This window comes from Peromyscus californicus, unplaced genomic scaffold (assembly GCF_007827085.1).
Source record: "Peromyscus californicus insignis strain IS unplaced genomic scaffold, ASM782708v3 Scaffold_183__1_contigs__length_69418, whole genome shotgun sequence".
NCBI classification, from domain to species: Eukaryota; Metazoa; Chordata; class Mammalia; order Rodentia; family Cricetidae; genus Peromyscus; species Peromyscus californicus.
In genome coordinates this window covers 1-69,419 of record NW_026294473.1, presented here as the reverse complement: position 1 = coordinate 69,419, position 69,419 = coordinate 1, and the positions used below count along the sequence as shown (strand labels likewise).

The window sequence follows — 69,419 nt, the reverse complement described above, 5'->3', positions numbered from 1 at the left end:
GATTTTTTACTATAAGCATTAGGTTCTTTCGTTGCTTTGGGAAGGAGTTTCCCCCCTGGTCACAGGAAATGACTGCACCAAATTTGATATGGGGGCCTGCAAAAAGCCCCCCAAGGCATTTCCCAATGGCAAAGGGTTTCCTTGACTGTCCCTTCTTGATAAACATTTATTGGTCCAATGTCAGCCTTTGCCACACCATCTGCATACTCCAGAAGGGGGAGGGTCGTTCTGTTGGAATTATTCTTAGAAAAAAAACATTGTTTCTAGGAACACCCTGTTTACAATCCCTTTTTAGGTCACCTTGTTTGCCACAATTGAAACCCCTGACATTTCAGTTTATCTTCAAACCTCTGGAAATGACCTCTACTATCCAAGCATCATCATGCTTATAAGATTCAATATTGACTGTATCTTGGGTCCATTCCTCCAAAGGTTCTGATCTTGCCTTTAACAGCCTAATTACCCTTATGCATTGTGCATTAGCATTTTCAAAAACCAGAGATTCAATTATTATCTGTCTAGCTTCTGAATTTGGTATTTTTTGCTGCTATTTACTGCTGAAGTCAAGCTTGGTAAGAAATCAGTGAAGGTTTCTTTTGGGCCCTGTATAACTTTAGTAAATGAGCCAGAGATAAGGTATGGTCATTATATAGAGATTGCCTTTGTATATTAGCATAATATTCTCCAAAACATTGATCTTGGGAGATTTCCATATCCCTAGTCCTAAGTCATTGGTCAGTAGTCTTAACCTCATCTTTTGACCAGGTCCTCCACTGTAACTAAGGACCAGGCTCCAAGACTGCTGTAACCAAGTCTCTCCATTTTGAGGGATAATTCAATTACAAGTTGACCATGAGTTTAACATCTGTTTCACAAAAGGTGAATGCATGCTATATGAGACTATCATTTCCTTGAATCTCCTTCAATGTAACATTTCCATAGGTGTCCATTCAGTTCTTAGACAGCCTTGGGGCTATCTATCATTTAGCAATTCCTGTAAGGTTACTGGATAAATTAAAGTTGGTTGTTTGAAAACCTTAGGCTGTTCCTCTCTAACTTTATAATGCAATGCTAAGACTGGCTCTCCTTTAAATTTCTCTGTCTGGGTCTGAATACCTTTATGATCTGTTTTAATATGTTTTTTTCTAAAACTTGTATCTTAGCACTCACATTAACCAACTTTTTAGTAATGAAACAAACATGATAAAACTAACAATGTTTATAATTGACATTACATAAATCCCATCTAAATTAATTATCCTCTCATTTAATTTTTCCATTTTCAAACCAACAGAGACCTAACTCCCTCCATTTTGACAGTGTTTCCCATTTTTAACACGGGGGGGGGGGAACTCTCTTTTTAAACTAATTCCTTCCTTTAGGAATTCCCAATTGTCTCACCAAATCTGCCAACAATGGCAATTCAGTTGATGGTGAAGTGTGAGGCTGACTGCTGCTGTGTAGAACAGTAGAAGCCTGAGTGGGTGACAAGACAGTTACCTAGTGTGGCAGCAGCTTGAGGAGGGAGTCCAGGGAAATCCCACAACCCACTGGGAGAGGGAATTTGCTCTCTGAAAAATCCACACAGGATCATGGAGAAGAGACACATGTAGCAGGAAGTGACTAAGAGCAGACCTGGCCGGTGGTGAGGGGCTACCTCTGGCAGCATATGGAGCCCATGCACCTGTGCAGTTTGTTGCAGAGAGGCTGCAACAAAAACTTAGCCAGTGGGATAGTAACTCTGGCTGCATGCAACTCCATCCTCTGCCAGTAGCTGCAAAGCTACAGGCATGTGGCTTTTTCGGGGTGGGGGCATTTTTTGTGAATTCATGCCCCAAAAGTTGGATGCCAGATGTAGCATGAATTCTAATTGGTCATAATAATAAAAACCCAGAGTCAAATATCAGAGTGAAACCTGAAAGATCAGAGAAGCAGAGCAGTCAGCCACTAGAAAGACTTTTACCTCTACCAAATCCTCAGAATCACCTGAAAAGAGGTGAGCTCCTGCCTCCTCCTGCTTTTTATTCCTCTCTCTGCCCAGCCATATCACTTCCTGTCTCCACCTCCATAGTGCTGGAAGGAGTGGGCCTCCCCAGTGCTGGGATCAAAGGTCTGTGCCACCACTGCCTGGCCTCTGTGGTTAACTAGTGGCGAGCTCTGCACTCTGATCTCCAGGCAAGCTTTATTTGTCAGAGCACAAACAAAATATCACCACAATTTTGAAAATTTAATTATTTTGAATGAATGTTTAGAAAATTTTAAATTATATTTTTCAGATTTTTAAAACTCCATTTATTATATACTATAATACCTGCCAAATATTATTTGATATGGTTTTATGTTTATTTCCATGATATATCAAATGATCCTACAATGTATTTTTGACATTTTATACTAATCTTTTATGAAATGTTCAATTTAAAAATATACATTCACATTACTATGTATATATATGTGTGTATGCATCTATGTATGGGTATATATGTCTGGATATATATGTATACCCAAGAATCAATGAAGGCAACCAATATTCTAATTCATTTTATAATAATTTTTATAAGTAATTTGTTAAATAGTTATTCAATGTGAATTATGATGAGATATAATTAAAATATATAAGGCAACTAGAATACAGAAGTTGATTAGTAATGATAAATTATATAGTCTAACATGAAAAAAAATCTGTTAGCTATTGTCCTTTTAAAGTAAAATTATGGAGCTGGAGAGATGGCTCACCAGTTGAGAGTACTGATTGCTCTTCAAGAGGATCCAGGTTCAATTCTCAACACCGACATGGTGGCTCACAACCATTTGTCACTCCAGTGCCAGGAAATTTGACACCATCTTCAGGCCTCTGAGGGCATGAGACACAAAAGTGGTATGCATGCATACATATATACAGATAAAACACACATACACATATGGTCAAAAGAAAAAAGTAACATTACTCATTTGATAAAAACAGTGTCTGAAATGAAATTTTGCCCATGGATTGAAGATTTTGCTTAGAAAACATCTCAGTTTTCATTATATATATTTCTATGTGTTTCATTCTCTCTCAAGTACAGTGTTGTGAGCTGGTATTCTTCATGGTCTCTAACCATATGCATCCAACATTATTAGAAGAGTGTAATTATTAAGAACATAGATGAGATTTCACATATTATTTTAGTAAGTTCTTATGTAGAATCTTTTGAGTCCACCTTTGAAAAATTTCCCTATCTAATAGCAAATTTATTTTTCAGATACTATTCACCTGGATACTCAGATACACTTCTGCAGAGGGTGGACAGCTACCAGCCACTTGCCAACTGAAGAAAGCATATTTTTGTACTCCTCAGTGTTCCAGGAGAGTATGAATAATGATTATTAAAATTCTTTGAAAGTACATTCTAGCTTTTATTCAATGTGAGATATCTTTAGATAATGTTTTCTAAGTGTCTGTAATGGTTTAAGAATAAGTAGCTGGAATATATGAAGGACTAGTCATAGTCATTTGCATGCATAGGAATTTCTCTAACGATAGACTTAAAAAGACATTATTAAAAGGTTTAAAACATTTGTTATTGTTCTGCTGAAAACCACATACAAACACACCCTCCAACTAGCTGAGAAATGCTGTTCAGCAATGCTTAGGTTATTTCAGCCATTTTCTAATACACATAGCTAAGGAAAACTTGCCCTTCAAGTTACACAGAAGCATCTAGAGGGAAAAGACCTGAAAGGTGAACCTGATGACAGAGGCAAATAACCTTGAAAGAGGCTCTGATGCTGGTCACCTCAAACACACTGGACTAATGCAGGAGCTGGAGAGCCTGTTAGGTTTCACAAGAACTTAGGCACATTCTTCTCATTCCCACTAGTTTTGAAGCTCTTTTCCTTCACTCTGGGGTTCCTCATTGAAGGGTTCCCAGCATTACATTCTGGTATCTGTGCTCTCCATTCCTCTTGAGAAGTTTCTTATTCATGATCCATACTCAAGGATAAGACATGGAAGATTTGCCTCCATTACTCCCTTGTCCTGGGTTCACTTCACCCAACTTCAGAAGTCATGTTTTCAGGGATTTAAGTAATTTGAGCAGAATACACCAGACTCAGACTTTATTGACATTTTAAGTTAGATTCAGTAATGGGGTCAAAGAAGATTTCAATAAAATGTTAAAAACAGCATTAGAATTGTCCTTTTTTGTTTTTATATCTGATTTTCTGACATTGGGAGTCTGTATTTGGAGTTAGGAATGTTTGATTGTTGATGCTGATTTGTATCTTTGGGCCTAAGGAGGTCTCATCAGGGGGCCTGGAGAGGAGTGCAGGTGTGCCTGGACAGCCTTTAGGACAGAGGAGGCTGTCCTAAAAACCTAGTTTCAGATTTCCTTCTTGGACTCCCCCAGCTTTTGATTTTTCATCAAAAGGAACCTTAGTTTGGACATTTTTCTGGACCCATCTCTGCCTTCATTATTTTTCAACAACGCACATCTTTGTTGAAACTTTTAAAACTTCTTTATGACCAACGTTCTTCAACCTGTTTTTTATTTATGTCAAACTAGAATTGCTAGTCATTGCGCAGGTAAATGTAACATCTCTTTGATTTTCCTAAAAATGCATGATCTCTTTATGGACCCAGGCAGCATCTAAGATTGAAGGATTTCTTTGCCCTATTTTGAGACTCTTACTCCTGAGTTGATTAGGCACTTTTATTTTTTATAAGGCTTCATGTATATGGATAGTGGTGAAGGCTATTTAGAGTTTACTCATATATTGACCTGTGTCCCTGCTGTTAGTTAGAAGGTGTTGTCAGCACTATGAGTTCTGCCTTTTGTGCTGTGCTTCACTTTGGCAGAGATTTCAACTCAGTGATGGAATTCAGTTCATCATGAAGTACCCTCAAAAGGCATTCTCCTTCACAAAGCTACTATCATGGGTAAAATATTGATTTCAGAGTCTTTGAGGGTCTGGTCTGTTAAATCTGGTCATCAGAAAAATAAATACCTTATGCATAACTTCAATGTAGTAATGATCTGGCTTACCTGGTCCAACAGGTAGTAGGGTCTCTAGGGTTTGTGTCCACGCTACTTTAGATGACTGTAGGTTTCTTACATAGCATTCATTCCCTGATATCTGACCATCTGGGCATTAGTCAGCCAGTGCTTCCCCTTAATCCACTAGTGTCAATAATCTGTGTGACATATGGACTTCTAATTCTTATCCCTAAATCATTTTGTCAGCCTCTGACACTAAAGGGACCATGGTCATGCATGTTTCAAGGGAGGGTGACCAGCCTTGGTAAATGAAATCAAGTTTCTAGGAGAGGTGTGTCATTGGATCAGAACTGTCAAGATCATGGTGTCTCTTCACAGTAATAGAAACCTTAACTAAGAGAGTTAGTTTAACTGATTTTGTAAACTTTAGTATGTAATTTTTAAAAGCTTTCATGTGAAAGTAGAAGAAAAACTTTAAATCACTTCAGATATCACAACACAGAAAAGAATTGTCTTTAACAAGCTGACATATTCTACAGCTAGAAAACACCATAAAGGTGTGCTCGTGGCATATGTGATTTCATTTAAAATCCCTAGTCACAGGGATCTTGTTGTTTTGTAGAACACAGAGTTTTCACTTTTTCTTTTGTTTATCTCAGTGGACTTAGGAAAAAGTATTTTCTCAGTGGATAATTTAAAATTCTGTGTAAAATATGGATTACCCAGAGTCCGGGGATAATGCTATGTCTGGTGTGGGATATCTGAGGGGAAAAAAAAAAACTACATACACTATGCTATTATGTCTGTTAACTTTATTCCTCTAAGACAAAATTCTATCTTTATGGCTGTAGCTTTGTCAGGCATTCAGGGCAGGAGTAAATCTAGATACACCAAGGTCTTTATCCATCTCCTTTATTTCTCTGGGATGAAATCCTGTCTACATAGCTTCAGTTCCGTCCTGAAACTCAGTTCTCTTATAGTCCTGCTAACGAATAAGCTCTTATGTTTCCAGCCTCATCTTTGTCCTAGGTTTCTTCTCCCTCCATCTCTACTTGCTCTCTACTCCTGGCTCTGATGAACTCTACAAGAGTTCTGCCTTACTGTCTACAAAACCTCTGTGCTCTTCCCTTCTCCCTGGTCATGCTGTTCTGTCTGTCTCTACAGAAAAAGCCTGTTCCTTCTTCTCCTGGTCACACGGTACTCTGCCTCCTCAGGAATGTTGCTCCACCCTACCTTTTTTGTTCTCAGTCAATTGCTCTGAAGAGCCACTAGGCCTCAAGGTAAGGGGATGGTCTGAGCTTCCTTAGCACAAGAAACAAAGCTATGGGTCTCTGCCAGTTTGTCTTTGCCTATGTGACCTTATCCAAGTACTGGCTGAAACAGGGAAGTTCACACACACATTCTATGGGAATTGTGAGACCAAGAAATTCATAACAAGGCACAGCTGAATATTAAGCTGTGTAACACCAAATAGTTCATGCTAGATGGCTTGCTACTGGACTGACCCTTGGCCTGGTCAAGGTATAGGTTTGATATACAGCTGGACTCCTTATAACATATTCTTGTGACTCACCACAATAAAATGTTGCTGTGTTCCTTCCATTCATGACTGGTGTACTTTCTGTAGTAGATTTTCAGATGAATGTCAGATTGAGAACATTAAGAGCAAAAGGGGGTTTGACATGATATCTACCCAATAAGAAAGCCTCTAATTTTTCCACACATACAATTTATAGTAACCTGATTGTGAGACCAAAATGAGCCATCTTAGAAATAAGACCAAAATGCTTTCACCCAAAAACTAAGGCTTAAGATTTCTCCTTCTAGGAATAGGCCAATAGTTACTGAAACCAGTCAGTTCAGATTCCAGAAACCAGGAAGTGTAAAAGTACAGAGTCACAAGGTAGTCATGAGGTAATGCCTGCCGGACTATGGAATGTCCTCTCCCTGGTTTCCAGTGTAACTGACCACAGAAATGCCCCCACCTGAGGGCAGCCAATGAGAAATGGTGGTGGGCAACCACTCCCTTAGAAGTAAGATTAAGCCATGATTTCTAGAAAGCCCCTAGAAGCGAGCCAATCAGAATTGTACCCGTACTAGCACCCCTAAATGATGTAACCTTGTGATTTTTTCCCTTTAAAAACTGAGCTTGCAGACAGGCAGACACTTCCTCCAGCCTCCACTACATTGGAAGTATTGGATGAAGTCCCTGCCTTGTATTGCTTTTGGATATCCAGAATTAAACCTTGCTTTTGCATTCTGGCATGCTCGTCTTTGGTATTCTCTCTGGGGGTCACAATCTGGGCACAACACTGATAGACCCAAGACCCAGGGTACTACCTTCTCGGGTGGGCGCCCCAAGAACCCAGACTCCGGTCCAGTTGATGCAAACAGCAAGAGGTTTATTGATGCGGCTGTACAGTTGGGTTCCTCTCCTCCCAAGAGCAAGAGTCACACCCTACTGCTGCCACATAGGTACTTTTAAAGGAAAAAAACCCATACAAAGCCATAAGATTACAATTCCCACACAATTTTGTTCCGATTGTTTCGTGTTTGGGGGCTAATTTCACAATATCATGGCCTAATCACAGGGTAGGTACAGTCACATCTGCATGCACATTTTTCCCAGAACCTCAAGGGGGGGGTATCAGGGTGGGAGTGAAGGTTACACAAAGGTTACAGTGGTCTTTCCTGGAACACTTGCAATTATCCCAGTCACAGTTGATCAACATATCTTAACAGAAATCTCCATACATTGTGGTAAGGGTGGTTGAGTAATGGCTGAGTCAGTCTGCCCTTGGAACTAGCTTTTTAGTTCCTCATTCTCCTGGGGCTTGGGGGTGTAAGCCTGAAGGGTTAGGGTCTTTCAAGCCCATTCTTGAGTAAAATTTATACTAAAACATGTTCTCAACCTGTGGGTCATGTGATTAGATCTCCTGCTTATCAGATATTTATATTGCAATTCATAACAGTAGCAAAATTACAGTTATAAAGTAGCAATGAAATCATTTTATGGTTGGGGGCACCACAACATGAGGAACTGTATTAAAGGGTGGCAGCATTAGGAAGGTTGAGAACAACTCTACTAAAATATAAAAAGTGTATATTACTAATTGTGAGTGTTCATTCCAAATGTTTTGAATATAAAGAAGTTCAAGTGTTTGTAACTTACATTGAGTTCCCAATTTTCCAAACTTCTGTGTGATGCACAGTATAATTTAAATAATCCAAATGTCATTGTTCTATTCCATGTGCTCCTAGTGCTAACCAAGACTGCAGCAAGCACATTTTAGTTAGAAGTAGTAGCAGGTTGGTCTGAAAGTTAGCACTTCTGGGCACCTGGATGAATTAGACTGATTCAACTTTCAGATCATGGCCAAATCTCCTCATTACTTTTCTGAAATATTACAGTGTAATGTGGAAGGAAACAGACTAGAATTCAAGAGACTCAAAGACACATGAGGATCTCAAAATTATTGAGTCAGTAGCATCAGGCGAATTACTAAAACCCTCTCTAATTAGATCCTAAAGATTGAGTAAATGGAGTTTAAAGAGTCCAGGGCTTGGCAGGTAATTAAGTGGTGCCACCACAAATCTATATATATTTTTTATTAAAAAGGTCTCCATTCCTCAAGACACTTTATTTTTATCTATCTGTCTATCTGTCTGTCTATCTATCTATCTATCTATCTATCTATCTATCTATTATTATTTATTAGTATTATTTTCATTCATTTTACATATCAACCACAGTTTTCCCTCCCTCCTCTCCTCCCATCCCCTCCCTCCACCACTGTTATACCCCCTCCCCATTTGCTCCTCCTCCGTCTCCATTCAGAAATGGGCAGGCCTCCCATGGGAGTCAAAGCATGGCACATCAAGTGAAGGGAGGACCAAGCTCCTCCTCCTGCATCAAGGTTTGGTGAGGCAACCCTGCATGGGGAATGGGTTCCCAAAAGCTAGCTTAAGTGCCAGGGACAGGTCCTGATCCCACTGTTGGAGCCCCACAAACAGAGCAAACTACACAACTGTCACACACATTCCAAAGGCTTAGGTCAGTCCATGCAGCAGGCTCCCTAGCTGTTGGTCCAGCATTGATGAGCTCCCAAGAGCTTAGGTCAGCTGTCTCTGTGGGTTCCCCTGTCATGACCTTGACCACCCTGGCTTGTACAATCCTTCCTCTCTCTCTTAAACAGGACTCTTGGACCTGGGCCCAGTGTCTGACTGTGGATCTCTGCATCTGCTTACATCAGATACTGGATGAATGTTCTCTGATGACAATTAGGATAGTCACAAATCTGATTACAGGAGAAGGCCGGTTCAACCTCTCCACTATTGCTAGGAATCATAGCTGGGGTCATCCTTGGGGACTCCTGGGAGTTTCCCTGGCACCAGGTTTCACCCTAACCCTCAAATGCCCCCCCCCATCTAGATAACTCTTTCATTATTCACCCATCTGTCCCATCCCTAACCCACCCAAACCAATCACTCATGTTCCCATACTTCCATTTCCCTCCCCCGGCCCCTAGTTTACCCAGGAGATCTCTTCTATTTCCCCTTCCCAGGGAATACATCTCTTTGGGCCCTCCTTGTTACCTAGCTTCTCTGGGGTTGTGGATTGTAGCCCACTTATCCTTTACTTTATAGCTAATATCCGCTTATGAGTGAGTACATGCCACGTTTGTTTTTCTGGGTCTGAATTACCTCACTCAAGATGATTCTTTTCTAGCTCCATTCATTTGCCATGCAAATTTCATGAGGTCATTGGCTTTTTTTTCACTGCTGAGTAATACTCCATTGTGTAAATGTACCACATTTTCTTTATCCATTCTTCAATTGAAGAGCATTTAGGTTGTTTCCAGGTTCTGGTTATTATGAATAAAACTGCTATGAACATAGTTGAGCAAGTGCCCTTGTTGAGCATCATTTGGGTATATGCCCAATGTTGGGATAACTGGGTGTTGAGGTAGATTGATTCCCAACTTTCTGAGAAACTGCCATAATGATTTCCAACGTGGCTGTACAAATTTTTGCTCCCACCAACAGTGGAGGAGTATTCTTCTTACTCCACATCCTCTCCAACATAGGTTATCATTAGTGTTTTTGATCTTAGCCATTCTGACAGGTGTAAGATGGTGTCTTAGAGTCATTTTGATTTTCATTTCCCTGAAGACTAAGGATGTTGAGCAATTCCTTAAATGTCTTTCAGCTATTTGAGATTCTTCTGTTGAGAATTTTCTGTTTAGATCTGTACCCCATTTTTAAATTGGATTATTTGGTATTTGCTGTCTAGTTTCTTGAGTTCTTTATATATTTTGGAGATCAGCCCTCTGTCAGATGTGGGGTTGGTGAAGATCTTTTCTCACTCTATAGGCTGTTGTTTTATCTTACTTACCATATCCTTTGCCTTACAGAAGCTTTTCAGTTCCAGGAGGTCCCATTTATTAATAGTCATCTCACTGTCTATGCTATTGGTGTTATATTCAGGAAGTGGTCTCCTGTGACAATGTGTTCAAGGCTCCTTCCCTCTAACTCTTCTACTAGCTACAGTGAAATCTGGATTTTTTTTCATTTTTCTTTATTAAGAAGTTTTCTACTCACTCTACATACCACTGACAGATCCTATCTCTTCCCTCCTGTAACCCCAGACCTCCCTCCCAAGCCACCCCACATCCCCCAAATCAAGGTCTCCCATGAGGAGTCAGCAGAGCCTGGCACACTGAGCATAAGCAGGTCCAAGCCCCTCCCCACTGCACCAAGGCTGTGCAAGGTGTCACACCACAGGCACTGGGCTCCCAAAAGCCTGCTCATGAACCAGGGATGGATCCCGATCCCCCAGTCTGGGTGCCCCCCCAAACAGTTTGAGCCAAACAACCATCTTCTGTATCCAGAGGGCCTAGTCAAGTACTGTGGGGACTCCACAGCCAACAGTCCACAGTTCATGGGCTTCCACCAGTGTGGCCAGTCATCTCTGCATGTCCTCCCATCATGATCTCGACGTTCCCCACTCCTCTCTCTCATCGACTGTATTCCCGGAGCTCAGCCTGGTGCCTGGCCATGGATCTCTGCATCTGCCTCCATTAGTCACTGGACAAAGGCTCTATGATGATGGTTAGCATATTACACTGGTCACCAGAGTAGACCAGTCCAGGCAGCCTCTGGACCACTGCCAACAGACCAAGGTGGGGTCATCCTTGTGGAATCCTGAGAGCCTCCCTGGCACCCTGCCTCTTCCTATTCCCATGATGTCCTCATCTATCATGGGATCTCCCTCCCTGCCCTCTCACTCTATCCCTGTTCCGGCTCTATCCTCCCATTTCCCTATATTCTCATCCCCCACTCCTTGCCCTCCACCACCCCCACTCCCAGTCCACTCATGTAGATCTTATCCACTTCTCCTTTGCTGGGCCATCCATGTGTCACTCCTATGGTCTTTTCCTGTTAGCTAGCCTCCCTGGAGCTGTGGGTTACAGTCTGGCCATCCCTTCCCTCACATCTAGTATCTACTTATGAGTGAGTATATACTGTTTGTCCTTCTGAATCTGGGTTACCTCACTCAGGGTGATATTCTCTAGTTCCATCCATTTGCCTGCAAATTTCATGATATCATTTTTTTTACTGCTAAGTAGTACTCCATTGTGTATATGTGCCACATTTTCTTTATCCATTCTTCAGTTGAGGGGCATCTAGGTTGTTTCCAGGTTCTTGCTATTATGAATAATGCTGATATGTACATAGTTGATCATGTGTCCTTGTGGTAAAATTGAGCATTCCTTGGGTATATGCCCAAGAGTGGTATAGCTGGGTCTTGAGGAAGACTTATTCTCAATTTTCTGAGAAACCTCCATATTGATTTCCAAAGTGGTTGTACAAGTGTGCATTCCCACCAACAGTGGAAGAGTGTTCCCCTTGCTCCACATCCTCTCCAACATAAGATGTCTTCAGTGTTTTTTATCTTAGTCATTCTGACAGGTGTAAGGTGGTATCTCAGAGTCATTTTGATTTGCATTTCCCTGATGACTAAGGATGTTGAGCAATTCCTTAAATGTCTTTCAGCCATTTGAGCTTCTTCTGTTGAGAATTCTCTGTTTAGCTCTATAGCCCATTTCTTAATTGGACTGTTGGGCATTTTGATGTCTAATTTCTTGAGTTTCTTATATATTCTGGATATCAGTCCTCTGTCAGATGTGGGGTTGGTGAAGACCTTTTCCCATTCTGTAGGCTGTTGCTTTGCCTTGTTGACCGTATCCTTTGCTCTACAAAAGCTTCTCAGTTTCAGGAGGTCCCATTTATTAATTGTTGCTCTCAGTGTCTGTGCTGTTGGTGTTATATTTAGGAAGTGGCCTCCTGTGCCAATGCCTTCAAGACTACTTCCTACTTTCTCTTCTATCAAGTTCAGTGTAACTGGATTTATGCTGAGGTCCTTGATCCACTTGGACTTGAGTTTTGTGGATAACGACAGATATAGATCTATTTGCAATCTTCTACATTCTGATACCCAGTTATGCCAGCACCATTTGTTGAAGATGCTTTCTTTTTTCCATGGTACAGTTTTGGATTCTTTGTCAAAAATCATATGTTCATAGGTGTGTGGATTAATGTCAGGGTCTTCAATTTGATTCCATTGGTCCATATGTTGGTTTTTATGCCAGTACCAAGCTGTTTTCATTACTATAGCTCTATAGTAGAGCTTGAGGTTGGGGATCATGATGCCTCAAGAGGTTGCTTTATTGTACAGGATTCATTTAGATATCCTAGGATTTTTTGTTTTTCCATATAAAGTTAAGTATTATTCTTTCCAAGTTTGTGAAGAATTGTGTTGGGATTTTGATGGGTATTGCATTGAATCTGTAGATTGCTTTTGGTAAGATTACCATTTTTACTATGTTAATTCCACCTATCCACGAGCATGGGAGATCTTTCCATTTTCTGATATCTTCTTCAATTTCTTTCTTCAAAGACTTAAAGTTCTTATCATACAGGTCTTTCACTTGCTTAGTTAGGGTGTTTTATATTATTTGTGGCTATTGTAAAGGGTGATGATTCTCTGATTTCTTTCTCAGCCCATTTATCATTTGTATATAGGAAGGCTACTGATTTTTTTGAGTTAATCTTGTTTCCTGCCACCTTACTGAAGGAGTTTATCAGCTGGTTCCCTGGTAGAATTTTTGGGGTCATTTATGTACACTGTCATATTGTCTGCAAATAGTGAAAGTTTGACTTCTTCCTTTTCAATTTGTATCCACCAATCTTCTTTTGTTGCTGATTGCTTTAGCTAGAACTTCAAGTACTATGCTGAATAAGTATGGGGTGAATGGACAGCCTTGTTCTGTTCCTGATTTTAGTGGAATTGCTTTGAGTTTCTCTTCATTTAATTTGATGTTGGCTGTCAGCTTGCCGTAAATTGCCTTTATTATGTTTAGTTATGTTCCTTGTATTCCTGATCTCTCCAAGACCTTTATCATGAAGGAGTGTTGGATTTTGTCAAAGGCTTTTTCAGCATCTAATTTGATGATCATGTGTTTTTTTTTCTTTCAGTTTGTTTATATGGTGTATTACATATTTTCATATGTTGAACCATCCTTGCATCCCTGGGATGAAGCCTACTTGGTCATGGTGGATAATTTTTTTTGATGTGTTCCTGGATTTGGTTAGCCAGTATTTTATTGAGTATTTTTGCATCTATGTTCATGAGAGAGATCTGTAATTCTCTTTCTTTGTTGCATCTTTGTGTGATTTGGGTATCAGGGTAACTGTAGCCTCATAGAAAGAGTTTGGCAATGTTCCTTCTATTTCTATCGTGTGGAACAATTTTAAGACTATTGGAATCAACTCTTCTTTGAAAATCTGGTAGAATTCTGCGGTGAAACCATCTGGTCCTGGGCTTTTTTTGGTTGGGAAACTTTTAATGACCATTTCTATTTCCTTAGGGGTTATTGGTCTATTTAAATAGTTTATCTGGTCTTGATTAAGCTTTGTTATGTGGTACCTATCCAGAAAATTGTGCATTTCTTTAAGATTTTCCGATTTTGTGGAGTACAGGTTTTTGAAGTATGGCATGATGATTCTCTGGATTTCCTCATTGTCTGTTGTTATGTCTCCCCTTTTCACTTCTCATTTTGTTAATTTGGATGCTCTCTCTCTGCTTTTTAGTTAATTTGGATAAGGGCTTGTTTTTATTGTTGATTTTTTCAAAGAACCAACTCTTTGTTTCATTGGTTCTTTGTATTGTTCTCTTTGTTTCTATTTTTATTGATTTCAGCCCTCAATTTGATTATTTCCTGGTGTCTATTCTTCCTGGGTGAGTTTGCTTCTTCTTGTTGTAGAGCTTTCAGTTGTGCTGTTAAGTCACTAGTGTGAGATTTCTCCAACTGCTTTATGTGGACATTTAGTGCTATGAGTTTTCTTCTTAACATTGCTTTCATAGTGTCCCATAAATTTGGGTATGTTGTACATTTGTTTTCATTGAATTCTAGGAAATCTTTAATTTCTTTCTTTATTTCTTCCTTGACCCATTGGTGATTCAGCTGAGCATTATTAAGTTTCCATGAGATTGTAGACTTTTGTAATTTTTGTTGTTGTGAAATCTAACTTTAAGCCATGGGGGGTCCAATAAAATACAGGAGGTTATTTCAATTTTTTTTGTATCTGTTGAGATTTGCTTTGTGACCAACCATGTGGTTGGTTTTGGAGAAGGTTCCATGGAATGCTGAGAAGAAGGTATATTCTTTTGTGTTAGGGTGGAATATTCTGTAGATATCTATTAAATCCATTTGAGTCATAATATCTGTTAGTGCCCTTATTTCTCTGTTAAGTTTCTGTCTGGCAGACCCATCCATTGGTGAGAGTGGGGTGTTGAAGTTTTCCACTACTAGTGTATGGGGTTTGATGTGTGATTTAAGCTTTAGTAATGTTTCTTTTACAAATGTGGGTGCCCTTGTACTTGGACATAAATGTTCAGAATTGAGACTTCATCTTGGTGGATTTTTTCCTTTGATAAATACGTAATATCCCTCCCATTTTCTTTTGATTGATTTTAGTTTAAAGTCTATTTTATTAGATATTAGGATAGCTACACCAGTTTGCTTCTTAAATCCATTTGATTGGAAAGTCTTTTCCCAGCCTTTTATTCTGAGATAGTGTCTGTCTTTGAAGTTGAGATGTGTTTCCTATATGCAGCAGAAGGATGGATCTTGTTTTCGTAGCCATTCTGCTAGCCTGTGTCTTTTTATGGGTGAATCAAGACCATTGATATTGATGGATATTAATGATTGTTAATTCCTGTTATTTTTTGCTGGTAGTGTTATATGTTTTCCTTCTTTGATATTTGTTGGTGTGGGAGTATCTATTGCCTGTGTTTTCATGGGTGTATCTAATTTTTTTAGGTTGGATTTTTCCTTCTAGTGCTTTCTGTAGGACTGGATTTGTGGAAAGAAAACAATACCTTGTTTTCTCCATCTATGGTGATTGAGTTTTCCTGGATAGAGTAGTCTGGGCTGGCATCTGTGATCTCTTATTAGTCTCTGTAAAACATCTGTCCAGAGCTGGGTGGTCGTGGCACATGCCTTTAATCCTAGCACTTGGGAGGCAGAAACAGGCAAATCTCTGTGAGTTCAAGGCCAGCCTGGTCTATAAAGCAAGACCCAGGACAGGCACCAAATCTACACAGAGAAACCCTGTCTATTCTTTCTTTATTCTGTATGTTTAGTGTTTTGATCATTATGTGATGAGGGAACTTTTTTTTTTAGTCCAGTCTTTTTGGTGCTGTATAAGCTTCTTGTACCTTCACAGGCATGGCCTTCTCTAGATTGGAAAAGTTTTCTTCTATGATTTTGTTGAATATGTTTTCTGTGTCTTTAAACTGAAATTCTTCTCCTTATTCTATCCCTATTATTCTTTGGTCTTTTCCTAGTTTCTCAGATTTCATGGATGTTTTGTGTTAGGAATTTATTGTATTTTTCATTTTCTTTGAACAATTAATCTATTTTCTCTATTGTATCTTCAATGCCTGAGATTCTCTCTTCCATGTTTTGTACTCTGTTGGTGATGCTTACATCTGTAGTTCTTGTTCACTTACCCAGCTTTTTCATTTGTTAAATTCCCTCAGTTTGTGTTTTCTTTATTGCTTCAATTTCAATTTCCAAGTATTGAATGGTTTCCTTCAACTGTCTGCATTTTTCTTGACTTTCTTTAAGGGATTTATTGATTTCTTAGACTTTTTTATTTGTCTTTTCCTTAATTTCTTTAAGGGAATTTTTCATTTCCTCTTTAAAGGCCTCTATTACCTTCATAAAGTTATTTTTAAGGTCATTTTCTTATGCTTCAGCTGCATTGGAATGTTAAGGTCTTGCTGTTGTAGGATCACTGGATTCTTGTCATGCCATATTGCCCTTTCTGTTGTTGAATGTATTCTTACATTGTCATTTACTCTTTTGCTTTTCCAACTGGTGTGCATTGTACCTGTGCCTATGTAGTCTGCTGGGGTTGTGGGGGAGGCCTGGCCATGGGGAGGATGACAAAGTTTGTGGGCAGCAGAGTAGGTCTTGGGGGAACAGAATCCAGTGGTGGTACAGCTTCAAGGTAGATCTCTCACCTGCTTGCCAGCTTCTGCAGACTGCACCCAGAGCAGAGGAGTTCCACCAGAAGTCTCAACTGCCTTGGTGGTGTTGAGATGGGAAGGAGATGGGTACAGGATAAACCATGGGGTTTAGAGTCTGGTCATTGGGGCAATTCAGCTGGGAAGCCAGTTACTCACCTGTTCTTCCAACTGGTGTGGGTTATGCCTGTGCCTCTGTAGTCTGCTGGGGTTGTTGGGAAGGGCTGGCCATGGGGAGGATGACCAGGTACATGATGTTTGTTGGCAGAGTGGGTCTTGGGGGAACAGAATCCATTGGGTTGTGGCAGTGGTGGTGCAGTCTGGAGTCATGTCTCTTACCTGCTTGCTGGCTGCTGGGGACTGCCAAGACACTTCATTTATATCTTGAGAAATTATTATAGTAGTCTTATTTTGTTATGTCAGGACACTTTGCTGCCATCTACTGAAAAATTCCCTTTGTAAATGCAAACAAATTATGTCTAATATATAAACCATGTCACTACAGAAGTGTTCGTGACCTTGTGCATGGATTGCATATATACACACTTGCTATTCTCCTCTTCACTTTTGTAAATGGTATTTGGATAAGCATTCCAGATTATGCTATTGTATGGAGAAATTCATTTTCAAAAATCAAAGTTAATCCCTATAGAAAAGAGCCAGCATTTTGTTCCAAAGTTTTTGAAACATTTGTGCTCACCCTTTCCCTCACTTTTCCACCAAAAAGTATATTTTATAACAAACACACAAGTTAAATTTGCAGAAAAATAAATTAAACCAGTATTTTTGATTCATAAACAGTCAATATAAGGCCAAATTAGGGAGCACATTTTTTTATTTAAATTTTTTTTCATTTTACATACCAACCACAGTTCCCCCTCCCTTCCTTCTCCCACTTGCCCCACCATCTACTCCTCACAGGTGGTAAGGCTTCCCTTGGGGAGTCAACACAGTCTGGCATACCAAGTTGGGGTAAGACCAAGCCCCTCCTAGGGGGCACATTTTATGTATTGAAAGCAAAAACATGATTTATAGAACATATATAGTCTTTTCATTATGATTTTAAAAATTGGACCAAAATAATACACTGATTAATACACATAATTATTGCAAGATGGCAGGTCTCTACCAGAGAGCAACTCTGCTGTTCTATTTACCTGTATCTCAGAACATGGATTGAAATGTAACAGTTGACTCTCTATGCTAACCAAGTCATCTTATTGTAATGGTGATTGTAGTAACCTTTTACAAACAAAAGGAAAATTTTGGCTCATTTTCATACCTTGCACTATAGGGAAGTTCATTGACAATGGAAACTCTTTCAGGACATAGGCTTTACCACTTAGGCAAGGACCTTAGGCTCTATGATATGGTAAATTGAATGTAATTGGTTCCCATAAATTCATAGGGAGTGGCACTATTACAAGCTGTGGCCTTGTTGAAATAGGTGTGGCCTTGTTGGAGGAAGTGTGTCACTGTGGAGGTGGACTCTGATTTCTCCTATGTTCAAGATACTGCTCAGTGTTTCAGACCACTTCCTGTTGCCTGTTGGGTCAAGATGTAGCTCTTTCTCCACTCTCAGCTTTGTCCAGAACCATGTGTGTCTGCATGCCACCATGTCCCACCATGAGTATAATGGACTAAACCTCTGAAACTGTAAGCCACCCAATTAATTTTTTTCCTTTATAAGAGTTGCCCTGGTCATGGTGTATCTTCACAGCAATAGGAACCCTAACCAAGACAGATGGTTTCTTGAAACATGGAAGAAAGGACACCTTACAGTGACAAAAGCAGAATTGTCACAGTTACCAAAGGGGACACAGGAGGTATCAAAAGGTTGATGAGGTGGACATGTTGATGTGTGTATACTGTAGGCATGGAAAACCTGTCAGCTAGCTGTGATCTGAGGACACCCATGAGAACATGGTGATAACTGATACATTAAGAAGATAGTAGTCACTGATGCTGTAAGTAAAGGAGTCATAAGAGAATTCCTTGTCAGACAAAAAGATTACAGGGCCCCAAAATAAGAGGCCTAGTATTTAACTACTGGAAGAAAGGTGGGTGAAATTGTTGCAATGAAGTGACAAAGCTGGCATGGCGTTCAATGGATTAATCCACATAAACATAAAAAGACAATTAACAGAGCACAGTTTTTTAAAGACAAATAAGGTCAGTCTACAAGAGTATCAAATAAAGCCAGTCTACAAGAATATAACTTGAAATAACTCAAGAATGAATGGTACCTGCCCTAACAGAAAAATCACTCACTAGTCCAGGTTTCAGGGTGAAGTCACTTCTCAATATGTACTCTGTAGTATTTTTCCAAGTACATTGGAATATTGTTCCACACATTTCATCAGACAGTAGAGCTCTGCAGCAGACCTAGGCACTAGTGCCAGAAGCCCTGTGTACCACTTAGCGTAACTATGGCATCAGAGAGACCTGAAGTGGAAAGGAAGCCAGGGAAGGTTATAGAACTTCTCAGTCATTAAAGAAGTCAGTGGACTCCCTTCTCTGATGGACTGGTCATTGCCCAGTACTTGTTTACCAAGTGATTTGGTTTTTTCCTTTGGATTTGATTAGAACCTCTAGTATAACTTTTTAAATGTATAGTGCCACTTAATTTCTTATCAGCTGTCTTCTGTTTGCAACCAGAAGAAAGGCATTTTAGCAGAGATGGGGTAGATCTGGGTTGGGTTCTGGAATTGTGGTGTTGCTGAGGGAGGTGGTGGGACAGAGAAGGGAGAGCTGAGGAGAGAGGCCCAGAAGACAGTGTTGGGCAGAGGACACTAGAGTCTTCATTTAAAATATTCATTTTACTGAGCAATTTGATTTTTTGTTTTGAATCATGAACCTAATTAGTCTTATCAATGAAAACCAGGAGTCAAATATCAGGGTAATAACCTGAAAGATCAGAGAAGCAGAGGAGCAGTGACCAGTGACTTCTTACCTCTCCAGGTCCTCAGACCAAAAGGGGCAGAGATCCTATTTCCATCCTGCCTTATCACTTCCTTTCTTTGCCTCCTGAGTTCTGAGAGTAAAGGCATGAGTCTCCCAAGTGCTGGGATTAAAGTAATGAGCTTCCAAAGTGCTGAGATTAAAGGTGTAAACCTCCCAAATGCTGAGATTAAAGGTGTACACCACTGCCTATTATGGTCTTTGAAAAGCCTGCTCCAAAACCACACCCAGGGTATGCAAACAAAATCCACAATGTCAATAAAAACTAAACCTTTTCTATCTGAGGGGTAAGGAAGGAACACAAACATTCTAATGGTAACTTTCTTTTTACTGCATCTTGAAATCTCTTCTCTTTTGTCTTTACACAGTTCTATCTTCCTAACAGACAGTTCTGGACAATATATATGAGTTACATTTTGAGGGCCACATTACTTTATTGAATAAACAATAAGAAGTAGAGTCAAGCCAGGTGGTGGTGGCACATACTTTTAATCCCAGCACTGAGGAGGCAGAGCCAGGTGGATCTCTGTGAGTTTGAGACCAGCCTGGTCTACAGAGCAAGATCCAGGACAGGCACCAAAACTACACAGAGAAACCCTGTCTCAGAAAAAAAAATTAACAAACAAACAAACAAACAAAAAGAAGCAGAGTCATTCTGATAACACCTATGAAATCATATGGTTTCTCTCAGACTTGGAATGTTACACTGATCATACCAATGCTATGGTGAGCAAGTGGGAGGCATGTAGTGCTCGAGTGCTTCAGAGTTTCTTGAGGGACAGTGACCTTAAAAGCATCCCAGGACCTAAACATAAACAGTTAGATGGCTTAACCTTGAATCTCGTATCATAAAATTGAAATTAGGAGTTCATGCAGAGAGTTAGAATTTGTGTAGGGAGTTATGTCTTTAATGTTACCAGCCAGACTTTTGCAAGCAAAGAACTGGCACTAATGTTGCTTTATGCCTGATCTTGGTTCAACACACAACTGGGAATCTGTGCGTGTGCATTTTCTATGAAGGTTTATCTTTATGAATTCACTTGCAGGGGCAACTAGTCTACTTTGAATTTGCTCTGAGGTCTTAAATCAGCTAATTGTAGGTAATTGTCTTGAAGCCATGGAATAAAGGTCTGGCTATGAAAGTATATTTCATTCACCAAAATTAACACAGTGTAAAAAGAAGTCATCCTTCTGTTAAATCACAGTCATAATTGTGCCCAAAAAGTGTAATACACGCTACCAATAGACAGTGGGAAAAACCTCAAAGCTGTTCTTTTTAGGGAAGAATTGTAGCAGCACATAAGAATATTAGAGACAGAAGTAAAACAGCATTCATAGTCAGTAGCCCCATAAGCTTTGCTTGACAAGATTCCTCCATCAAAGAATTATTCATCTTGTGGGTTGACTTTATGAATATCAGTTGTCATCTGCTGTATAGTCTTATGGCCTCTGGCAATCACTGCCTGGCTTCTATGGTTAACTAGTGGCTAGCTCTACCTTCTTATCTCCAGGCAAGCTTTATTTGTCAGAACACAAACAAAATATCACACAACATTTTTCTGATTATGGAAGTTTTTTATAGTTGTTGCTCCTCCAACCACATGAACTCTATTGTTTCATGTCTCCTAATTTAGCCTTCAAAGGTGTAAACCAAAGCCAGAGTTTTCCCTTTGTATTATTCAGTTCTTTATTAGACCATCAGGTGTTTTACACAGGGACAGTAACACAGATTCACAGAGTTAAAAAATGCAGCATAAACAAAAGTAACACACCTTAAAATAATATTCTACACAGGTGTGTGCTTGGGTGTGTTGGCCCAAAGTGTTGACATGGGGTTGATTCTCTTTACTTAAATAAAAATTTTAACTTATGGTTATTTTGTGGGGATATGGTGGTGGTTATGTGTTTTGTGTGTGTACAGGTGTGCATATGCCACAGTGTGAGTGTGCCACAGCATACATGTGGAGATCAGAGGACAATTTTAAGAGTTGGCAATTGCTGTGGCAGGGTTGATCAGGGTTTTTTTTTTTTTTTTTTTTTTTTTTTTAGAAATATTGGAGACTTTGGACTAAAAAAGCAGTTGAATTCTGTTAAGTGGGACTTAATGGGCCGTCTTCTTAGGATCTTGGAAGACAGTAGTACTGAGAACAGTGTGGAATATGTAGGCCCAAATCAAGAGGTTTCAGAAGGGAACAATATTAGCACGTGGGCTAGAGACTATTTTTGTGATATCTCGGCAAAGAGTGTGGCTGCTTTTTGTCCTTTTCCTAAGATTCTGTCTGAGGCTAAATTGAAGCATTTTGGACTAGTTGTTTGGCAGAGGAGTTTCAAGACAGCCTAATATTGATTCTGTCATGTGGTTATTAGTAATCACTTTGAGGCAGATCTACAATGAAAAAGAGCAAGTGGGGCAAAGAGAAATGAAAATTGTACAGTTTGAGGAGAAAAGGAACACCAGGAAATTTAAACCAGGAGTCCTGGTTTGTGCTGAAAGAGATAAGGAGAAATGGAATAAAGGAAAATACAGTAAAGGGTAAAGCTGAGACCCCACCCAGCTAATCTTGCAATTTGTGAAAAGAACAGGTCTACAAAACAATCTATTCCTAAAGAGCAACAGCAAAGGAAAACTGATGGCAGATGTAATTAAAGGATTGGCCAGGCTCCATCCAAGCAGGCAAAGGACTTGGCCTCATCAGCTACCTGGTTAAAGAGGATATAGGAATAAAGTGTTTATGAATCTTCCTTCATGGTTAAGGAAAGCTGCTGAGGCCAGGTATTATTTCATTTTGAGAAATCTCTGTTCAGTTCCATAGCCAACTTTTATTGGGCTTTTGCAGGTTTTTTTGTATATTCTAGATGTTGTAACAAAACTTTTAAATTTTGTGAGGTCCCATTGTTAAGTGTTCTTTTTTATTATTTTTATTTTTAAATGAAGTAGAATTACATCACCTTCCTCTCTTTCATTCCTACAGCCCCTTCCAGGAACCCTTCCTTGAATCCTCCCATGTTCTTTCCAAATAGCACAGGAGAGGAAGGGTAAATAATATGAAGGATGCCTGAAAAAGACATAGGGAATTTTATATATATATATCTAAATTTACATATAATACTTAAAACTGTATGTGTATATGTGAATATATAGTTTAAATGAAGTTATGCCACTTGAGCTGACAATGTTTTTCCCAAGAGCCATAGACTATCTAACAAAAAACCTTGTGTCTTAGTTGATGTTCTATTGCTGTGAAGAGAGACACCATGACCAAGGTAACTCTTACAAAAGAAAGCAGTTAATTCAGGCCTTGCTTATAGTTTCAGAGGTTTAGTCCATTATCATGATGGTAGTACTCATGCTGCTGGAGCAGTAGCTGAGAACTACATCCTGATCCACAGGCCAACAGAGGAAAGAGAGGGTGGGGGGGGGGACTGGGCCTTGCACAATTTTTTTGAAAACCTCAGAGCTCACTCTCAGTGACATACTTCCTCCAACAAGGCCACTTCTACTCCAGTAAAGTGACATCCCCCTAATCCTTGTAATCCTTTCAAAAAATTTTACTCCCTGGTGACTAAGCATTCAAATATGAGTCTGGGGGCCCATTTTATTCAAACCACCACATTCCACTTCCTGGCTTATAGTCACATAATAATGCAAAATGCATTTAGTCCAACTTCAAAAATGCCCATAGTCTTGCGGTCTCAGCAGTGTTTAAAAGTTCAAAGTTTAAAGTCTCTTAACTGTAACCCCCTATAAAATCAAAATAAAAAAAACAGATCATATACTTCCAACATATAATGGCACAGAACATACATTATCATTCCAAATGGGAGGAAAGGGAGCACAGTGAGGAAATACTGGACCAAAGCAAGACTGAAAACCAGCAGAGCAAACTTGAAATTCTGGATCTCTATGTCTGACATCAGAGTGCTCTTCAGATCTCCAATCTTTTGAGATTTGTTTACTGCAACATACTTTCTCTCTCTTGGGCTGGTTCCACACTTGGTCTTCAGCCCTCCTTGGCAGGTATACCACTGGTCCAGCTTCTCCAACATCTTGGAGTCTCCAATGAAATCCAGGCTTCAACTTCACAGCTTCACACAATGGCCTCCCTGGGGCTCCATGCAGAGACACCTCTGACACATGCTTGGCCTCAGCAGCTTTCCTTAGCCATGAAAAGAGATTCCACAACCCTTTTCTTGTATCTTTGACTCTAAAGCCAGAACCCTGTAGATGAAGCTGCCAAGTTCTGCTGTTTGGTGGGGCTGGAACTTGCCCTTCCCTCCTTTTTCAATTACATTTACATCAGCTTTCTGTTGTTGATGGTTTCCTTCATTGTTTAAGCTTTCCTTTTAATTCCTTTTTACAAGTTGGAAGTTTATCTGGGTTGGGTCTTGCCCCAAGGTCATTCTCTTTATTCCATTTAGCTTCAGGCATTTTTTTTTAAAACTTTTAAATCTCCTTTAAGCAGTGGATTTAGCTCCATTACACTTCCTGGTTCTTTTTAGCCTTAAACTATACATTTTCTATTTCTCTTTGTCCAGCTTGCTCCTTTTCATTATAGATCTGTGTAAGAGTTGTAGGGTCCAGAAATACAGGAATAAGATAGGAATATAGCAATAAGATAGCATCTGCTCAGGCTCCCAAAGCCCAAGAACCTGCAGGTCCCTGTTTCAGATGTGGTCAGGGGGCCACTGGGCCTGGGTCTGTCCAAACCCTTGAGAATCATTCTGATCATGCCCACAGTGCCATCAAGAGGGACATTGGACCTCTGACTGTCCTCATGTCCTTTGTGGCATGAGGACATCAAGCCCAGATGACCTTCCAGTCAACCTCCTAGGTCTGGCTGTGGACGACTGAGGGGCCCGGGCTGCCTTGGCCCGACCACCACCGTCTCAGACAGGTACCCTGTAGTGCAGCCATCACAGCACCACCATCATCCATTTCTCTTCTTCTCGACTCTGGGGCCACCTTTTTGGACCTGAGAGATTTTTGGGTACCCACCTCTCCTTCTCATTCCTCTATTGTTGGAGAAGGGAGACAGCTTTCCCAGTCTCACCAAACCCCATCACTTAGCTGTATTTTTAGGAGTATTCTCCTCATCCATCCCATCCTAGTGGTACCAACTTGTCCCATTCCCTTTCGTGGAAGGGATCTCTTGATAAAGTAGGGCCCCCTATTTCTTTTGCTCCCCCTATCTGCTTGACCCCAGGGTCGTCAGCTATCCCCCTTCTCCTTGTCTTCCGAACCACACACCTTTTCCCTTACCAGCTTCCCAGGTGTATCCATGGGTATGGGACACCCAACACCCCGACAGACAAACATCACCCCCCTGTCATTCAATTATAAAACCCTTTCACTCTCATCCAGGGAAAACACAAGACATAGCCCACCTGCCTGATTTGGGAAGTTTTGTCTGTCTGTTTTCTGTGTGCAGATGGGTCTGTTTTCTGATGTATCCATAAGTTTTGTTGTAAGCATGGAACCGAGACAGAAATCGGTCAGGCTCAGGTGGATGTATGAATGATGGTGGCCACCTCATGTTTTATTTCTGACTGGTCTTCTTTGAGTGTGTGAGCTTTCTGTGTTGATTGGTTTTGTTTTTGCTTTCTTTGCTGCTGCCAACCGCCAGTCACCACTGCTAAGGCTGTTGGTTAAACAGCACTACTTGTGGTTGGCCGCTGCCCGTGGCAGCCATGCTGGCAGAGGAGAGTGCTGATTGGAAGAATCACAAGCCATGGTTACCTTTTTAGAGCTTTATTGGGAGTGGGGGGAGAGAGAGGGAGAGAGAGGGAGAGAGAGGGAGAGAGAGAGAGAGAGAGAGAGAGAGAGAGAGAGAGAGAGAGAGAGAACAGATGGAAGGAGAGAGCGGAAAGAGAAGGGGAAAAGGGACGCACAGAGGGCCCGCTCGCTTTTTAGGCTGGGACGCCATCGCAGGCTGGTGACGTAATTAAGGACAGAATCCTTACAAAGGCTGCTTGCTAAGGCTGCTTTGATGGCCAGAGCTCAAAATTCATCTCTGTGCTTTCTGGTCACTGGATTCAGTTTATGAAAGAAAGGATTTAAAAATAATGCTTGTTTAATAAGGTATTAAAGCTATACCTCCATGCATTTGTATACAAGAATGTACCTCTGGCTGCAGCCAAACGTCTTACACACAAATCAAAGAAGTTAACTTTTGGGTCACCTATTACTGTCTTCTCTCCTCATCACCCGTCCCACCTTCTAACATACAAGGCTCTCCAGACACCCCTCCCTTCCTGAGTTCTCTCTCTTCAGGTAGAATTGGCAGAGGATGCCACACTTATGTTTCAGCCATGCTCAGGTCTCAATATTTCAAAATGACTAAAGTTGCTGGTTTGACTCTCTTAAGGCATGTATGGTTCATTTTTGTTTCTGCTGGCTTCTGCCATCAATCATACTTGGTTCCAAATTCTAGAGTCTGCTTTTTTAGCTAACCCTTCCCTCCACCTTTGCATCCTTCTCTTAATCCTACTAGTCATGCCCTGCCTGTAGGGTGAAAAGGGTCAAGGAAAAACAACCTGACCCTGACTTAGAAACAGGGATTGAAATCTCACCAATCCCTGATGTCCCTGAACACAGAATCCCACCAATCCCTGAGGTCCCTGAGCACAGAATCCCACCAACCCTTGATGTCTCTGAGCACAGAATCCCACCAATCCCTGAGGTCCCTGAGCACAGAATCCCACCAATCCCTGAGGTCCCTGAGCACAGAATCCCACCAATCCTTGATGTCTCTGAGCACAGAATCCCACCAATCCCTGAGGTCCCTGAGCACAGAATCCCACCAATCCCTGAGCATGAAATGTCACCAATATCCGAGCTTGCCCCAGAATCAGACCACCAAAATCACCTAATCCCAGGCACCCTGGAAAGCTCTCCTCCATTCCCCCCCAAGAACCCTATATAAGGTCTGTACCCTGTTCAGTTTGCTGCTGTTTCTCACCGGAGGCAGCCACCCTTCTGGGTTCTTCCTTCCCAATAAATCTCTTGAGTGAGGTTTAGTGTGTGGTGTGACATTTTCACCAGAGTGAAGCCCAGCTATGTATAACAACTTTTGCTTGGAGCCACAGCAGAGTGGAGTGGAACTGTAATACTTTCTTGCTGGGGAAATCTTCCCTTAGCGAGCAGAGTTGTTACACTCTAGGGGACCTGAACAGAGCTGTAACCACTTCACTGGGGAAACCCCTCCCTGCCAGGGCAGAGTTGTTACATTGGGGAAACCTTTCCCTGGAGCAGGGCTGAAGCTGCCATGCTTACAGTGACTTTGTGGTACTCCTTGGCTCCCGACTGCCAGGATATCTTTCCATCTGAGCTGCAATGCTTACACTGCCTTATAAATTTGTCTAGATTTCTTCAACAACAGATCCAAAAGATGTCTAACCAGACTTTTAATCAGTTGCTATTACAGGGTTACTGCCCCCCAGCTATGGAGCCAGAGGCCAGATTATATCCTGATGGTGAAGGTCAAGTTCACCCCAAGGACTTCGATACCACCAATCAACAGGGAGTAATCTAGAGATAACATTGCCTCCTTTCCCAATCCCTGATTATTTATCAATAGCAAGCAAAAAAAAGGAGTGAATGTAAGCCCCTGGAGGCTTGTGAGTGGCCAGGCTCTGCTCCTGAGGACCTCCAACTGCCAGGCTCCACATACAGAACATTCTAACCATCATGAGGGCTGGACCCAGCCCCTTCAGAAGCAGGTGACCAAGCTACATCCTACAGAGTAAAAAAGAAAGACGTGAAAACCCACCAATCCCTGGCCTTGCCCCAAGCTCAGGATTTGAAATCCCACCAATCCCCACCCTGAAAAGCTCCACCCCCCAAGAAATGCTACATGAACCCCTGATTTCTCCTCAGTTCTCTGCTGTTTCTCACCTGAGCAGAGGCAGCCACCCTCCTGGGTTTTTCCCTCCCAATAAATTGTTTGTTTGAGTTTGTTGTTTTGTTGTGCTGTGTGACTTTGTGGCATTCCTTGGCTCCCAACTGCCAGGATACCTTTCCCTTCAGTGTTGTAACACTTGCCCCGCCCCCCGCAGAGGTGTAACACTCCTTTTGGTAAAGCCTTTCCCCTCAGAGCTTACACTAGTCCTCAACTACCTGGAGAGCACCGTCTAATACTAACACTTCATCAAGAAAGCTCATATAAGGGTGAGATCTCAACAATTATTGTAGAGGACTCCAAAGATGAGAACCAGACAAATAGGCATGCTCCCGCACTGGACAGGATGGCGGGGTTCCTGTCCGGCCACCCCTCCGCAGCACTGGTTCTGCCCGCTCCGACATCTGGTGAGCCTGGGGTTTCAGGTGGAGAGATATTCAGACACACATTACTGAATATCTGATACACATTTTTCAAAGAGAAGCTGGAAACCAGTGGTAGACAGACTAAGTGTAGTACATACGCACTGTTAAAAGAAACTGGAGACTTTCTCAGTTAAGAGTTGTTCTGCTTAGCTGGGCATAGTGGCACTCAGGAGGCAGAGGCAGGCAGATCTCTGTGAGTTCAAGGCCAGCCTGGCCTACACAGTGAATTCCAGAGCAATCAGGGATATGGAGAGAGAGAGAGAGAGAGAGAGAGAGAGAGAGAGAGAGAGAGAGAGAGAGAGAGAGAGAGAGAGAGAGAGAGAGAGAGAGAGAGAGAAAGAGAGACCCTGTCTCAAACAAACAAACGAACGAACGAATGCACACACACACACACACACACACACACACACACACACACACACACACACACAAAGTTGTTCTGTGTGAGAATGCAAACAAGCCTTTTGCTTAAAAGGACATTTAACCTGAAATATGTCTAAAGTTGATTTCATTCCTACAGGGCCAGTTTAAGACACTGTGTGAGGCACTACTGTGTATGGTTTAAAAATCATTACATTTTATATCTGTGTAAACCTTTCAAAGAATACTTTTTTTTTAATAAGTAAGAAAAAGAAACTGGGTTTCTTTGAACTCAAGATAGACCCCCCCCCCCACGCCACTCAGCCACAAAATGAAGCTCGACTTTAAAATGTCCAAAGAAATGCAGATAACAAAATTGTTATTAATTAAGAGTAACCCTGGACCATAGGATATTAATTACATCATTTGCTTTTCTGCGTTCCCCAATGACTCTCTCCGACTGCTTGCTTGCTATCTGGAGTGTAATTAAGTATTCGGTTGTTGTGAACCTTCAGAGGAAATAAAAAAGTGTCATATGTACTAGGGATACACTAAAAAGAAAACATTGAGTTAAGGGTGCTTTGACAATACCGTATCGATCATATTATACGTGGTTTACATGCTTGGTTGTTCTTGACAGCCCGGCTACAGTTTGCTCCCAACACTCCAGCGCTTGTACCTATAGGTGCCACAGCAACCGCTCTGGGTCGGTTTGTAGAGGACAGTGTCCTCCTGACAGTCGCCGGTATGGAAAAACAAACAAAACCCAAACCAAACCAAACCCCAAAACCAAGCTCCTAGGTGGGTGCTACGTTGTAAGCGAGGTAACCATACTGTGTGCCTGCCTCCGTCACAGTGGCCGTGACGTCACGACCTTCGAAGGCGGTTGCATCCGGTTTGGGTCGGTTGCCCTGAAGACCGATACACAGAGGAACGGATCCTAGTGCAGGCAGGGAGGTGGCGGAGGTCCTGTTATCTGCGGACCAGCTGCGCCTGGCGGACCAGCTACACCATGAGCCAGCGGCAGGTGCTGCAAGGTATGGTCAGGGCGGGCGGGCGGGCGGGCACTCGGGAGGGTTGGCGCCGCGGGCCACCGGACGGCTCCACCGGGTCTCTCTCCTCAGTGTTCGAACAGTACCAGAAAGCCCGGACGCAATTCGTGCAGATGGTGGCGGAGCTGGCGACCAGACCCCAAAACATCGAGACGCTGCAGAATGCAGGTGAGCCTGCACCCCAAGTGTTGCCCGCCGTCCTCAGCTCATGCCCTGTTGGCTCTTACGGCCACATTGGCCTGGCCTAACTTGAGCTGTCCCTAATTTCTCATGCCCTCCGACCCGCCACCTCACCCTTAATTCCTCCTTGATCTCTTATCCCTTGAGCCCTGGCCCTCCCAGTCAGTCCCTGACTCCTATCTGCTATACCTCTGCCCCTCAGCTGGATCCCTTGCTTGATGAGTTTTTTGTTTTGTTTTGTTTTGTTTTATTTTGTGCCTGGGGAACCAGAGGAGACATCTCCAAGTTCCTCCTGTACAATCTCAGTCCCCTTAGGGGGTCTTAGTGATGAGGCCAAGAGGGTGTAAGGGCTTGGTGTTTTTATTTCCATTTTCACTGAAATCAGGCAGGTTGTCAGGATGATTCAAAGCAGTATAAACTGCCTGGAAGTCATTTTGCATAGATGTTAATCTACCCTAATCAGACCCACTTTACCCATGAGCCCTGTGCATTCCGATGTCCTAGTCCCTGCCAGGCACTCCTGTGGTTGATAGAGGTACGTCTTCCTCACACAGGAATCTGAACCCTGCCATTTCTGCAAGACTGGCTGTTAGCAGCCCCACAGCATAGGGACCACAGGCACCTGCCACCACGCCGTCTTTTTGTGGGTGCTGGGGACCCAAACCAGGTCTTTAAGTTAGCTCAGCAAGTAACTCAGTAAGCCATTTCCTCGCTCCCTCTTGCCATCTTTTGACCTTCTTAGGCTTCCTTACAATAGAGAAATTCCAGACAGATTCAGTAGTGCTTTTGGTCTTATTTAGGGAAAAAGGAATGTTATGTTCCTAGATCTGAAGTAGGTAAAGACCTGGTTTTGTAAAATCCTTATGAAGCTCTAGTTCTACTCCTTAGATTGAGAAAGTGTGGGAGAAGTGAGGCAGGGAAAGGGGGAAGTAAGTAGAGGGGGAGAGAGAGCGAAGGAGGGGACAGAAAGAGGAAGAGGGGACCTGGAGAAAGGACAGGGAGAAGAAGAGGCAGGGGGTGAAGGGGGAGAGGGACGGGGAGTGTCACTTGCCAGATCAAACATGAGCCACTAACTGAACCGTGAGATTGCTGTCACTATTTTGTCCTAAAAAATCCTTCTGTTTATAAGGATATCTTTTTTTCAATGATTTATTCTTTTTTTTTTCATTTTACATATCAACCACAGTTCCTTCTCCCCCCCTCCTCTTGCCCCTCCCCCTCCCCCCCACCACCATCCACTCCTGAGAAAGGGTAAGGCCTCCCATGGGGAGTCAACAAAGCCTGGCATATCAAGGCAGGACCAAGCCCCTCCCCACTGCATCAAGGCTGAGCAAGGGATCTCGACATAGGGAATGGGCTCCAAAAAGCCAGTTCATGCATCAGGGATAGATCCTGGTCCCATTGCCGGGCCCCACACACAGACCATGCTGCACAACTGTCACCCACATTCAGAGGGCCTAGTTCGGTCCCATGTAGGCTCCCTAGCTGTTAGTCTAGAGTTGGTGAGCTTCCACGAGCTTGGTTCAGTTGTCTCTGTAGATTTCCCCATCATGATCTTGACCCCTCTTGCTCATTTAATCCCTCCTCCCTCTCTTCCACTGGACTCCCAGAGCTCCGCCCAGTGCTTAGCTGTGGATCTCTGCATCTGCTTCCATCAGTTACTGGATGAGGGTTCTATGATGACAATTAGTGTAATCACCAATCTGATTACAGGACAAAGCCAGTTCAGGCACCCTCTCCACTATTGCTAGGAGTCTTAGCTGGGGTCATCTTTGTGGGTTCCTGGGATTTTCCCTAGCACCAGGTTTCTCCCTAACCTCATGATGGTTCCCCCTATCAAGATAACTCTTTCATTGCTCTCCCTCTCCGACCCTACCCCAACTCAACATTCTCAATGATTTAATTTTATTTCATGTGCATTGGTGTTTTGCCTGCATGTGTATCTGTATGTGGATGTTGGATCCCCTGGAACTGGAGTTATAGATAATTGTGAGCTGCCATGTGGGTGCTGGGACTTGAACCCTGGTTCTCTGGAAGAGCAGCCAGTGCTGAGCCATCTCTCCAGCCTCCTTATAAGGTATCTTTAAAACTAACTTACACACCCCTGTACCTTTCTGGTCCTTCTTTTGTCCCTGGGATTTTGGTGTTTTTTTCTCAGATATTTTCATTGGTAGAGCAGGTGAGGGAAGCAATGAGAATTGAGAAAGGATTTTTTATCTTTATTTTTAAAAATTTGAGAGAAGTATAGATTCATGTGCTCTTTACCATCCATTTAACTTCCTCTAGTGACATATGTCAAAATTTTATTATTACAATTATGATGCTGATATTGACAGAAATTTATTAATTTCATCCACATTTCCCCAGTCACACTATCTTCCGTGTATTTCATTCTAAGTAACTTTATCTCATGTGTATTCACCATCATTACACTCAGATCAGCATGCAGGACTCTTGCATTGTTCTTTGCAGTCACACCTGCTACCCTCCTTCTGTCCCCAGCTCTGGTAACCACTGAACTAGCACCAATTTATAAGATGTTGTCATTAAAAAAATTGATTGTTTTGGGGCTTGAGAGATGGCTCAGCCATGAAAAGCTTGTACTGCTCTTTCTGAGGACTGGAGTTTGATTCCCAGCACCAGATCAAAGGGCTAACAACCACCCATTACTCTAGCTCCAGGAGATGTGTGTGTATGTGCACAGGTGTGTTGTTGGTTGTTTTTTTACTCTTTTGGGGGGCCTGACACCCAGCTCCCAAAAAAATCACACATAGAGGCTTATTCCTAATTATGAATGTCTGGCCTTAGCTTGGCTTGTTGCTTGCCAGCTTTTCTTAACTTTAAATTATCCTGTCTACCTTTTGCCTCTAGGCTTTTATTTTTATCCTATATACCTTTCTTTATTTCTTACTCCATGTCTGGCTGTGTAGCTTGGCGGCTGGGCGGCTGGGTGGCTGGGTGGCTGGGTGGCTGGCCCCTAGAGTCCTCCTCCTTCCTCTCTCATTCCTTCCTCTTCTCCTCCCAGATTTCTCCCTCTATATATTCTCTCTTCCTGTCAGCCCTGCCTATCCTTTCTCCTGCCTTGCTATTGGCCATTCAGTTCTTTATTAGACCATCAGGTGTTTTACACAGGGACAGTAACACAGATTCACAGAGTTAAAAAATGCAACATAAACAAAAGTAACACACCTTAAAATAATATTCTACACAGGTGTGTGCTTGGGTGTGTTGGCCCAAAGTGTTGACATGGGGTTGATTCTCTTTACTTAAATAAAAATTTTAACTTATGGTTATTTTGTGGGGATATGGTGGTGGTTATGTGTTTTGTGTGTGTACAGGTGTGCATATGCCACAGTGTGAGTGTGCCACAGCATACATGTGGAGATCAGAGGACAACTTTAAGAGTTGGCAATTGCTGTGGCAGGCTTGATCAGGGTTTTTTTTTTTTTTTTAGAAATATTGGAGACTTTGGACTAAAAAAGCAGTTGAATTCTGTTAAGTGGGACTTAATGGGCCATCTTCTTAGGATCTTGGAAGACAGTAGTACTGAGAACAGTGTGGAATATGTAGGCCCAAATCAAGAGGTTTCAGAAGGGAACAATATTAGCACGTGGGCTAGAGACTATTTTTGTGATATCTCGGCAAAGAGTGTGGCTGCTTTTTGTCCTTTTCCTAAGATTCTGTCTGAGGCTAAATTGAAGCATTTTGGACTAGTTGTTTGGCAGAGGAGTTTCAAGACAGCCTAATATTGATTCTGTCATGTGGTTATTAGTAATCACTTTTAGGCAGATCTACAATGAAAAAGAGCAAGTGGGGCAAAGAGAAATGAAAATTGTACAGTTTGAGGAGAAAAGGAACACCAGGAAATTTAAACCAGGAGTCCTGGTTTGTGCTGAAAGAGATAAGGAGAAATGGAATAAAGGAAAATACAGTAAAGGGTAAAGCTGAGACCCCACCCAGCTAATCTTGCAATTTGTGAAAAGAACAGGTCTACAAAACAATCTATTCCTAAAGAGCAACAGCAAAGGAAAACTGATGGCAGATGTAATTAAAGGATTGGCCAGGCTCCATCCAAGCAGGCAAAGGACTTGGCCTCATCAGCTACCTGGTTAAAGAGGATATAGGAATAAAGTGTTTATGAATCTTCCTTCATGGTTAAGGAAAGCTGCTGAGGCCAGGTATTATTTCATTTTGAGAAATCTCTGTTCAGTTCCATAGCCAACTTTTATTGGGCTTTTGCAGGTTTTTTTGTATATTCTAGATGTTGTAACAAAACTTTTAAATTTTGTGAGGTCCCATTGTTAAGTGTTCTTTTTTATTATTTTTATTTTTAAATGAAGTAGAATTACATCACCTTCCTCTCTCTCTTTCATTCCTACAGCCCCTTCCAGGAACCCTTCCTTGAATCCTCCCATGTTCTTCCCAAATAGCCTCTTTTTCTTTGATTATTATTATTATTACGTGTATCTATGTATGTGTTTCTCAAAAATATATTAATACAACCTGCTGAGTCTGTTTTTGTTGTTTGTGTGTATGTGGTTTCAGGGCTGACAACTCTGCATGGGACAACAAGTAAGGGAAGAGGCTAATTCTTCTCTCAGCAGTCAGTTGTCTTGTCTAGGAGTGGGACCCTTCAAAATGTTCTCTCTTCCGTATTTACATGTCTACTGATATTATAATTTTTATGATCCTGTTTAAGCATCCATTTCTAAGAGTGACTGTTGCACAGCAGATTTTCTGGTATTTAGGTTCTTTCAGTCTTTCCATCCCCTTTTCTACAACATTCCCAAGTCATACAGGAGCCATAATGTACATGTATCAGTTGAGTGGACCTTAAGTCCAATTAGACAGCTCTTGGTTACCACTACCATGTGAGTGCCACTCATTGCACCTTTATGGCCCCTGGGTGTTGCAGCTGAGTAGGACTGTTTAATTGCTTCCCTACCTTAGCAGCTTGCATAGTATTTTCTGGAATAGTATAGTTTCTGCAATTGCATAGTATCATGGAAGCTAGACTTCAGGAAAGATGCTTTCAAATCAGATCCAGCTTGAACTATCAGAGTCCTATATCCCAAGTGTTCAGTGTCTGTAGCAATAGGGACCCACCCTCAACCCCTGAGAGGCAATCAAGGGCTGCATAAGTAGTCTCTACTGCTTTTAGAGTCACTAGGATTATTCTGACCAACCATTTGGAAGCATGTTTCTTTTTTGATCTATATGGTTCTTGTGGGAAGCCCAACTGCCTTAGTTCACACACACACACACACACACACACACACACACACACACACACACACGTATCATGTATAAATTTAGGTAAATATAAAATAATATGATTCCCTGAGGCTTTATCAAACAACCTTGGTGTCATTTTTTTCCTTGTTCCCCCTCCATCTTTATTGACACCTCCTTCCTCCTACCTAATTGAAGATCTCTCCCATTTTCCCATTTTCCACTTCATATCACCTATATCCTGCTAGTCTCATATCAAACCTCTCCCACCATCCATGTATGATCCCTTCATATTTTCCTGGTTTCTGTGGCTACTCCATGTTGTATACTCACATCTGAGGATTTGTGGTTAGGAACCACTGATGAGCAAGAATATGCAGTCTTTGTCTTCCTGGGTCTGGGTTACCTACTTAATATATTTTTAGGTCCAATTATTTACCTGAAAATTTCATGATTTCATTTTCTTTACAGTTGAATAGTATTCCAGTGTTTATAAATACCACATTTTATTACCCATTCATCTGTTGAAGGACAGTTAGCTTGTTTCCATTTCCTTGCTACTGTGAACATGGCTGAGCAAGCATCTGTGGAATAGGGTGTTGAGTGCTTTGGGCACCTGCCAAGAAATAGTATAGCTGGGTCATATGATAGATTTATTTTTAGCTTTTCGAGGATTCTCCATTTTGATTTGCAGAGTGACTGCACCAATTTGCATTTCTACCAACAATGAATAAGGTTTCTCCTTTCCCCACAACCATACTGGTATTTGTTTTCAGGATATTAGCCATGCTGAGTGGGGTGAGATGAAATCTGAAAGTTGCTTTAATTTGCATTTCCTTAATTGCTAAGTGGTCTGAGTGTGACAATGAGCAAAGCTTGAACAAAAGACCTCAAAGCCCACCTCCACAGGGACACACTTCCTCCAACAAGGCCACACCCACTCCAACAAGGCCACACCTCCTATAGTGCCACTCCCTTTGGGGACCATTTTCTTTCAAACCATCACATTCCACTTCCTGGCCCCCAACGGCTTGTAGCCATATCATAATGCAAAAATGCATTTAGTCCAACTTCAGAAGTCCTCAAAGTCTGTCACAGCTTCAACAGTGTGGTCCAAAGTGTTGGTTATGTGGCAGCCATGGTTACCTTTCTAGAGCTTTATTGGGAGAGCGGGAGAGAGAGAGAGAGAGAGAGAGAGAGAGAGAGAGAGAGAGAGAGAGAGAGAGAGAGAGGAGAGAGAGAAAGAGAGAGAGAGAGAGAGAAAGAGAGATACAGAAGGAGAGAGTGTGGAAAGAGAGGGCACAGAGAGGGCACGCCTGCTTTTTAGGCTGGGATGCTGTTGCAGGCTGGTGATGTAATTAAGGACATAATCCTTACATCCCAGACTTCCTCTTATTATAAAAAAAAGCAGGTAGATGGAAATAGGGGCGTTATTTCTCTCAAAAACTACTTCCAGGTGACTATTGGACTTTGGTTGGCTCTTGGAGGAATGGGGAAGGGGAGTCTTCCGAGGTAGACAGGCATTGTGGGATACTGTCTGCCATCTGTTGTTCTGGAGACATGTATCCTTCTTGGCTGTGGCTGGGAACCTTCTGTCTGACAAGATGCTGGTGACACAGAAAAAAAGCTTAGAGAGAAAAGAGTCATTATTATTTTATGTTGGCACTTATCTGAGGTAGATCCGGCCTGTCCAGATGGATTTAAGCTGGTTTCTGGAGCTTGGGAAGAATTTTGAAACATGTTAAGTTTTATCAGAGACAGATTATTTTAAAGCATCTGTTTCCTTTATTAGTTCGGCATCCAGGAGACAAGTGATCAATTGTTAAAATCATCTCATAGTAATAGATGTTTTTAAAGTCTCTTCTGAGATTCATGCAATCTCTTAACTGTAATCCCCTATAAAATCATAATAAAAAGCAGATCACGCACTTCTAACATACAATGGCACAGGATATACATTACCCTTCTAAAACACAGGGAAAGGAGCACAGTGAGGAAATACTGGACCAAAGAAAGAATGAAAACCAGCTGGGCAAACTCCAAACTCGTCATCTCCATGTCTGATGTCAAAGAACTCTACAGATCTCCAGTTCCTTTCAGCTTTGTTGACTGCAACCTATTTCTTTGTGTTGGGTGGGTCCACTCCATTAGCAGCTCTCCTCAGCAGGTGTCCCATGGCTCTGGCATCTCCAACACCTTGGGCTTCACCTTCACAGCTTCATGCAATGGCCTCTCTAGGCCTACATTCAGAGACACCCCTGGCACATGCCTGACCTCAGCAGCTTTTCTTAGGTACAGAGGCAAATTCCATAATCTGTTTCTTCTATTCAGAACCATGTGGTCAAAGCTGCCAAATTCTTCTGCTTGCTGGGGCTGGAACATGGTCCTCCTCATTCGATTACGTCTTTACCAGCTTTCTGTTTTTGATTGTTACCTTCACTGCCTAAGCTTGGCTGTCCTTAAACTTGCTCTTTGACCAGGATGACCTCAAACTCAGAGATTCATCAACCTTTGCCTTCTGCATGCTGGGATAAAAGTGTGCACCAAAACACCTGGCTCTAAGCTTTTCTTTAATTCCTTTTCACAGGTTGGAAACTTAGCTGGGTGGGATCTTGCCCTGAGATCACCACTCCCTTTATTCCATTTCTTAATGTGTTTACTTCCTTGAATACAGGACTTTACTCCATTATACTTCCTGGTGTCCCTTTTTTCCTCAAAATTTACATTTTGTGATTTTCCCTGCTCAGCTTGCTCCTTTTCATTATAAACCTTCATTAGAGTTATAACTAATAACCACATGACAGAGTCTATACTAGGCTGTTTTGAGATTCCTTCTGCCAATGGAAGAAATCCAAATTCTCCAGTTTAGCCTCAGGCAGACTTTTCAGATGAGGGCAAAAAGCAGCCACTTTCTTCACCAAAATATCACTTATACTTGGGTCTTCTATTTTGTTCCATTGGTCTTCATGTCTGTTTTTGTCCCAGTGCCATATTGTTTTTAATTACTCTAGCTCTGTAATATATCTGGAAGTTTCCAATAGCAATCCCTCCAGTATTCTTACTCAGGATTGCTTTGGCTATCCATGGTCTTTTCTGTTTCCATATGAATTTCAGGATAGTTTTTTTCCCCTCTTTTTGTAAGTAATGTATTTTGGTCAAGATTGCATTGAATTTTAGTGTTTTTTGGTAGGATGGTCATTTTTACAACCTTAATTCTGCTAATTCATGAGTATGGGATGCCTTTTCATTTTCTAGTGTCTTTCTCCATCTTTTTCTTCAGAATAATGATTTTATATATTATAACAGTGATTATGGTGATATACCTATTGTGTTTTTAATTCTATGATGAGTATTATGAAATCCTATTATATATCATACTTCTTTTTCTCAGTGAGTTTACTTGTAGCTAATACACATACTTTTCATGAATATGAGACCCTTGCAAAATGGCCCTCTAGCTTCCTCAATTCTGCGATTGATCTTGATAAAATGTGTAATAAACTGTTAATTCAATTGGACTAGGGGACAACAACAAATGGAAGATTTTACTGGCTAGGAGGGACCTTAAATGAGCCTGGGAATATTACAAGTTACAAAGACTGGTGTAGGTGGCCCCTGTTCCCCTCCTGACCACTAAGAGCTGGAAATTGCACTATATACACTTCAATCTTTTTTTGTATTCTCCATGATGGTGCATGCCATTACCCAACATAGTTGTTTACTTTCTGAATAAGAGATGTAAATTCTTATCTAACTTCATAGCATTTAAAAATTTTATGTTAATTTCTATATTTTATTTTTTTTGGAATTTTCTACATATTTTGATCGTATTCACCCTTCCTCCACCAACTTTTCCTAGATTGATCCCACTTCCCTTCTCTCCAAACTTTGCCTTTTTCCCCTATAAAGACTAATTTGTGTTGCCCAAATATTCTTGGACATGTAGTCTTTCATTGGAGTATGGTATACTTATCAGGGTCTATACTCTTAGAGAAAACTTACCCTTACTCCCCCAGAAGCTAAGAATTATGACTAGTCCTTGGCTTTGGGTGGAACTGCATGCCCAGTACTCCTTTCCATACTGGAATTTGGTCTGGTTTGGGCTTACAAAGGTCTTGTGCATATTGCAACAACCACTTTAAGTTCATATGGGTAGCTGCTCTTTTGTGTCAAGAAGAGACTGTTTCCTTGTAGTTGCCCACCTCTGGCTTTTATGACCTTTCTGCTTCCTCTTCTTCAAAGATCTTTCAGCCTTTGGAGGATGGAGTGCAGTATGCATTTTCCATTTAGGTGTAAACGTTCTTAGTCCTTAATTTTCTCCACCTTGGCCAGTGTTGGTCTGTGTTGGCCACTTTGATTAGAAGCTTCTCTGATGAGAACTGAGAGATGCCTTAGTCTATGGATATAATGGTAAGCCATTAGGAGTTAATTTAGTATTATGCCCATTTAGCAGAATAGTAGTAAATTTCTCCAAGGGTCTATAATCTGTCTCACCACAGCTTCTTGGCCCAGTAATGGTGCCAGGTATGGGTTTGATCTTGTGGAGTGGGTCTTAAATGCAATAGGAGAGCCATTGGTTATTCTGATGATGTTCATACTATTACACCAGTAGGTATGTCTTATCAGACAAATCATTATTTAGTTCACAGGGTTATCATCTGGATAAGATTTGATGATTACTTTCCCCCTGCATTAGTGTATACAGCTCTTCAGTACTATGACAGCTAGCCAATAGAGATGGAGCTTCCAGGTGAGAACTAGATTGATTTCTCCATGTTCTATGACTCAAGTATGTGTAGTCTTCAGCAGTAAAGTTTTATTATCAAGTTCTGAAGGGTAATAAACAGCATTGACAATATCCTATAATGTCTGGGGTGTCATTGGGACTGAACTGGTCAACAACTCCATGAAAAATAACCCATTCCTGGGATTGGGCTTTTTTCTTAGCCTCTGGTATCTGTTAGTAGGGGCACTATTACCCTATTATAAGGTAACTCCATTTAAATTATTTGTATGTGTATATAGAGAAATGTTTTAAGAAGGTTCTACAGTAGTAGGTTTCCATATGGTTTTTGAAGTTTTTAGTGTTATTTATCCCTCTCACTTTCCCTCTTCTACCCTGCTTCTCCATCTGTCACTCCAATTTATCTTTCTGTTCTACAGTTCTCCTTAGCTCTTTATTACATTCTTTATTCTGTCTCTTGAAAGCCCTTCCCTAAGGGCCCTTAGTAATTCCTGACCTCTGTTGGTATTTTGGAAAAAATACACATATCTAAACCTTCAAAGCTAATGTTCACAAATGAGTGAAAACATTCAATATTTGTTTTTCTGGGTCTGGGTCACCTCACTAAGAATGATTGTTTCCAACTCCATTTACCTGCAAATTTCATAACTTCAGTTTTTAATAGTTAATATTCCATTATATAAATATACCACACTTTCATCATCTATTCAATTGATAGACATAGAGGCTGTTTCCATTTTCTGGCTATTGTGATTAGAGGAATAATGAACCTGTCTGCACAAATATCTTTTTTTTTTTTTTTTTTTGGTTTTTCGAGACAGGGTTTCTCTGTGTAGCTTGGCGCCTCTCCTGGAACTCACTTGGTAGCCCAGGCTGGCCTCGAACTCACAGAGATCCGCCTGGCTCTGCCTCCCGAGTGCTGGGATTAAAGGCGTGCGCCACCACTGCCCGGCCACAAATATCTTTGTAGTAAGATACAGAGTCCTTTGGGTATATACCCAAAAGTAGTTTAGCCTGATCATGTGGGTAGCTCTATTCTCAGCTTTTTGTGGAATCTCTGTATTGATTTTCATAGTGACTGTACCAGTTTTCACTCGTATTAGCAGTGAACGAGTTTCTCTTTCCCTGTATCAATGTCAGCATTTGTCATTGTTTCTTTTAGAACTTAGCTATTCTGACTGAGGTAAGAGGAACTCTCAACTTAGTTTAAATTTGCATTCCCCGAATGACTTAGAATGTTAAATATTTAAAAAATGTTAGACAGTTGTATTTTATCTTCTGAGAACTCTGTTCACTTCCATGCCCCACATTTTAATTGGATTGTTTTCTTGATGTTTAACTCTTTGAGTTTGTTATACATTCTAGATACTAACCCCCTGTCCAATTATAGCTGGTGAAGGTTTTTCCCTCTGTAGGTTTCATTTCACTTAAGTGATGATGTCTTTTTATGTACAGAAATATTTTAGTTTCATGAGGTCCCATTTATTGTTATTAATGCCCATGCCATCAGTGTCCTGTTCAGAAAGTCCTTTCCTGTGTTAGTGAGTTCAAGTGTATTCCCTGCTTTCTCCTCTAGCAGATTTAAGGTATTCAGTCTTACATTGAGGTTCTTGATCCTTTTGTAATTGAGTATTTTCAGAGTGAGAGATTAGGATAGTTTCATTCTTTCACATGCAGCTAACTAGTTTTTACCCGCAGCACTTGTTAAAGATGCTGTCTTGAAGGTTCCTCTAGTCCTTCTTGGAGATCACTTTTAGCATTTTCATCAGTCCTTTGTAACTGAACCAACCTGCAGAACCTCTCTCTACCCAAAGCTACCTCACTAGGGGATTTTCATCCTCCTTCCTGTCCCCCATTTCTGTCTCTCTACCTTACCCTTCATCTTGCTGCAGCCTTCTCACAGGAGCCCCTCCTTCCATTCCATCACAATCCCCTGGGAACTCTGCCTCTTGGTGGAGACTGAGGTTCTCCCTGGTTTTTTTCTCACTTCCTCTTTCAACCTTTCTTTCTAGCTTATCTCTATTCTTTTATGAGTCCTTTCCAACCACAAAGCAATTGTCAACTAGGTATCCCACAGCTACCACACTTGACTGGGATGCAGGAATCCCACAGCTACCACACTTGGCTAGGACTCAGATTGACCAACAGCAGTCAAAGAACAGAATACCAATCCAACAAAGATGAACTCAGGTGTCTACACCAAGAAACACCCCAATCACCAGAACTCCAGATGCCTACATCCCAGCATAAAAACACAAACCATGAACAACCAAGATGATGTACCTCCTCTAAAAGTCAGGAACCCAATTGTGTTAAGGCCCTAAGACAAGTAATTTAGCTGAAGAGCAAGATACGGACTTCAGAACAGCAGTTATGAATATGTTAAAGACTTAAAGAGGATGTGAATAAATGCCTTAATAAAGATGAAGACACAAACAGTTGAATGAATTTATGAAAATAATTCAAGACCTGAAAGTAGAATTTAACAAAGAAATAGACTCACCAAAGAAAACTTAAACTGAAATAAAACTGGAAGTGAAAAACTCATGTTGTCAAACAGAAATCTGAAAGGTGAGCCTTACTAACAGATAATAAGACCTGAAAGAGAGAATGTCAGGTCTTGAAGACAAGCTAGAAATGGAAAGCTCAGTCAAGAGAATGTTAAATCTAAGAAAGTCCAAGTCTAGTGTGGCCTCCCCTGCTGCATCACACATGATCTATAGGCTTTCATCAGAAACCTCTCTACCTTATTCTCCACCACACAGGACCCTTCCACACAATATCACAACTTTCCATCCATCCATATCTACCCCCACACTCTAGGCTAGGACCAGGGAGCATATACTGTATTCTAGCCTAGTACCCTCTGCCAACCTGACTTTATTTCACTCAAGTCATTTCCAATGTCTAGGCCCAACATTCTCCCACATCCTCTCTTCTGCTCCAACCTTCTCAGTCTATAACAGAATCTGAACTAATAAAAGAAGCCCACATTCCCAGATCTCATTGTAAAAATAATAAAAGTGTGAAAGATTAGGCTAGTATCTTCTCTCCAAAATCTACCCATCCTGTAGAATTATTTGCCCATGAGAATTACCTAGATGAGTCCCAGAACACAGAATCTAAAAGAACAATCATAAACTTCATCAAAGAATTCAAAGAATTTAAAGAAGACACAAAGAGAGAGCTCAGTGGAATCATGGAGGAAAATTAAGGAGAATAAATGCCTGAGTGCTGTTAAAAAAATACAAACATGAGGCTGATAGAAATGACAAAGATAAACCAGAATTTTAGAATAGAATTCAATAGATAGAAACATTGGTGAGCACTCAAGATGAAATGCAGATGGAATTAGGAAACACTACAACTCAACTAGAAAATGCAAAGGAAAGTCTTGTAAGTAGAGTGAATCAAGTATAAGAAAGAATATCACTGCAACCCCAGCAGACCACAGAGGCACAGGCACAAACCACACCACGTGGAAAAACAAGTGAGTGACTGGCCTCTCATCTGGACTGCCCCAAAGTCCAGACCCTAACTAAACCCCAGGCCACATTCCATGACCTCCCTTCCCATCCCAGCACTAGCAAGGCAACTGGACCTGCCTCCACCTCTGGTGGAACTCCACTGCTCTGGTGCGGTCCCCACTAGCCTACAGGCAGGTAAGATATCTGTCTCCAGGCTGCACACCCATACCCACCCACTGGATGTGGTCCTGCCGAGGCCCACTCCAACACCCAACCCTAAGCACCAGGACATCCTCTCTGTGGCCATCTCTCCCACAAACCCAGCAGACTCCAGAGGCACAGACGCAAGCCACACCAGCTGGACAAACAGCTGACTCCAGAGGCACAGACGCAAGCCACACCAGCTGGACAAACATCTGACTCCAGAGGCACAGACGCAAGCCACACCAGCTGGACAAACAGCTGACTCCAGAGGCACAGGTTCAGAACACAACAGCTTGCACAGCAGGCACAGGCACACCAGTGGAAGACAAGATGAGTAAACACTGCTGTAAGGACACATTCAACAACCGCCAGAACCCAATGATCCTACAGCGGCAAAGCCTGAACGTCCAATGCAGCTGAAACACACACACACACACACACACACACACACACACACACACGCACACACACACACACACACAAACTTAAAAATTAGTTTATGAAGATGATAGAGGCTCTTAAAGAAGAAATGAAAAATTCCCTTAAAGAAGTCAAGGAACAGAAAGAGAAACAAAAAATTGGAAGAAATCAATATATCCCTTAAAGAAAGCAAAGGCCAAGAAAAAAAAAACAATCAAACAGGTGAAGGAAACAATTCAAGACTTGAAAACTGAAATAGAAACAATAAAGAAAACACAAACCGAGGGAATGCTGGAAATGGAAAAACTGGGGAAGAGAATAGGAACTAGAGATGCAAACATTACCAACAGAATACAAGAAATGGAAGAGAGAATCTCAGGCATTGAAGATACAATGGAGGAAATAGATTAACCAGTCAAAGAAAATGTTAAATCCAAAAGATTCTTAACACAAAACATCCAGGAAAGCTGAGAAACCATAAAGAGACCAAACCTAAGAATAAGAGGGATAGAAGAAGGAGAATTCCAGCTCAAAGGCACAGAAAACATATTCAACAAAAATCATAGAAGAAAACTTTCCCAACCTAAAGAAGGACATGCCTATGAAGGTATAAGAAGCATACAGAACACCAAAAAGACTGGACCTCCTCACATAATAATCAAAACACTAAACATACGGAATAAAGAAAGAACATTAAGAGCTGCAAAGGGAAAAGTCCAAGGAATGCATAAAGGCAGATCTATCAGAATTATACCTGACTTATCAATGGAGACTCTAGAGCAGATGTTGTATAGACACTGAGGGACCATGGATGCCAGGCCAGATTACTATACCCAACAAAACTTTCAGTAACATAGATGGAGAAAACAAGATATTTTACGATGAAACCAGAGATTTTACCAATACCTGTCCACAAACCCAGCACTACAGAAAGTACTAGAAGGAAAACTCCAACCCAAAGAACTCGGTTACATCCACGAGAACACAGGCAATAGATAATCTCACAGCAAACCCAATGAAGGTAGACACACGCACATCACCATGACCACCACCAAAACCAAAAAGTAATAGAAATTAATAATCACTGGTCAATGTCATCTCAATATCAGTGGATTCAATTTACCAATAAAAAGACAGGCTAACAGAATGGATATGAAAACAGGATCCATCCTTCTGCTGCATACAAGAAACACACCTCAATTTCAAAGACAGACATTACCTCAGAGTAAAGGGTTGGGAAAAGACTTTCCACTCAAATGGACCTAAGAAGCAAGCTGGGGTAGCTATCATAATATCTAATAAAATAGACTTCAAACTAAAATTAATCAAAAGAGATGGAGGACATTTCATATTCATCAAAGGAAAAAATCCATGAAGATGAAGTTTGAATTCTGAACATCTATGCTCCAAATACAAGGGCACCCACATATATAAAAGAAATATACTAAAGCTTAAAGCACACATCAAACCCCACACATTAATAGTGGGAGACTTCAACACCCCACTCTCACCAATGAATAGCTTTGCCAGACAGAAACTAAACAGAGAAACAAGGGAACTAACATATATTATGACTCAAATGGACTTAATAGACATCTACAGAACATTTCACCCAAACATAAAAGAATATACATTTTTCTCAGCACCTCATGAAACCTTCTTCAAAACTGACCACACACTCAGTCATAAAGCAAATATCAATAGATACAAAAAAAATTAGAATAACCCCTTGCATCTTATCGGACAACCATGGGCTAAAGTTAGAGTTCAACAACAACAGAAAGCCTGAAAATTCATGAAAACTGGACAGCTCTCAACTGAATCACCTCTGGGTCAAGGAAGAAATAAAGAAAGAAGTTAAAGACATCCTAGAATTCAATGAAACTTAATGTACAACATACGCAAACTTATGGAACACATTGAAAGCAGTGCTAAGAGGAAAGTTCACAGCACTTCATAAAGAATTTGGAGAAATCTCTCACGAGTGACTTAATAGTATACCTGAAAGCTCTAGAACAAAAAAAGTAAACTCAGCCAGGAGAAGTAGACACCAGGAAAAAAAATCAAATTGAAGGCTGAAATCAATAAAATAGAAACATAGAGAACAATACAAAAAAATGAAAAATAGAGTTGGTTCTTTGAGAAAATCAACAAGATAGACAAACCCTTATCCAAACTAACCAAACCAACAGAGAGAGAGAGAGAGAGAGAGAGAGAGAGAGAGAGAGAGAGACTATCCAAATTAAAAAAATCAGAAATGAAAAGGGGGACATAACAACAGACACTGAAGAAATCCAGATAATCATTAGGTTATACTTCAAAAACTTGTACTCCACAAAATTGGAAACCTAAAAGAAATGGACAATTTTCTGGATAGGTACCTTGGCCAAAATTAAATCAAGACCATATAAACAATTTTTTTTTTTTTTTTTGGTTTTTCGAGACAGGGTTTCTCTGTGTAGTTTTGCGCCTTTCCTGGAACTCACTTGGTAGTCCAGGCTGGCCTCGAACTCACAGAGATCCGCCTGGCTCTGCCTCCCGAGTGCTGGGATTAAAGGCGTGCGCCACCACCGCCCGGCTCATATAAACAATTTAAATAAACCTTTAACCCCTAAAGATAACGAAACAGTTATTAAAAGTCTCTCAACCAAAAAAAGCCCAGGGCCAGATGGTTTCAGCACAGAATTCTACCAGATTTTCAAAGAAAGGCTAATACCAATACTCCTCAAATTTTTCCACATAATAGAAACAGAGGGAACATTGCCAGACTCTTTTTATGAGGCTACAGTAACCCTGGTACCCAAACCACACAAAGATGCAACTAAGAAAGAGAATTACAGACCACTTTCCCTCAGGAACATTGATGCAAAAACACTCAATAAAATACTGGCAAACCAAATCTAAGAACACATCAAAGAAATCGTCCACCATGATCAAGTAGGCTTCATCCCAGAGATTCAGGGATGGTTCAACATATGAAAATCTGTCAGTGTAATCCACCATAATAACAAACTGAAAGGAAAGAAACCACATGATTATCTTATTAGATACAGAAAAAGCCTTTGACAGAATCCACCACCCCTTCATGATAAAAGTCTTGGAAAGATCAGGGATACAAGGAACATACATAAACATAATAAAGGCAATTTACAGCAAGCTGACAGCCAACATCAAATTAAGTGGAAAGAAACTCAAAGCAATTTGATTAAAATCAGGAACAAGACAAGGCTGTCCAGTCTCCCCATACTTATTCAACATAGTACTTGAAGTTCTAGCTAGAGCATTAAGACAACAAAAGGAGATCAAGGGGATACAAATTGGAAAGGAAGAAGTCAAACTTTTGCTGTTTGCAGATGATATGATAATATACATAAATAACCCCAAAAGTTCTGCCAGAAAACTCCTACAGCTGACAAATACCTCAGCAATGTGATGAGATACAAGATTAACTCAAAAAAAAATCAATAGCCCTCCTATATACTAACGATAAAGAAAAAGAAATCTGAAAAAGAAATCAAGAAAGCAACACCCTTTACTGTAGCCATAAATAACATAAAATACCTTGGGGTAATTCTTACCAAACAAATGGACAAACTGTATGACAAAAAACTTTAAGTCTTTGAGGAAAGAGGTTGAAGAAGATATCAGAAAATGGAAAGATCTCCCATGCTCTTGGATAGGTAGGATCAACATAGTAAAAATGGCAATCTTGCCAAAAGCAATCTACAGATTCAATGCAATCCCCATCAAAATCCCAACACAATTCTTCACAGACTTGGAAAGAACAATACTCAACTTCATTATGGAAAAACAAAAAAATTCAGGCTAGCCAAAACAATCTTGTGCAATAAAGGAACCTCTGGAGGCATTACATCTCTGAATTCAAGCTCTACTACAAAGCAATATTAATAAAAACAGTTTGACACTAGCATAAAAGCAAACACGTGGATTAATGTAATTGAATCAAAGTCCCTGACATTAATCCACACACTTGATTTTTGACAAAGAAGCCAAAAATATACAATGGAAAAAGAAAGCATCTTCAACAAATGGTGCTGGCATAACTGGATGGTGGCATGTAGAAGAATACAAATAGATTCATATCTTTTACTCTGCACAAAACTCAAGTCCAAATGGATCAAGGACCTAAACATAAATCAAGTTACACTGAACCTGACAGAAGAGAAAGTGGAAAGTAGCCTTGAATGCATACAAGAGACCACCTCCTAAAAATACCACCAGTAGCACAGACACTGAGAGCAACAATTAATAAATGAGACCTCCTGAAACTGAGAAGCTTCTATAAGACAAAGGATACAGTAAATAAGACAAAACAGCAGCCTACAGAATGGAAAAAGGTCTTTACCAATCCTACATCTGACAGAGGACTGATCTCCAAAATATGTAAAGAACTCAAGAAACTAGACAAAAAAGTACCAAATAATCCAATTAAATATAGGGTATAGATCTAAACAGAGAATTCTCAACAGAAGAATCTCAAATGGCCGAAAGACACTTAAAAAATTGCTCAACATCCTTGCCATCAGGGAAATGCAAATCAAAATGACTCTGAGATACCATCTTATGTAGCTAGAGATTTCCTGCCTGGCCCACGGTCAGGGCAAATCTCTCTCACCCGCCAGTCCCACAGCCACTCAGACCCAACCAAGTAAACACAGAGACTTATATTGGTTACAAACTGTATGGCCGTGACAGGCTTCTTGCTAGCTGTTCTTATAGCTTAAATTAATCCATTTCCACAAATCTATACCCTGCCACATGGCTCGTGGCTTACCAGAGTCTTCACATGCTGTTTGTCACCATGGCAGCTGGCAGTGTCTCTTTCACCCAGCTTCCTGTTCTCTCAATTCTCCTCTCTGTTAGTCCCACCTATACTTCCTGCCTGGCCACTGGCCAATCAGTGATTTATTTATTGACCAATCAGCAACACATTTGACATACAGACCATTCCACAGCACTTCCCCTTTTCTTTTCTTAAAAAGGAAGGTTTTAACCTTTACACATCTCCAAAGTCAGCTTGGTATATTTGGGAATTTGGACGTAGCTTCTCTTACTACTTCCTGCTGGAGGGGGACGCTGTATCTTCTGGGGACACAAAGAATATTTTAGGATTATGGAGTAGTCCATGAGGCTGTATTGTCTGAGTCAGTTGCCTTCAAACCATTCTGGATGTTGGATCATCTGGGCCATGGTGTCATCGGAGACCATTCAGGGGGTCTTGGTTGGTCAAACCTGATGTATCTTAATCTGGAACAAATCCATAGCCTCTGGCTTTCTGTGGAAGCAAAAGCAGAGCCTCCTTTCCAAAGCAACATATCCTTACATCCAAATTTTGAAGTCAAGGTACCTTTAAAATATACATTTTGGCATAACTCAACAGCTTTTGTAATCAAATGTTTTTCTTCAGTTTATGAATATCAAAGAGAACATAATCCAGATTCTCTGTGTGGTAGCCATCTTTACGTGGCTTATTTTTTTATATTAGCTTGAGCCTATTGCTTTAAACTGCAGCCTTCTAAGCCTGAAACAGTGCTGGCGCTACGGCTGCTGGCTCTGCCCACTTCAGCTTCCCAACATGGTGGTGGTACATTTTCTGCCAGCTCTGGGAGCCATCACTCTCAGAAATAGTGGGTCTATGCTTCTATCAAAGCAGCGTGTAGCCCAGAAACCTCATTTTTTTTCTTGTTTTGTACTAGCAAAGGCTAAATCCACCACACAGCCTAATGTGCCACTTGCAGAGGCCTCATTCCCGCCATACTGCAGGTCGAGCATGCACGCATGCTAGGAACCCGCCAGTAGCTCAAACCGGCAGCTGCCACTCATTTGAGAGAGACAATTAGGAAGCTGTTTTTAGCTCTGTTTCAGAATCTTTTTTCTCAGTTTTTAGGTGGAAACTCTTGCCACCACGTTGGACGCCATTTGTAGCTTGAGTTTTCCTGACTGGCCCACGGTCAGGGCAAATCTCTCTCACCCGCCAGTCCCACAGCCACTCAGACCCAACCAAGTAAACACAGAGACTTATATTGGTTACAAACTGTATGACCGTGACAGGCTTCTTGCTAGCTGTTCTTATAGCTTAAATTAATCCATTTTCACAAATCTATACCCTGCCACACGGCTCGTGGCTTACCAGAGTCTTCACATGCTGTTTGTCATCATGGCGGCTGGCAGTGTCTCTCTCACCCAGCTTCCTGTTCTCTCAATTCTCCTCTCTGTTAGTCCCACCTATACTTCCTGCCTGGCCACTGGCCAATCAGTGATTTATTTATTGACCAATCAGCAGCACATTTGACATACAGACCATCCCACAGCAATCTTATACTTGTCAGAATGGCTAAGATCAAAAACACTGATGACAGCCTATGCTGGAGAGTATGTGGAGCAAGGGGAACACTCCTCCATTGCTGATGGGAGTGCACACTTGTACAGCCACTTTGAAATCATGGTGGTTTCTCAGAAAACTGGGAATGAATCTACCTCATGATCCAACAATACCACTCTTGGACATAAACCCAAAATTATATACATTCATACCACAAGGACATTTGCTCCGGTATGTTCATAGCAGCATTATTTTTAATAGTCAGAACCACGACCTAGATGTCCCTCAACCAAAGAATGAATAAAGAAAATGTGGTACATTTACACAATGGAGTATTACTCAGCTGTAAAAAACAATGATACAATGAAATTTACAGGCAAATGGATGAAACTAGAAAAAACTATACTGAGTGAGGTAACCAAGACCCAGAAAGACAAACATGGTATGTACTCACCTATAAGTGGATATTAGACGTAAAGCAAAGGATAACCAGGCTACAGTCCACGACCCCAGAGAAGCTAGGTAACAAGGAGGACTCTAAGACATGCATGGATCCCCCTAGGAAGAGGAAAAAGATAAGATCTCCTGAGTAAAGTGGGAGTCTGGTGGGAGGGGGAGGAGGTAAGGGGAGGTGACAAGAGAACATGAGGGAATGGGTTGGTAGAGTTGGGGGAGGGACAAAGAGGAAGAGCAAGGAAAGAGATAGGAAATAAAGTAAAAAAAAAAAAAAAGAATATCAGGACTTAAAGTAGAGGATTCAAACAAAATAAGTACGGAATATGAAAAAAATTAAAAATACCAGAAAGCGGCATACAAGAAATGTGGGACACCATGAAAACAACCCAAAACCTTTGAATTATAGGCATAGATGAAGGAAGAGCATTCCAAGCTAAAGGCATAGATCAAATCTTTAACAAGATCACAGAAGAAAACATCCCCAAAAACTAAGGAAAGACACACCCATACAGATACAAGAAGAACAGAGAACACAAAATAGACAAAACCAGGAAAGAAAATCCCTGTGGCATATCATGGCTAAAACACCAAGTACACATAACAAAGAAAGTGTTTTGAAAGCTGCAAGAGGAAAAAAACCCCCATAAGTCACATATAAAGGAAAATGCTTGAGAATAACAGCTGATTTCTCAGTGGAAACTTTGAAAGTTAGAAGAGCCTGGAACAATGCATCTTAAGTTCTAAAAGACTATGAGGGCCAATCTAGACTAATATACTCCCAAAATCTATCTGTCATGACTGAAGGATAAAGAAAAAGAAAAAAACTCTCTGTGATATATACAGCCTGGAAGGTTTATTTCCAACAAACTAGACCTAAAGAAAACACAGGAAGCATTGTTTCAGGCTGAAGAGAATGAGCATAGCAGAGAGTATGGAAAGAAACATGAAGCCATAATTATCAAAACACAAAGTAACAAGGAGGACTCAACAACACAAAAGTCAACAACACATTGACAACAATTAGCACATACATTCTGTAATACCTTTAAAAATCATTCGCCTCAATTCTCCAATTGAAGACACAGACTGAATAGATCAAGAATCAAAATCCACCTATCTGCTGCCTACAAGGAAGACATCTTAGCTTTAAAATAAGCACTGCTTTAGAGTAAAAGGATAGACAAAAATACTTCAACCAAATGGAATCAGGAAGCAAGCAGGTGTCTCTATCCTAATATCTGACAAGATATACCTCAAACTAAAACTAATCAGAAGAGATAAAGAGGGTCACTTAATTCTAATCAAGGGAACAGTCAACCAATAAAACATTAATATCGTAAACATATGTGCCCCCAATTTAATAAAAATGCACTACTAGATTTAAAGACACAGATTAAAATCAATCCATTAATAGTAGATGCTTTCAATATGCCACTTTCTCCAATACACAGGTCATCTAGACCAAAAGTAAACAGAGAAACATCAGAATGATTTGACATTGTACATCAAATGGTCCTAACAGATATCTGCAAACACTGAAGAATATACATTATACTCAGCAGTACATGGAAGCTTTTAAAAAATAGACCACATCCGTAGACATAAAACAGATCTTTAAAACTGAAAAAGATTGAAATCACTCCTTGTATCCTATCTGAACACAATGCAGTAAAACCTGAAATTGACAGCAAACAAATCTCTCATAAATCCACAAACTCATGTAGATTGAACAACTTATGGATGATGAATGGGTCAAAGAAGAAATCAAGAAAGAAATAAAAATTTCCTGGTACTAAATGAAAGTGAAAACAACACAACACAATACAACCTCTGGAACACATTGAAAGCAGAGGGAGTTGTGTAGCTCTAAGTTCCTACATTAAAAAAAAATTAGAACTAACAAAAATAAATGATTTAATGATGCAATTTAAAAATTCGAAAAAAAGAACAAACCAAATCCAAACCAAAGCAAGGAATAATAAAACACAAATCATAAATCAGTGAATTTGAAACAAAGAAAAAACGCAAAAAAATCAACAAATCTAAGAGCTGGTTCTTGTGAAGATTAAAAAAAGTTTTGACAACCTAAGAAAAGAAAGGGAGGATTCAAGTGATCATAATCTCAAATGAACAGAGATACCAATAGATACCAAAGAAATTCAGAATATTGTAAGGGAATATTTAGAAAACCTATACTCTATTAAGTTGGAAACCCAAAAATAAATGGCTGAAATTCTGTTCTGAATTTCTAAATTCAGCTAAACCACAAAATTAAACCAAGGAGAAATGAATAACTTCAAGAGACCTATAACAAATGAGATTGAAACAGTAATAAAAAGCCTTCCAGCTAAAAAAACTTCCAGGGCCAGATGGACTCACAGCAGAATTCTAGCAGACCTTCCTAGGCAATTTACATCTAGTCCTTCTTAAATGGTTTTTTATAAATTAAAATATAAGGAGCACTCCCAGACTCCTTCTGTGAAGCCAGTATCATTGTGATACCATGTAAAGACACAATCCACACAAAATAAAACCACAAACCAATATCCAAGATGAACATATACTCAAATATGCTTAATCAAATACCTGCAAACATAATAAAGACATGCATCAAGAGATTATCCACAATGACCAAGTCAACTTTATCCCTGAAATGCAGAGATGGGTCAACATAATGCAAGTCAATAAATGTAACAAATTGCATAAAGACAAAAATCACATGATCATCTCAATAGATGCAAAAGAAAGCCTTTGACAAAATCCAATGTATCTTCATTATAAAAGCCCTATAGAATGTAGGGCTAGAGAGAATATACCTCAACACAGTAAAAGCAATATATGAGAAACCCACAGTCAACATCCTAAATAGAGAAATGTTGAAGCTATCCTACTGAAGTCAGGAACAAGACAGGGATGTCCTCTGTCCCCACCCCTTTTCAGTTGTGCTTGACGTGCTAGCTGGAGCATGAAAGCAATAGAAGCAAACTAAAGGGATACAAATAGAGAAAGAAGAAGCAAAGCTATTACTATTTGCAAATGGAATATTATTATTCATCAGAAATTCCAAAATTCTATCAGGAAAAATTCTAGAAACAATACACAAATTCAGCAATGTTGGAGGACACAGAATTAACTTGCTCAAATCAGTAGATTTTTTTTTAGTAGATTTTTCTATAACCAGCAACAGACATGCAAAGAAGGATGTCATGGACACACTCCCATGCACAGTAGCCTCAAAGGAAATCAAATGTTCAGGAATAAACCTAATCAAGGAAGTGAAGGACCTCTACAAAAAAACTTTAAACCTCTGAAGAAAGAGATAGAGAATGACACTAGAAAATGAAAAGAAATCTCATGTTTATGGAGTTGTAGAATTAACATTGTGAAAATGGCCATTTTGTCAAAAGCTATTTACAGACTAACTGGAATCCCAATCAAAATTCCCACCTCATTCTTCACAGAAATTAAAAAAAAAAAACTATCCTAAAATTCACATGGAACCACAAAAACCTCTGATAGCCAAAACAATCCAGAGCAAAAAGAACAGTGTTGGAGGGGTTACCATTCCTGATTTAAGATACATTATGGACCCATAGTAATAAAAGCAATAGTATATTGCTACAAAAATAGACCTGTAGACCAATTAAACAAAACTGAAGTTCCGAACACTAGTACATACAATATTTGAGAAATATGCTAAAAACTGAAGCTCAGAAAAGAAAGCATTTTCAACAAATGGTGCTGGGAAAACTGAATGTCCACATGTAGAAGAATGAAATTAGACCCTTATTTATCACTTGCACAAAATTTTCTCCAAATGGATCAAAGAGACAAATGTGAAACACGAAACACTGAAATTTGCCAGAAGAAAACATAGGCAGTTTTCTCCATTCTGTGGGTATAGGAAAGGACTTCCTGAATAGGTCTCCATTTGCCCAATGATTAAGGCCAACAACTGACAAGTGGGACTTCATAAAACTAAAAAGCTTCTGCACAGTTAAAAGAACAATAAACCAAAAGGAGGGGAAACACAGAATGGGAGAGAATCCTTGCCAAGTACATATCTAACAGAGGATTAACATCCAGAGTATGTAAAGAACTCAAAAAACAAAGAATCATAAAATGAATGACCCCTTTGAAAAATGGACCTGGACCTGAACAGAGAGTTCTCAAAAGAAGAAAAAAATGGCTAAGAAATATCTTTAAAAGTATTAATCATTCCTAGAAATTAAAATGAAAACAACACTGTTATTTCATTTTATCCCTGTTAGAATGACAAAGATAAAACAAAGCAACCTACTACCCTCATTCACTACTGTTGGGATTGCACACTGGTGGTGCCACTTTGGTAATCAGTGTGGAGAATTCTCAAAAATCTAAAAATCTACTATATGACCCAGCTATACCACTCACATATGCCCAAGGACTTGACATCCTACTTCACAGATACTTCCTCAGTTATGTTCATTGCTGCTTTATTCATAATAGCTAGGAAATGGAAACATCCTAGATGTCCTTCAACCTATGAGTAGATAAAGAAAATACAGTACAGATACACTACAGAATACTATTTAGCTATACAGGGAAGTAAGATGGGATCATTGCCAGCATAGAGGGTTTGTGAGGCAATAGAGAGGGGAATAGCAGAGTACAAGTGATCTGACCCTGGAGATGGGAAAGGGGGGGGCATTACAGATGGAGAGGGAGGTAAATACAGAAGGAGGGAGGAGGGTAAAATAACAAGGCTGTCTGAATAAGTCAAACATACTATTAACTTTTTATCAAAAACTTCTATAGTACATATAATTCTGTATATAAATACACATATATAGTTTAAATGAACTTTTCTCTTTTAGGCTGACAATGCTCCCTCCTAGAGCTGAATACCACCTAATAAAACCCCCAATACCAGGCATAAGAAGCCCTATTTTGACTTGGTCAGGGCTGTCCAAGAGACTCCCAAAGCATACAGCCTATTGCTATTGTCCTTGGTTGCCCCCTAGAAGGTAAATTCTTACTGATGACAACCATGCGCTTCAGATACAGGGTCCAGAGGCCTCTGTGCTGGAACTGACCCGCCTGACTCATTACTCAGGACTAACTTTTATGGTACCCCAAAGTGCCATGTAAGCTTCCAAAGGAGAGAGGCTGCCAACAGTATTATCTGTCTGTGATGCCTATGAACCACATCAACAACTACCACAGCAACTCCAAACATGCCATAGTCACACATACACCTTGATAGTAATCAACAGCTCTCAAATTGGTCTTAAATCCTGCTCAACAAGAGATAAATCACTCCTGGTACTAGAAATCTAGCTAGCTACTTAGTGCTAGTGAAGTCATGGATATTGGAGAACCTCTCACCACTGCTGACCCAGCATAACCCCTAACGACAACTGGTAAGTGTAGTCCACACCCCTTGCTAAGGAAACTTCTCTTTATGAGAGTCAGAAAACCACACTACCAAAACCTACAACCAATCAAAATGCAGAGTTGTGGAGCTCCTTCCCAACTGACACATCTACAAGACATTCCCACACCTAAGGTTCAGGAAACATTGTAGAAGAGGGAATTAAAAGATTGTAAGAGTCAAAGGGTCATGGAGTTTGCTGTGAAACTGTGTCTCCTAGGAATGTCAGAAGCTACCCCCATAAAGTCATGCCAACATGACTGCCTAACATGAGCTGAATGAGGATGCGAGCAACAGATATGACATATATATGCAAATATACATATATGTGTATATAAACATATATGCATGACTGCCTAACATGAGCTGAACGAGGATGCGAGCAACAGATATGACAAACGGTTGGTGGAAAGTCCAGGGGGCCTCAACCCTATACAGAGAACTGTGGTAACTAAAGAATGCCGAGAGTAGGAGAAACAGTCTTTCCCAGGGAAGAGCACACCAGTTTGGTTATCTAATACCAAATGGTTAGTTCTGAAAACATAAGATTACAAGTAACATTATAGATACTGAGAAAGTTATATTAGTAATATGTAAATATATGCATGACTGCCTAAATATGAGCTGAACAAGGAGGAGAGCAATAGAAATGACAAAGGATTGGTGGAAAGCATATATGTGTGTATGTATATATATGTATATGCATATAGTAACAATGAAAACAGAGGAGTAGGTATATATACCTGTATATATGCATATATGCATACAGTAACAATGAAAACAGAAGCTATGAGCTTGAAAGAGAACAAGAGGGGCACATGGGAAGGTTCTGAGTGAGGAAAAGCAAGGGCAAAATATTGCAATTATAATCTCAAAAATAAAAGAAAAACCTAATTAAAATTTAAAAATTAGTAACATATTTCTGAAATTGTTTGAAATTAATTTTACTCTGAATTAGATTTTAACTGCTGTGAAATTTTGTTTTATTTTCCCTCTTACTAAAAATCTTATTGCAGAAATACTTTGAGAAAATTAGAAGGCTGAGAGTGGAAAATTTAAATAGTAACAACCAAAAAAAAGAAAGAAAGAAAGTAAAAGACAAAGAAATCACAGAAACAATACCTTCCACAATATCCTCAAGAATATGTTAGGAGACCCAACCAAGCAAATGAAAGACTTGCAGAATAAAAACTCCGAGACACTGAAGAAGACATGAAAATACGGGAAGATCTCCCATATTCATGAATTAGTAGAATTAATGATCCTACCAAAAGCAATCTACAGATTCAATGCAATCCCCATCAAAATTCCAACACAATTCTTTGCAGAAATTGAAAAAATAATCTTCTACTTTATATGGAAACAAAAAGCCCAGGATGGCTAAAACAATTCTAATTAATAAAAGAGCTGCTAGAGTTATCACTATCTCCAATTTTACTATTTCCAATTTCACAAAGCCGTAGTAATCAAACCAGAATGGTACTGGCATGAAAACAGGCATGTTTATCAATGGAATTGAATTGAAGACCCAGGCATAGGTCTATACAATCTGATGTTTGATAAGCCAGAAATACACATTGGAGAAAAGACAACATCTTCAAAAAATGGTGCTAGTCAAACTGGATGGTTGCATGCAGAAGAATGCAAAGAGATCCGTTCTTATAACCCTGCACAAGACTCAACTACAAATGGATCAAAGACCTCAAGGTAAAACCAGACACACTGAACCCGATAAGAAAAAAGTAGGGAAAGCCTTGAACTCAACAGCACTGTTTTAGAAAAGTCTTTCTGAACAGGATGATAGCACAGACACTAAAAACAACAATTAATAGATGCGACCACATGAAGTTGAAGTCTTTTGTAAGTCAAAGGACATCATTATTTGAGCAAGGCATCTGCATATAGAATGGAACAAAAAGCTTTACCAATTTACATCTGATACTGAGTTAGTATCTAGGATATATAAAAACTAAAAACCCCAAAGATCAAGAAAAAACAATCGAATTACAAAATGAAGTATAGAATTAAACATAGAGTTCTCAAAAATGAAATACAAATGACTGAAAAACACTTAAAATGTTTTCATCATCCTTAGCAATCAGGAAAATGCAAACTAAAATTACTTTGAGATTTCATTCTTATCCTGGTCAGAATGGCCAAGGTAAGAGAGTACAGCACATGCTGTTAAGGAGAATGCCTATTCATTGCTGGTGGGAGTGCAAACTGACACAATCCCTGTGGAAACCAGATATAAACCAAACAGAGAGGAAATGCCAGAGTTAAATAATGTCATAAATCAAATGGACCTAGCAGGTATCTATAGAACATTTCACCCAAACACAAAAAAATATGCCTTTTTTTCTCAGCAGCTCATGGAACTTTATCCAAAAGTGACCACATACTTGGATAAAAAGCAAGTCTCAACAGATACAAGAAAATTGAAATAACTCCCTGTATCCTATCAGACCACCATGGATTAAATCTAAATATTAACAAGAGAAATGACAGACAGTATACAAACTCATAGAAACTGAACAACTCACTACTGAATAAAAAATGGGGTGAGACAGAAATGTGAAAATAAAGACACAATATACCCAAACTTATTCAACACAATGAGAGCTAAGAGGTAAGTTCACAGCAGTAAGTGTCTATGTAAAAAAAAAACAAAAAACATGGAGAGATCTCATATTAACAACTTAACAGAACACCAGAAAGCTCTAGAACAAAAAGAAGAAATCACACCCAAAAAGAGTAGAAGGTGCTCGGCAGTGATGGCTCATGCCTTTAGTCCCAGCACTCAGGAGACAGAGGCAGACAGATCTCTGAATTCAAGGCCAGCCTGGTCTACAGAGTGAGTTCCAGAACAGCCAGGGCTACACAGAGAAACTATATCTCAAAAACCAAAATTAAAAAAACAACAAAATAAAGAGTAAAAGGTAATAAATAATCCAACTCATATATAAATAAACAACCACCAAAAAAACAGAATCAATGAAAAGAGGAGCTGGTTCTCGGAGAAAATCAGTAAGATAAATCTTTAATCAAATTAACTAAAAGATGGAAAGACAGGGAGGCTACCTGGAAAACAGGACCCCAAGAAAGACACAGGGATCGCCCAATGACAGAGAAATGGAATGAGATCTACATGAACAGCCTGGACATGAGTGAGGGTAATGAAAGGCAAGGGTTGAGGGAAAGAGAGCTTGGGGGAGCGGGAGATCCCAGCTGGATCAACAACAGAGAGGGAGAACAAGGAATAGGAGACCATGGTAAATGAAGACCACATGAGAATAGGAAGAAGCAAAGTGCTAGAGAGGCCCACAGAAATCCACAAAGATACCCACACAACAGACTGCCGGCAATGGTCGAGAGACAGCCCGATCTGACCTACTCTGGTGATGGGATGGCCAAACACCCTAATTGTTGTGCTAGAAACCTCATTCAACTACTGAGGGATCTGGATGCAGAGATCCATGACTAGGCCCCGGGTGGATCTCTGGGAGTCCAATTAGCGAGAATGAGGAGGGTTTATATGAGCGAGAATTGTTGAGACCAAGGTTGGATAAAGCACAGGGACAAATAGCCAAATGAATGGAAACACATGAACTATGAACCAATGGCTGAGGGGTCCCCACTGGATCAGGCCCTCTGAATGGGTGAGACAGTTGATTGGCTTGATCTGTTTGGGAGGCATCCAGGCAGTGGGACCAGATCTTGTGCTCATTGCATGAGTTGGCTGTTTGAAACCTGGGGCCTATGCAGGATTGTTTGGCTCGGCCTGGGAGGAGGGGACTAGACCTACCTGGACTGAGTCTACCAGGTTGACCTCAGTCTGTGGGGAAGGCTTTGCCCTGGAGGAGATGGGAATGGGGGGGGTTGGGGGGAAGGTGAGGGGGACAGGAGCGGGGAGAACAAGGGAATCCGTGGCTGATATGTAGAACTGAATTGTATTGCAAAATAAATTAAAATAAATTTAAAAAAAATTAACTAAAAGATGGAAAGAGAAGGTCCAAATTAATAAAATTGGAGACAAAAAAGGGATATCACAACAAACACCAGGGAAATTCTAAGAATCATAAGGACACACTTTAAAAATCTATATTTAACAAAATTGTAAAACCTAAAAAAAGGATAAATTTCTTGATTTATATGACCTACTAAAGTTAAATCAAGATCAAAGAAGAAATTTAAACCGATATATAATGCCTACTGAAATATAAGTAATAATTTAAAGTCCCCCCCCAAAAAAAGTCAGATGGATTCAACAAAGAATTCTACCACACCTTCAAAGAAGAATTAATGCCAGTACTCCTCAAATTGTTCTACAAAGTAGAATAACTGAAGAACACTACCTAAATCTTTTTATAAGGCCACAATTACTCAGATAACTAAATGACTCAAAACCAAACAAAGAAATTAAAGTACAGATCAATTTCTCTTAAGAACATAGGTGCAAAATTTCTCAATAAAATACTTGCAAACCAAACCCAAGAATACACCAAAAACATTATCCACCGTGATCAAGTAGGCTTCATTTCAGAGATCCTAAGATAGTTCAACACATATGAATCAATAAATAAGATCCACCACATAAGCAGATTTGTAGTTGGTTTTTGTTTTTACTCTTTTAGGTCCCACCACCCGGCTCCCAAATAAATACACAGAGAATTATTCTTGCTTATGAATGCTTGTCTTTAGCTTGGCTTCTCTCTAGCCAGCTTTTCTAAGTTAAATTATCTCTTTTCTCTTTAGCTACGTTTTGCCTCTGGGCTTTTTATCTTTCTTTCCTTCTTAGTCCAGGGCTGGCTGTGTGGCTTGGTGGCTGGCTCCTGGAGTCCTCTTCTCCTTTTTCCTTTCTTGATCCTTCCTCTCTTCCCTAGATTTCTCCTCCTATTTATTCTCTCTGCATGCCAGCCCAACTTATTTCTCTTTCCTGCCTAGCTATTGACCGTTCAGCTCTTTATTAGACCAATCAGTTGTTTTAGGCAGGCAAATTAACACAGATTTACAGAGTTAAATAATGCAACACAAAAGAATTTCACACATCTTTGCATCATTAAACAAATATACCACAGCATAAATGAATGTAACACATCTTAAAATACTATTCCACAACACAGATTGAATGTCAAAACCACATGATCATCTCATTAGCTGCAGAAAAGGCCTTTCACAAAAATTCAATATCCAATCATGACAAAAATCCTGGAGACATACAAGAAACATACTTCAACATAAATAGAGCAATATAAACCACACCCAATATCAACCTGAAAGGAGAGAAACTCAAAACATTTTCACTACAATTGGGAACAAGACAATATCTGTTTCCAACTTTTTAAGGTGGGTGACCAACTGCCATGGGTCTTAGGATTCAGTCTTTCATCAATTCAGTGTTGATGTTTGAATGGATTATCAGAAGTATTCTCTGCTCATCTTGAACCAAGTAAGGTTTTCTAAGCTCAAGAGCATTCCTTCTGTAAAGTTAGATGATTTTCACAGCCAGTTTTATGGAATCTGGAAGGAGGTGGTCAGGTCAACTGGTGCTTGTGGAGTTGATTGTGAGCCTAGGATTCCACCAGAAAAGGAGCCATAGGATGGAGCCATAAGGCAGACAGGGGATAGACTGTAGGAATGGGGAAGGGAATGGTTGGAGTTACTAGTGTGGGTTTAGTGTCCCTTCCTGCAGAGGTGTGGTCCTTGAAAGGCATGGGTATTGGAGGGGTTGGGTGATAGGAGCCTAGGCTTTCTGCCTATAGATGGGAGGGCACTGGAGCTCAGCTGGGGTAGATGGGCTTAGCAGAATGATTCTAGGGACCCTCTTGAAGCAGAGGCATATGGAAGGGGTGCAGGAAGTCAGGTGTGGGACACACGGGTCCTCAGGCAGCGGTGCAGTGGTTGGAGTAGCTTGGGTTGTTTGGTGCCCCTTGCTTCAGAGGGGTGGTCTTTTAGACAAAGGAATGAGTGAGGTTTGTGGAGCAAGTCTACTGTTTCTATGTTGAGAAGAAGCCAGTGGTGTGCACAGCAGGGGGTGAGGGGTGCTGGAAGGACCAGGTATAGTTGGTGGCTGGAACCTAGGTTTCCTGCCTATGGATGAGGGAAAGGGCACTTGGCAGAGATAGATGGAGTTAGCGGCATGAAGCCAGGGGTCCTATCTGTAGGAGGAGTTCTGGAAGGAGTGCCAGAAGGCAGGAGTCAGTCATCCAGTTATGGTGGCTGTATTAATTTTCTATTGCTGCGATTAAAACACCATAAGTCAACTTACAGGAGAAAGAATTTCTTTGGATTTGTGGTTCCAGGAGGGATAAGAGTCTATTCATGATGAGAGGTAGGACAGGAAACTGCAGGCATGATGACCGTAACTGGGAGTTCACATCTTGAAGTACAAGCAAGAAAGCAAAGAGAGTCAACTGGAAGTGGTTGAAGGGTTATTTTTTTACTCTCAAAACCTGTCTCCAGTGATGTATTTTCTCCACAAGGCCACACCTCCTAACCCACTTCAAACAGAACCATCAACTAGAACTAAGTGTTCAAGGACGGGGAGCCTCTGGGGACATTCTCATGCAAACTCCCACTGTGGCACATGCGGGTAGGAGACACTGAAGATGTGCTGGCAGGAGGATCATGAGTCCATTAATATATTTTTTAAAGAATTTGCATGATTTGTCTCTTGTCCAGTTTGGTACGTTACATATCTATATATTTTTTAGGGTTTCCCTTTGTAAACTAGGCTAGCTTTGAACTTGTGATTACTCTGCAGCAGCCTCCCAAATGCTGCGATTACAAGCATGCACTATGATGACTGGCTTTAAATTGTTTGTTTTTGCTGAATTTCTTACTCTTATTTTTTGTGTGTATATGCTAAATCACATGTTTTTAAAATGTTTTATTTTATATATGTAAGTGTTTTGCCTGCAGGTATGTATGTATATCACGTGTATGCCTAGTTTCTGAGGAGGCCGGAAGATGATGTCAGATCCCTGGGGAACTGAAGTTACAGACAGTTTGTAAGCTGCCGTTGTGGTTACTGGGAACTGAATGCAGGTCCCCTGCAAGAGCAGCAAGTGCTCTTAGCATTGAGCCATGTCTCCAGCTCCCATGTTTTGCTTTCTAATAACAATTTTGCTGATTTCTGCTTTTCATAATTTAACTCAGGTGTAATGTCTTTGCTGAGGCCTCTTCTTCTGGATGTGGTCCCAACAATTCAACAGACTGCTGCTTTGGCTCTGGGGAGATTGGCCAATTACAACGATGACTTAGCAGAAGCAGTTGTGAAGGGCGACATTCTTCCACAGCTTGTTTATTCATTGGCAGAACAAAATGTAAGAATTTTTCAAAAAGATTTATGCAGTTTTGGTTTTTAGATAAAAATCCGACAATTTGGGCACAATTGTGGCTTTGAAGGCCTTGGAATTGATTATATTATTTTGATTTGGGTGTGGTAGGCAGCTTCTTTCCACCGTTGTTAGTTTATGGGGGACTACGTAAAAGGATTTTCGCAGGGCATGCATTAAGGAGTATGTGTATACGTGGGAGCTTTGAACAGAGCTATAGGAGCTGTCTGAGGGGGGAGAGAGTGTAAAGACCCTAGGCAAATAAACTTTCTCCCATCCTTATATGTAAGTGGTTAGTGGCAAGAGTAAGTCCTGAAGGGAGAAAACACCTTTAATGAAAAGGTTTGATAAGCATTTTTACTAGGCAGACAAACATTTCAAGTCTTTAAATGTGCCCCTCTCTCCTCCCCTCTGAAAGTGTCCCACCCCCACCCCATATGATGCAGCTTTTTTCTCCACAGTGTTGCCGGTTTAGTTTATACAGTAGTTGAGAACTTTAAGCATTTTCAGACTGGTCCATTACACTCTGTTAGTTTATCATAACCTAAGTATGACATCATCTTTTCTTGACATCTTTAAGACTAAATTCCTACTTGCATAATGAAACACAGCTCAACTGAAAACTGGGCAAAGGACTTGAATATTTTCTTAAAGAAAACCTTTAAGTAGTCAATAAGCATGTGGAAAAGGAGTCTCACGGGTACTAGCAATTAAAATCTATAAATCAAAACCCACAATGAGATGGCATCCTTTATCTGCTAAGATGAAACATAATGAAAAATAAAAAAAAAAAGGGAAATAATGTAACAATGAGGAAAAATTGAAACCATCATGTACTGGCAGGCATATAAAATGGCATAATTTCTGTGACAAACCATTTGGCAACATACAATAAGATCAATGTGTTTACCATCGGATGCGGCAATTTCCTTCCCATTGTACATCCCAGAGCACTAAACTGTTGTGGCACATGTTCAGACAGCACTACTCAGCATTGTGTGGAAGCATCCCAAAGCCACCAACACATGAATAGTTACACAAAGTGCTGTGGTCTATACAAACAGAAATGAAGCACTGATAAATCTGATTTGTGATTGTCAAAACCATTTTGTTGGGGGCTGTGAAAAGATGGGTTCAATGGTTTAAGACCACATTCTCCTCTTACAGAAGACCTAAGTTTGGTTCTTAGCACCCATGTCATGTGGCTCACAAACCCCTGTAATGCCAGCTCCAGCAAATCTATAACTCTGTCCTCCACAGGCACCTACATGTACACACAAACATGTACACACATATACATAAAAAGTCCTCTAAAATCCCTCTAAATCTTTAAAAATGAGAAAGTAGAAATAAAAAAAGAAAAAAAAAAAACCCACCAAGTGAGAGATGCCAGACCGAAAAGCTATATGTTATACAATCCATTTATACAAAATGCCTCAAACATGCAAATTCATAGAGAGGAGAAGCAGATCAGTGGTTCCAGGGGCCAGGCGAAGTGGGGGAGTAGGAAAGGACTGCTTTGAGTCTCTGAATCAAGAACAAAGGAGATTGTGGTGATGTGACTATGAGCATTGATTTATAACTTTAACATGAAAAAGGAAGTTTTTATGATCTATTTTACGAGAGAAAACACCATAATTGTGCAAATAAACTGATTTACTGTTTAGATTTGAGAGTCATTTACTAATGTCCTTTGCTCAGAAATCACAAGCTTTCACTTTCCTACGCATGTCCCCTTCAGTAGCTACCCTTCTGCTTTTCTGCCTCCAGGACTCTTGCTCTCCCTCTTGGGCGGCAGTCTCTGTGGTTTCATAGTCCCATTTAAAAGGTTTCAGAAGTTTTCTGGTTATGAGTTAATCTCTACTAACTATAAAGAGACAGGTAGTTCTAGGCGGAGAAGTGAGGGTAGCAAGAGTGAACAGCACGTCTCCTCCGTCCAGCCATCAGCCTGGGTCACTTCTCCTGAGATTTCACCTTTTTTTTAAAAGTAGGTACAAAGTTGCTGGGGCAGTGGTGGCGCACGCCTTTAATCCCAGCACTCGGGAGGCAGAGCCAGGCGGATCTCTGTGAGTTCGAGGCCAGCCTGGGCTACAGAGTGAGATCCAGGAAAGGGCGCAAAGCTACACAGAGAAGAGAACCCTGTCTCGAACCCCCCCCCCCAAAAAAAAAGGTACATATGGGTTTTGCTTCACCTAGAAAAAGAATCTGCTCACCTTTTCTTTTTTCACTTAAAACTGTTTACTTTCATACCACAGTGTTAGCTTTCACTAGGACATTTTCAGTTTTGTTGGTTCTCATCTTCTTCTCACTGTCTTCTCACGGTGGGAAGTACTTTCCATCTGACTCCGTGACCTGACCTACTTTTATGTTACTTCTGCCTGATTGGTCTCTCACTCTCTTTCCTTTTTTCATATCTGTAATCACAGTTTCTCCCATGTACGTATGCATTATAAACACTGTAAGCCAGGATCTGCATGTGAGACCAGATGTGTGGCTTTTGTCTGCATCTTTTAAAAAAATTCTCATTAATTATGTGAGAATATCATACAACGTATTTTGATCATATTCAACCCTTTCCTCTAAACTCCTCCCCATTCAAACACACCACCTCAACATTCCTAACTCAAATAAAACTTCGAGGTTTCTTCATTTTTATGCCCATCAAGTCCAGGTTGTTGTCACCCCACCACGCCTGGGAGTGAGGGCCTGCTCCAGTACACGATTGGCCCATCCAGGGATCACATCATTAAAAAGCTGATTCTCTTTCTCGAACAGCTGTCAAATCAGTAGCTCCTTAGCTAGTTTTGCACTGGGAATTTTGTGTCCACTTTCCTCCCTCCGTGCTGGAGTTACTGACCAGCTTGAGCTTGCACAGACATTGTGTGTGTTTCACAGCCCTGTGAGCTCATTAGTGCAACTGCCTTGTTGTGTCTGGAAAACGGTTTTGTCCTTGATGTTATCTACAACCTCTGGCTCTTGCACCTTTTCTTCCACTTCTTCCGTGAAGACCCCCACAGTGTTGGGGGTGGGGTATGACATGGGCATCCCATTTAGGGCTGAACCAATCTATCCCTCTCCTATTCTCTTCATTGACCAGCTAAGGGGCTCTGTGTTGTCATTTACTTTGAGGAGAAGTTTCCTCTGATGAGAGTTTAGAGATGCACTGATCTATGTGTATAGCAATAAGTCCTTAGGGGGTCATTCAAATAATATGTCTATTTATCAGAATAATACTTTTGGATACTCCCCTAAGGGCCTATGACCTATCTAGCCATAGGTTTTTGTCTCCTTTCACAGTGTCAGGTTTGGGTTCTTTCTCATGGAACAGGTTTAAATCCAATCAGAAAGTGGTTGATTACTTCCATAACATTCATGCCAGTGTATCAACACCCAGCATATTTTGTTAGGTCAGTCACTTTGTATCCTACAAGAATGATTACTTTTCTCATATAGGAACTTCCATATCACCTTCAAGCACTATGAGAACCAGCCAGTAGGGATGAAGATTCCAAGTGAGAACCAGATTGATTTCCCTATGTTCTATAACTTAAGTATGCTGAAAGCAATAGGGTTTTCTCATCAATTTCTGGAGGGTAGCTAAGAGTATTGCAATACCTTGCAATGCCTGTAGATTTATGCTAGCCCACAGGGCAACAACCCTAAAAGAGGTAACCAGTTCCTGGTACTGGGTCTTAATTTGCTGGCATGAAGTGTCTAGTTAGGGTATTGTCCCCCTGCTGTAGCATATCTCCATGAAAAAACTCTTTAATATATATATATATATATCCCTCTGTGTGTGTTGTGGGATATTTGATTACACTGTGATCTTCGAGGATTGTATTATTTAAATAAAATCAACCATAGGTCAAGAGGTGGAGCAAGCAACCAGTTGACTGGAAGTAACCATAGAGTGAGGGAAACTGGAAGGGTGGAGAGAGAGACACACACAGAAAGTAGAAGGGAGGGATGTCTGGTTGGAGGAATTTTGTTTCAGATGGCTTAGGAGAGAGCCTTCTTTCTGATATGGTGGCAGAGGAGGAATGTCAGCTGGCTGCTTACTCTGCTTCTCTGAGCTCCCGAGTCTTTATTGGTAAAATAAAAAGATACTTAGTTAAAATGCCATTTGCCTCCCTCCATGGCTGAGGCCAGTGGGGCAGTGGGAATGCGAAGGCTCCCCCAGGCTGTGACCCTCAGCAGCAAGGCAGCAGTGGCTGCAGAGGCACAGTCAGCAGCTGAGGTAGTGGATGGAGTCAAGTGCAGCGCTGTGCCACTGATAAAAAACAGCATTTATGTATATATTTAGGAAGCTTCAGTAGTAATGAATTTCCATATGGGTTTTCAAAAGGCCTTTACGTGGTTAGTTATCCTTCTCTGTATTATCTTCTCTACTCTGCCCTGCCACCCACACCCCAACTTACCCCTTTCTGTTTCATAATTCCCTTTAACTCCTTCATACTAGTGCATTCTATCACCTCTGCCACCTGATTACAATGGGTGTTCCAAATGAAGTTCACATATTTGAAGATCCAATTCTAACATCCTTGAATGAGGAAGTGTGTGATATTTGTCTTTCTGAGACTGGATTGCCTCACTCAGGAATATTGTTTCTAGCTTTATTCTTTTATATTTGAATTTCATTTTTCTTAACAGCTAAATAATAATTCCATTGTGTATAAATGAACACTTTTTTGTTCATTCATCAGTTGATGGACATCTAGGTGATTTCTATTTTCTGGCTATTGTGAATAGAAAAGTAACAAATATGGATGAGCAAGTGTCTTTGTAGTAGGTTTGTAGAGTTATATGCCCAAAAGTAGTATAGCTGGATCGTGTGTGGTAGATTCATTTTACTTTTTTGGGGAAAACTTCACACTGATTTCCATAGTTTGTTGTACCCCGTTTCACTCCCACCATCAGTGAAGCATTTGTTTCCCTTTCTGAAGATCCATGCCAGCATCTGCTGTCATGTTTTATTAATCTTGGACATTGTGATAGGGGTAAGATGAAATCTCAGAGTAGTTTTACTTTCCCTAACTTCTAAAGGTGTGTTGAACATTTAACACATGATTTGCAAACATTTAAAAAATTCTCTGTATATTCTGGTTATTAAACCTCTGTCAGATGAAATTCTGGTATGGTGGTTTGAATAAGAATGACCCCCATAGGCTCATATATCTGAATGTTTGGTCACCTGGAATTGGCACTATTTTAAAGGATTACAAGGTATGGTTTTTGTTGGAGGAAATGTGTTACTGGGGATGGATTTTGAGGTTTCAAAAACCCATTCTAGACTCTCCCTCTCTCTGCCTATGATAGAATGTAGCCCTCAGCTATTACTCCATTGCCTACCTGTATGCCACCATGCTCCCCACCATGATAATTATGGACTAGAATTCTGAAACTATAAGCAATCCTCAATTAAATACTTCTTTTCTAAGAGTTGCTGTATGTGGTGCATTTTCACAGCACAGAACAGTGACTCAGACAGAAGTTGGTACCATGGGGTGAGGTATTGATGTGAAAGGTCTGACCATGCTTTTGTTTGGAAGAATGTGGGAGACTTTGGGACTTTGGACTAGAAGAGCAGTTGAACATTTTGAGTGTTTAATAGGTCATTCTAGAAGGAGCATGGAAGACAGTACTAAGAGTGATGTAAGGTGTAACAGCCCAACTCAAGGAGGTTTCAGAAGGCAAGAATATTACTAGTAAGTGGCCTAGAAACCATTCTTGTGATATTTTGGCAAAGAATGTGGCTGCTTTTTACCCTTGTCCTAAAGATATTCCTGGGGATAAATTGAGGAATTTTAGATTACGGGGCACTGACAGAGGAGATTTCAAGACAGGCTAGTATGGATGGTGTTCATGTGGTGTTAGTGGTCACTCATATGCAGACCTATAGTGAAAAGGAGCAAACTGGACAAGAGAAATAGAAAATGCACAGTTTGAGGAGAAAAAGGAGCATCAACAAAGGTAGTATTGGATCCAAGTCCTGTACTCAAGGAGATAAAAAGAAAAGCCTGATGCTGAATGGAATAAAGCAGTGGACCTCAGGACAAGACCCTGCCATTGTGAAAGGGAATAAAAGAAAAGCTTAAGCGGTGTGAAGGATACCATCAAACAACAGGAAAGCTGATGTAAGTGTAATTAAACAAGGGGGCCAAGTTCTAGCTCCATCAAGCAGCAGACCTTGGCAGCTTCCACCATGTCTTTAGAGTCGAGAATATAAGAAAGGGGGTTGTGGAATATCTGCTAAGGAAAGCCACTGATATCAGGTGTGTGTCAGGGGTTGTCCTTGCATGAAGCTCAGAGAAGCCATTATGTGAAGCTTTGAAGGTGAAGTTCTGATTATGTT

General features: G+C 40.5%; 1 protein-coding gene across 1 annotated transcript; it reads left to right on the top strand.

Moving 5' to 3' along the window:
• Positions 1-28,903: 28,903 nt before the first annotated feature.
• On the top strand, positions 28,904-63,055 carry LOC128113170 (sperm-associated antigen 6-like; the record flags this gene model as incomplete). The annotated part of the gene is made up of 3 exons (XM_052742773.1): positions 28,904-29,256; positions 29,344-29,439; positions 62,889-63,055. Coding segments are annotated over exons 1-3 (288 nt in total), but the record flags the coding sequence as incomplete, so codon positions are not given.
• Between the last annotated feature and the right edge of the window lie 6,364 nt (positions 63,056-69,419).